Genomic DNA, 72,089 nt, shown 5'->3' on the forward strand with positions numbered 1-72,089 from the left:
CCGGGTCCCTGACAAGGATTGGGGAGCGGGGTTGTGGGGAAGGTTCCTTAGCGAAGGGAGAGATACCTTGCTAGATTTGCCCGTTGAGAATCAGAGATCCTATGCCCACATGAAAGAAGCTTTATTGAACAGGTACGGGCTTACCCCTGAAATGTATAGACAGAAGTTTAGGGGATGTACTAAGCAGCCTGGGAATACGTATGTGGAGTATGTGACTTACTTTTGCAGAGCACTGGATGGTTGGGTGAAAGGTAACAAAGTTAATGATTTTCAAGGTCTCTTTGATTTAATTGCATGGGAGCACTTGTCTGATCACTGTTTTCCTGAGTTACGCCAACACCTGATTGACAGCAAGCTGTCCAACCCGAGGAAGCTTGCTGAGGAGGCGGACCGCTGGCTCAGCACCAGGGTCCACAAGGGTCCCGTGGGAGATTCCGCCAAGAGTGGGCAGGGTCCCCAGCAGAAGAGTGGGGGGGACAAGGGGGGAAAACAGAAAGGGTTCCAAAAAGGCCCCCAAAGTAGTTCCCAAGGGAATCCGCAGCAGGGTTCTCAGCCTCCCCCACCCCCGAAGCAGAATGGGGCCCCGACAGGTAAACCTGTTCCAAAGGGGCCCTTCAATTGTTTCAAATGTGGCGAGCCTGGGCACATATCCAGTGACCCCAAGTGTCGCCTATTTGGAAAACCCGCACCCACTGGTGCTCCGCCCCGACAAGTGACTAGCGTTCACCTGGGAGAAGAAATGATGGTCCCGGGGGGTGGAGATCCCGTTCACATGACCCTGGTCTCGTTAGGAGACAGCGAGATGATCCCTACGAACTACCTGCCCTCTAACACTAAAAAATATGGGCAGGTGGTGATCATCAATGGTAAGGAAGCCGAGGCTCTTAGAGACACAGGAGCCAGTGTGACTGCAGTGAGGCAGCACCTGGTGTCTCAAGAGCAGGTTGTACCCCATGCCTACTGTAGGGTTATCAAGGCTGATAATTCTGAGAGTCAGTGTCCGATGGCTCAAGTTCCCTTCGAGTGGGGGGGGTCTCTGGTACTCTGCAGGTCTGTGTGAGAAAAACCATGCCTGTTGACTGTTTGCTAGGGAACGACTTGGAGCACTCCCCTTGGGAAAAGGTGGAGAAAACGACTCACCTGCGGATGGTGGGTCTGCCTGACTGGGCGTGCGTGACCACCCGGTCGATGGCAGCCAGTAGGGGTGATCAAGAGATCCTGGGGCCTGATGGAGAGGCCCAGGAACCGGCCTTAGGGAGGAGGCGCAGGGGGCGCGGGAAACCGGCTCCTGAAGTTCCCACGGTCCAGGAGGAAGCAGACCTTGAGGGGGATGCCCTGGAGCCTACAGGGGAACAGATCGCCGAACTGGGGGACCTGCCTGAGCTGACCCATTGGCAGCAAGATGGAGGACCCTCCAGGGAGGAATTCTGCAGGGAGCAGAAAGAATGCCCTTCTCTTGTGGGTATGCGGCAGCAGGCTGCAGACCAGGCCAATGGTGTTCAGGCCAAAACACATTACGTATACTGGGAGAACGACCTCCTGTATTCCGAGCCTAAGGCTGCTGAACCTGGGTCAGCCCGTGTGCTGGTGGTACCCCAGAAGTTCAGAGCCTTCCTACTGGGTCTGGCTCACGATGTGCCTTTAGCAGGACATTTGGGGATGGACAAGACCTATGATAGGCTTGTCACCCACTTTTACTGGCCCCAAATGCATAAGAGTTCCGATGCTTACTGCAGAACCTGTCCGACTTGCCAGGCAAGTGGGAAGACGGGAGGGAAGAACAAGGCTCCCCTCCAACCCTTCCCTGTGGTCGGTACGCCATTCCAGCGAGTGGGTATTGACATCGTTGGGCCTCTGGACCCCAAGACAGCCATGGGCAACAGGTTCATCCTGGTCTTGGTGGACCATGCCACCCGGTACCCTGAAGCCATCCCTCTGAGGACAGTGACGGGTCCCGTGGTGGGGCGTGCACTGATGGGAATTTTCTCACGAGTAGGATTCCCTCTAGAGGTGGTGAGCGACAGGGGGACCAATTTCATATCGAAATATATGAAGTCCCTTTGGCAGGAGTGCGGCGTAACGTACAAGTTCACCACACCCTACCATCCCCAAGGTAACGGGTTGGTTGAAAGATTCAACCGAACCCTGAAAGGCATGATCATGGGCCTGGAAGGTCCGATGAGGCGTAAGTGGGACGTCCTCTTACCATGCCTGCTTTTTGCATATCGCGAGGTACCACAGAAGTCCCTAGGGTTCAGCCCCTTTGAACTGCTGTACGGCCACCCCGTGAGAGGACCACTGAGTTTGGTAAAGGAAGGCTGGGAGCAATCTCCCAGGAAACCTCCCCAGAATGTATATAGCTACATGCTGGCCTTCAGAAACCATACCAGGCGCTTCAGACAACTTGCCGAGGCAAATCTGGAAGCGAGCCAGGAGGAAATGAAGCGGTGGTACGATCAGAATGCCACTCTGGTCGAGCTTCAGCCTGGACAGGAGGTGTATGTCTTGGCCCCAGTGGAGCCCTGTGCCCTTCAGGATAAGTGGACAGGACCATTTGAGGTTGTGGAGCGCAAGAGCCCCGTGACATACTTGGTGGACATGAAGACGCCCAGGAACCCTTTGCGGGTCCTACATGTCAACCGCCTCAAGCCTCACTTGCGAAGGTCCGAAGTGGGCATGTTGTTGGCAACCGATGACGGAATGGAGGAGGAGTCAGAGCCTCTTCCGGACCTCTTGGTGGCCTGTGAGAAGGATGGGTCAGTGGATGGAGTTAACCTCTCACCCTCCCTGACCGCCGAACAACAGGAGGACTGCCGCCAGTTGCTGGGGCAGTTTCCAGACCTGTTCTCCCTGGTTCCGAGTGTCACAGATTGGTGCGTCCATGATGTGGACACTGGAGACAGCTTACCGGTGAAGCATAAGGCTTACAGGGTAACTGACAGGGTACGGGCCTGCATCAAGGAGGAGGTCTCCAAAATGCTTGCCCTCGGGGTGGTTGAGTCTTCCAGCAGTCCTTGGTCCAGCCCCGTGGTCTTGGTTCCGAAGGCTGCTGCGCCGGGAGCCACACCCGAACTCCGGTTCTGTGTGGACTACAGGGGACTCAATTCAGTCACGAAGACTGACGCGCACCCCATCCCCAGAGCTGACGAGCTCATTGATCGGCTAGGGGCTGCCCGGTTCCTCAGCACGTTTGATTTAACGTCTGGGTACTGGCAGATCGCCTTGACCGATGGGGCAAAGAGAGGTCGGCATTCTCTACACCAGATGGGCATTTCCAGTTCCGGGTTATGCCATTTGGGATGAAGAATGCCCCTGCCACCTTTCAGAGATTGGTCAACCAGGTGTTGGCTGGACTGGACGAGTTCAGTGCCGCCTACCTGGATGACATCGCGGTGTTCAGCGGCACCTGGCCCGACCACCTGCGACACCTCTGGGAAGTGTTGATGGCCCTGCGCAGAGCAGGCCTCACAATCAAGGCAAGCAAGTGCCAGATTGGGCAGGGTTCAGTGGTGTACTTGGGACACCAAGTGGGGAGCGGCAAGGTAGCCCCCTTGCAGCCCAAGATCGAAACCATCCTGGCTTGGGAACCCCCCAAGACCCAGACTGCAGTGAGAGCCTTCCTGGGGCTCACCGGGTATTACAGGAGGTTTGTCAAGGGCTATGGCACGATCGTGACCCCCTTGACAGAGCTGACTTCGAAGAAGCAGCCCAGGAATGTGATGTGGACTGACACCTGTCAGAAGGCTTTTGACACCCTGAAGACTGCCATGTGCACGGCACCCGTGCTCCTGGCTCCTGACTTCTCCAAGGAATTCATAGTGCAAACAGACGCTTCAGAGCATGGTGTAGGGGCTGTTCTTTCACAGATGACTGAGGAGGGCTTTGACCAACCCGTAGCCTTCATAAGTCGGAGGTTACTTCCACGGGAAAGTAGGTGGAGTGCAATAGAGCGTGAAGCATTTGCTGTGGTCTGGGCGCTGAAGAAGCTAAGACCCTACTTGTTTGGGTCTCACTTCCGAGTTCAGACGGACCACAGACCCCTCAGATGGTTGATGCAAATGAGGGGTGAGAACCCGAAACTGTTGAGGTGGTCCATTTCTCTACAGAGTATGGACTTTACGGTGGAACACCGCCCTGGCACCGATCACGCCAACGCTGACGGTCTGTCCAGATTTTTCCGCCTTAGTGATATGGAACTCCCTGGGGAAGGGTAGTTCCCCCCACATTTCAGCTGGAGGGGACACATGTTAAACCTGGCACCTTGGCGTGAGTCTCCCTTCCACTTTTTGCTGATGTGCCTCCGATGTTTTGCTGGTTTTCCGATACTCAGGGCACTGCGCCACGGCTGATCCGTGCCGCAGTGCAAGTGCTCCCTACTGTAAATTGTACATACGATTGGTATCCCTGATTGGTGCATTGGATTTGCTGTTAGTCCCTAGTAAAGTGCACGAGAGAGTGCCGGGGCTTGTAGATGCCAATACTGCTGGTGGGCCTGCAGCGCTGGTTGCGCCACCCACCGAAGCAGCCGTAAAGATGTGTCTGGGAACTGCGACCGCAGAACCCGCGTGCGGTCTCGTACTGTCACGCTAGCTGGGCAAGTGTCCCCACTTGCCAGCACCGACCCTTCCCTTGACTACATATTAGTCACCCCTATGGTAGGCCTGCGGGCAGGGTGCGTTGTAGGTGTAAGGTAGGACAAGCCCTGATGTGCGTGGCATGTCCTAGTAGTGACTTACGACGAAGACCGTATTTCACTACTGAAGGCTACTTGCTCCATTAGGCCAGACTGAGCTGCGAGGATTATTACACCCTATAATCCCCGCAGGCTCAAGGAGCATGGTAGTGAGTCATGTTTAGTATGCCTGAACTCAGGATAATGAGATATTTCTTGTAGTAAAGTTTATTTTAGTATCCTGGGTTTGCAAATGCTACTTTTAGAAAGTTAGCATTTGCTTGCTTAACCATTTCAGCCGCCTCTGCTGGTATGTGTATCTGTCTGTCTGGGATGTGTGAGTGACAGGGATGGAGGGATGACAGGTGGTGAATGCGCAGATCACACCTTAGTGGGAGGTAGGAGTGCCTCTTGACTCGAACTGTCACTGTGCTCGGCCACCACAATGCTGGCTCCACCCTCCTGGGGAGCGGCGGATGACTCTGCCGGCACCTGGCCCCGGAAGGGCGAAGCCCCCATCAACAAGGTACTCTGGCCACCCCTGTCCGGACAATGCTGGCTCCACCTCCTGTGGGGCGTCTGATGCGCCTGCCCCTCACACTGAAAGCAGAAGCCGGAGTACACCCGCCGGGGTACTCCAGAACTGAGAGTGGCTATGCAAAGGCCCCCCTGGCCTGCGAGAACAAAAGAATTGGCCTATAAAAGAAGGAGCCCTGCTCCTTGAAAGTTAGATCCGGTTTGGGCCACAGAAGGACTCTGCCCGACGAGAAGGACCGTGAGAGACAAGGAGGGGTGCTGACTCTTGCCTGTGTCTGGTGCCTTGCTGCTGAAGGAGAGACAAGAGAAAAGACTACGAGAGGACTTTTGCTTCACTTTGTGCCAAACTCTGCTGAAGAGATCTCCAAGGGCTTGCCACTGAACTTGCCCCCTGACCAGCGTCCCAGGACCAGTGGACGCTAACCCCCTTGGAAGAAAGCGACTGCGGGTGCTGACCATCGCCGCAGTATCGACAAAGAGGAATCTCCGCTAAGGCATCAACGTCATCCCGACCACCGCGACCGGGGCCCACAGCAACAGCGGGAGCAAAGCAAGGACCAGCCGCCGCTGGCCCGAACACCGCGACCGCAACTGCACCGGGAGCCCGAGAGCAAAGGGAAGGAGGACCCGTCCGGTCCGAGCTCTCGAGGGGACTGCATAGCGAGCAGTCACTCACCTGCAAGGACGGGCAGCTGCCCTACGAGAATCCACAAGGTCGGTAGCCTGCCCGACAGCCCAGCTGTGAGCCACAGCTGCACCGACATTTGGCCGGGTACGTCCTGCACTTGGGGACCGTACTGCCACTTGTCACCGCCGCGCCACCGCCGTCTCCAGGGTCGGAGCGGACGACGAGGAGAGGACCCTGCCGCCACAGAACACCGCTGCCCCGGACGACCAGTGACCTGCTCGGCCGAAGAGCCGCAACGATCAGCGACCCCGGGAAGGCAACGCGACGTGGGACAGATCCCCTGGAAGCCGCCGGCTCCACAAAGAACTTTGATTAACACCGGCCTACGGGCCTCAAGAGAACTGCTATAAGAACTGTGGTAACCTGAATCAAGTAATCTGCAACCGTTTTCATAAAGCATATCGACTGTATTCACAAGCCTGCTTAAAATCTATATAAAGATATATATTTTTACAGAATACAGCCTGGTCTCGTTGTGTGGTGGGTTGGTTGTAAAGGTGTACTATCGCAAGTGTTTAACCCTATGTGCCCCAAAGATTAGCCTACGACTGCTTAAGCCACACTACCTAGAGGGTAAGCAGAGGTTGTCTGGAAGGTAACCCTCAGCCCTGACGAGGAAGAGAGAGTCCCTGCTTGTCGCTAGTGTTGCACTGCGCCGACTAGAGCCCCCCCCTTCCTACAGTAAACGTGTCAAGAAAGACCCACCTTCTCCTTCCAGCTCTCCAACGTCAATATGTATGGAATTAATTTGAGAAGAAGTATGTGCTCTTAAACCTTACATGGAGGAAACAAATATCCGTCTCCAAAGCCTTGAGGATTAATGGTCACATCTGGAACAAAATGTTAATCACTTGAAACTGCGAGTTGACTCCGTTCAAGCTGTTACCAACCAAGTGCCTTTTTACATCTGGAGAATTCACATCTTAAACAACAATTGGAAAATCTTGAAAATCGTAATAGGCGAAACTATTTGCACATTTATGGCCTTGCAGAGGGTCTTGAAGGCTCAGATCCTCTTTCCTTTTTTCAGTCCTTTCTTCCGAGGCTTCTAGGTTTTCCCGAGACTCCAAAATTGAAAGTTCAAATAGCTCATCTTTTGGGACAAAACCCACGATCATCATTTACTTCAACCAAACCTAGAGGTGTTATTTTATACTTTTTAGAATACACCGATTTGCTTAAGGTCTTACAAGCTGCCAGACAAAAAGGAAACATTTCCTAGCAAGGATCCACTCTCTTCTTTGTTTAGGATTATGCCAAAGTGACCGCAGACCAGTGGAAACTGTTTTTTGGACATGAGACCTGCTCTTTGCAGTTTGAACGCTAGATATTGTCTGTTCCATCCTTGCCTTATGAAGGTGACGTATAACAATAAAACCACTACTTATGAGGCTCCTGCTCGCCTACAACATTTCTTGGATACCTGCAGAGAAGAAGCTATGGATGTTCCTTGTTCATTGATGAATTTATTGTTCCCTTGTTGTTTGTTATTATCTGCATTCTACTTATATTGACATATCTTATTGTTGATTTGTTGTACCTTTTATAACCATTTTCTTTTCTACTGTCAGGTGCGGTTTATCGTGGTGTTCTGATTTGTGACCCCTTTTCCCACCTGGATGATGTCTCCCTTTCCCGTCTTCGTCCTGGGGTTTCTGACTTGACCGTGCGATCTTCCTTATGTGGCACCACCATCCTCATGTTCATTATATGTTTGTGGTATGTCTTTTTGTTTTTCTTTTATTTTAAATTCTTCTCCTATCCGTCTTTCCTTTTCTTTTTCTCTTATTGGCCTCCCTCTTTCCTTTTCACTATTGCTCATTTCTTGATATTTTGTATTTATGTTTCCTACTTTATATCCTTTTTTATCTATACTGTCACTCTACTGTGTTCCTCTTACTGGGGAGTTACTCATATTGCATTATTGCATTTTGCTAATTGCAGTTTTTTTATATCAAGCTTTCTTAACTGTTTTGTGTACTTAGATGTTGTTAAAAGTTATATCCTGGAATGTTAAATGTTTGGGATCTCCCTTAAAAGGTCAACAGGCATTATAGCATATTGCTGGGTTGAAAGGTGATATAGTTATATTGCAAGAAATTAATGTGACAAGTAAAAGGATAGCCAAACTTCAGCGGCAATGGATGGGTCATATTTTTGCATCTCCTGGTTCTGGGGAAAAAAATGGTGTAGTTATTTTTTGTCATAATCGCTTTGATATCCAACTTATACATCAAGATACAGATTCTGAAGGTAGATGAGTTTCAGTTTCTTTAATAGTTAATAAGATTCCTTTGACCTTTTTTATTTTATATGCACCCACTAATCCTATAAGCTTTTTTGGCCCCAGATTTTATCCAAATTAATGACATATACTGATGATTATCTGATACTTAGTGGAGATTGTAATATGGTTGTTGATCCCTTTATAAATAGACGTTCTAATTCTAAATTCACTCCCTCTTTCATACATACTCAATTCACATCAACTACAGCTCAAAGATCCCTTGTTGATGCTTGGAGATTATTTCACCCCACTCTCCAAGAATACACTTATTTCTCTCCAGATCATTCCACTCAATCTCATATAGACTACTTATTTATTTCTAAAGCCCTCACCCAACATATTTTCCATTCTGACACAGGGTCTATATCAATTTCTGATCACGCCCCTGTCTCCTTAGATCTAGACTTACTCCCTCCCATTGAAGGACCTAGGAGATGGAGATTTAATAACTCCCTTCTATTGGACCCTAAATGTACACCCGCTTTTCAGAAATCTGCAGACACTTTTTTGGTAGAAAATGAATCTCCTCATATTTCTCCTCAACTTATTTGGGTCACTTTTAAAGCTGCATCTAGAGACTTTATTATTTCATTTGTAGCTCAGAAACGGAGATCTTCCTCTCAAACCATACACTTGCTTACTTCACCTATTAAGCAATTGGAGTATTCCTATTATTCTAGAAAGGCCCAATCTTATTTGAATTAACTTATAAAGGCCAAATTTACTTTCAATAAACTTTCAACTGAATCCACTAATCTATATCTACTTAGATCTAGTGCTAAATATTATAGTGCACAAAATAAAGCTGGCACACTTCTTGCCAATTATCTCAAGATAAAAAAAAACACACTAAAATTGAATCAATTTTAACTTCGGCCAATACTAAAGTTCATAAGAATGTGGATATTCTTTTGGAGTTTACAAACTTTTATCAAAACCTCTATACTCCTCAATCTCCTCCTCAAAAGACTGATATTGTTCAGTATTTATCCCCTATTCCTCCACCTTCATCTCTTGGTGTGGATTTCTCTTCCTTAGAAGATGATATTCAAATCAATGACATTCTTACTGCTATTCAATCTATTAAAAAAGGGAAAGCTCCAGGACCTAATGGTTTCACCATCGAGTTCTACGCACATTTCTCCCAGCTCCTTCTCCCCAAATTACAACAATTATACTTATATTTTATCTCAGCTCAGAAATCAGAAGGATCCTTTCAGGAAGCTTTAATTTGTCTTCTCCTTGAAGAACACAAATATCACACATTGTGTAAAAACTACAGACCCATCTCTTTGATTAATTTGGATTATAAAATATTTGCAAAAATTCCTGCCCTTTGTTTGGATTGTTTATTGCCCCAATTGTTTTGAAAACAACAATGTGGCTTCATTAAGGGTCGCATTTATCGGATAATACTTGATTTTGCAATGTCTTAAGTAAATCTAACTCATATAAAATATCGTTAGCAGCAATTTCACTAGATGCCGAAAAAGCGTTTGATAGAGTCAGTTGGCCTTTTATTTTCTCAGCGCTTACTTGGTTTGGTTTTGGTCCTAAATTTATCAATTATGTCTCTTTGCTTTATTCCTCTCCCAGGTCTTTTATTCTAGCTAACAGACTCGTATCTCCTTCAGTTCCTCTTCTTAGAGGAGTTCAACAAGGTTGCTCATTATCTCCCCTTTTATTTATCCTTGCCCTACAACTTTTTTTAATAAACATTTGATTGAATGCAGACATCACTCATTATATACAGATGACATCTTATTATTTATTTCAAACCCACAAACCTCCCTGTAGCTTTTCTATCAGAGATTAATGATTGTTCTGTTGTTTCAGGTTACAAAAACAATGCTGACAAATGCAAAATCATTCCACTAAATAAACTCTGTTTTCATGCCGATTCTTTATCTTCTTCTTTTCACTGGATTCCAACTAAAATTAAGTATCTTGGGCTATGGTTCACTCCTTCTATTAATGATACGGTTGCTTTAAATCTAAAAGAATTACAATCAACTTTAACTGCTTCCACGTCGCGTTAGCACCCCTTTATTTTATCCTGGTGGGGTAGATTAGATACTCTAAAAATTATGCTAGTTCCAGTAATATTGTTTTATTTGTCCAATATTCCAATGAATATTCCTAAATCTTTTTATAAAAGCATATATAGCACTCTTTCGACATTTTTATGGCATAATAAAAAGGCTAGAATGTCTCTTTGTAAACTTAAAAAGGCTAAACACATTGGTGGAGTTAATTTTCCGGATTTTCATTCCTATCACTTTCATAAGTCTTTATTTCGATTTAGGAATCATAAAAGACAGCAAAAAAGACTATACATTTACATATTTAAAAGGTAAATCGGTAATATATCAAGCACCAGTTTATCATAATACCATAAATCGTTAGAAAGTTAAATCAAGTTGTAAGGCGTCCAACTAGTAAGTAAAACAATAAATTAAGTCCATTAGATAAATAGTATCATATGTTTTAACATCCATTTAAAACACATACAATTCCTATCACACCTCATTTTTTCTTAAATAATCTTCCCTTTTATTGTCTGACTAGCAGCCCGTCCCGACGTTGTCTGGGTATGAATTGCTGCCGGCCAGTAGTATATTGTTTTGTAGGATTTCGTTTTGATAGCATTTCTTATCTGTGACAGGCCTGTGAAACGCTCCGATTCACAGTGCACTGCTGATACACTTAAGAGTGCGCGTTCAGTAGTGTGTGAACTCGAGGTTCCCTACTTTATTTTACCTTGCAATATTATATAGCGCGAACTCGACAACATGGCATGAGCACAATTTACATTACAGAAGAACACATTCATTTGTGGTAGGCACGGGGAGACAAAGAGATTTGCCTGGAATCACAGGATGTTGAGCTTATGCCGAGATTCGAACGTAGCTCCCCAGCTCTAAAGTTCGCAATTCTAGAACTTGTGGCGGGAAGTGTGTCTCAAAGTGTATGTCGGTGCTGGCCATCAATGAGAGAGACCTGTGCATTTTTCAAATGGGTGGTGAAAAAATATGAGTATGTTGCTGGAGATGTAGGCCGCCGTGCCACCAATGTACTTATCGGGGGAGGGTAAACACCCATTATTCCGCAACTTTCTTTCCGCATACCATTACTCCGCATACTTTCATTACGAAAGTACCATGACTCCGCAATGCCATTATAACGCATGGCATTACATTTTATATGCTTTTACCATGGATACATTTACAACGAAATTCGATGTAAATGCATGAATGGTAAAAGCATGTTTTTTTTTAATGTTTGGATCAGGTAAGTATGGGTATAGGGGTATATGTTTTGGGGTACTGAGGTATATGTTTTGGGGTGTTTGGGTATTTTAAGGGTTGAGATATAGTTTTGGGTTATGGGATACAGGGGTAGTTTTAGGGTTTAGGGATGGGTATGGGTTTTGGGGTACAGGGGTATTTATAGGGTTCAGGGCTAGGTTTGGGTTATAGGGGTATTGTTAGGGTTCAGGGGTAGGTTTGGGTTTTGGGGTACAGTGTTATTTTTAGGGTTCAGGGCTAGGTGTGGGTTTTGGGGTACAGGGGTATATTTAGGGTTTAGGGCTAGGTTTGGGTTTTGGGGTTCAGTGGTATTTTTAGGGTTCAGGGCTAGGTTTGGGTTTTGGGGTACAGGGGTATTTTTAGGGTTCAGGGGTAGGTTTGGGTTTTGAGGTACAGGGATATTTATAGGGTTCGGGCTAGGTTTGGGTTTTGGGGTACAGGGGTATTTTTAGGGTTTAGGGATAGGTTTGGGTTTTGGGGTACAGGGTATATTTATAGGGTTAAGATGGGTTAGTGTTTAAGGGTGTTGGGGTATTTTAAGGAGTAAGGGTGGGTTATGATTATGGGATGCAGGGGTATTTAAAGGGAGCAGGGTGGGATTAGCACACAATATGAGACATGGCATAAAGGGCGGAACGTACCACATCCCCCCAGCATTTGTCACGCCCACAGCACAACGCAGACACGCCCACAAGGGACTACTTTGCTGGCACGGCTCTTTTACCTTTTAAATGTATATGGTGGGCGTCTGCGTAGCCTATGTCCTTCGGCTGCAACCGCCCTTTCCAACGCTGTATTGGGTGTTGTGATTGGTGCTGTGGTTCCTGAGATTACCCGCCTCAAAGGTTTGGGCTCTCTCTTTATTATGTTAGTATGGATAATGGAAACGACATTAACCTTTACCCTTTGTGGGTGCATATTGAAAAATTCTCTTTTCATCCTGTTTCCTCTGAAGAATATATTTCTCTTTCTCATGCTCCCTTATCGCTATCTCTTCCTATCCTTAAAAATGCTCGCAAAATCTTCCAACCACTTTTCTCATCAACTCAAGATCAATTTGGTATAATAAACATATCAAACTTAACAATAGGTTTATTTTCTGGAAAGATTGGTTAACTTACGGCCTTAAGTGGACTCATCAGCCTTTTTTAGGATAGTATATGTATTCCCTTTTCAATAGTGCTGTCCCGTTTTTATCTTCTCTCGTCATATTAATCAAAATATATGTCTTTGATTGCAGTTGCTCAAGTCTTTTATAATACTTTAGTCTCTAATCATACACCTTCCTCTTCATCTTCTATCACAAGATCGTTTTTATGTAACTCCCCGTCAGCATCTCAAATTTATAAAAATGTAATGGATAGTCCCATTACTCGTATTAAATCAGGTGTGGAATGTAGTTGGGAATCTGATTTGGGAGAATCTTTTCCTATTCTAATATTGAATAAAATCAGGACTAAAATAAGGAAGTCTTCTAGAGCAGCAAATACTACTCAAACTGTATTTTTTATTTATAATAGGCTTTTGATTACTCCAGCAAAACTACATAATATTGATCCCACCATCCCCTCTACCTGTTGGTCTTGTACAGCCTCATCAGCCGATCTTAAACATATGTTATTTCAATGTCCAGTCATTTATACCTTTGGGACCCGAGTGTGGCAACAAATCAATACTATTTGCTACACCTATATTCCTTTCTCTCTTTCACATATTTTTCTAGGTAGCATTTCCGAAATCTGGTCCTCTCATGCTGTGGATTTTTGTATTATTGATTTACTCATAGCTGTTACATTTCAACAAATCACTAAGTAATGGAAAGATACCTCTGCTGTATTCTTTCAGGCATGATGGTATGGAGTTTGCTACAACCATAGGTTAGATAGAGCCTATGTACACCCAATCACGGTTGCTATTAAGAGAGACATACTTTGGTTATCGGCTACTGATTTCTTAAATGTAATAGCTAAAATTGTACCTTCACATAACCCCTACACTGAAGAAGTGTCCAAACCTCCTTGACTTTATAGCTATTGCCATTTTAAACATAGCAGACATGTAGCATTTGACTTAACCTTTCCAAATGAACCAATTAGGCCTACAGCCTTTATCACCATAATCAGCTAAGGCCTACTGTTTAGACATAGGCTTTCACACAAGGCAACCATTGGCATCCATTCATAAAACTACAGATATGTGCAAATTTACAGGTGGCAAAGCAGTATAGACCCCCTTAGATGGGCCTCACAGGGACTCTTACAATGCAGCTCCAATTGTTTTTTTCAGAGAGGGTAACCAACAGCAAAGTCCTTCTCTACTATGGTAATCATAAGATATCATGTAACAATACAGCTGTGTATAGGCTTTACCACATTGTTATAGCAGTCCACTCTTACATGCATATTGACTTTAAAATATAATTTTTACAATGAATAAGTCAGTCCTACTGCCTTTCTCCTAACTTTTCATAACAGCAGATAAGACCTATCGCATTTAACAAGTGATATAATGTGCTTGTCAACAAATTCAGTCCGACTTTATTGAGCATAAGGTTTCAACCCAGGCTTCAAGTGTCGAGCAAGCAGTCTTTTTCAGAGGAAGCACACCAATTTCACCCAATCCTATAATGTTGTTAATGGAATCAATATGTAGGAGGAGCCAACACTCCTCTCTAATAATGTTTCTTAAGGCTCTTTATCTATTGATCACTTAAGATCTTGTGAGAGCTGAGCTGTTAAGCTAGTTCTAAAAATGAAAACTGCGGGAGCAATAGGTATATATGGATAAACATAGGTTGAATTGTAAAAGCTATATCGTGATACCTTACTGGGAAGGGTCCTGTAAGTTGTTGTTAAGTGACCATATGTAGTGTATGTTTTCTTCATAAGTTAACATTGTTGTGAAGTGCTTCAAGCTCAATTTAAAGTATAAAAAACCTGTTTTCTTCAAACCTGCTATGCTAGAAAGTACTTTCCTGATTTTGAAGATATTTGTTCCTAAAGTTATATCAAGATAATTGTTATTTTTATAAATTGTTGCGGATCTCCTTATTGAGAAATGTGTATCATCAATTGGCTGTGAGTGTCTAGCAGATGTCTAACACTCCTCTCTGATAAACCTGAGGCTGCCTGACCACACTACCCCCTGGAAGAGCACCTTGGGATTGTTAGTGCAAGCCCCTGTCCACTCTTAAGGGAATACTTGGACTCTGCACTGTATAGCTCTTTTTGGTATACCACATAATGAGCCGGCTTCCTGCAATCATGTACATTTTTTTTTTTTTTTATCCTATTAAATTCTCTGCTTCCAGCACTCATCAGTATTACAAAATAATGTGCTTTTTATCTTCTTAACTGCTAAATGTATACAATTAATTTACAAATATTTACATTTTGTTGTGTGTTGCAAAAAAACAACATCCAATGTCCTTTTCCTTTCACACTCTCTATATTCCAGCAAGATTGTCACATAATTCACTTTAAAAACTACTCTCACTTTGCAGTTAGAGAAAGAAAAGTAAACTCCGATTTCATGCTAAAAGTTTAAGCAGCAATTTGTCAGAAGACATTGCCTGACATTTGACCTCTGTCTTTGAAACATTGGCAAATATGACAAGATAAACATAGAACTTGAAGGCATCTTTACTCATTGCTCGTACTTTCCTGACCTACCAAAATCTGGTGGGGGTCTACTGGTGGGTTGTAAGCCACAGTTTGGAAAACACTGATTTAGAACATCATCAGGATAAAAGTTGAGACCTCTGTGGATTTGAACCCGTCACCTGCAGGGCTCCAGACACTGGATTTCAGTCTTTGATCTGTATGGAGGTGCTGGGCAGGGTTAGAGGATGGGAGCATTGATGTTTTTGGGGGCCGAGAAGCAGGCATCGTGAGGGCCATGTTGAGATTTGATCCTGAATGGTTGCTAGCTGGAGAGAAGTTTCAGACGCACAACATGGAAGGAAAGTGAGAAGAAGAAACGGAGGCTTGTAAAGTTCAGAGTCAGTGTGATTCTTGATGGGAGATTTATTCTTGAACGTTTCTTGATAGTGGGAGCATAAATATAATTTATCCTGGCTGACTGGTGGTCAAATATATTGGGGCCTAGCACTACCCTCACATTTAGATTTATTTCATGATGTGGTGGCAATGAGAATAGGTCGGCTGCTTTTTAGGGTACAGGTTGGATGGTATCTTTTGATGTGTGGCAGGAGTCTATGGAGGGGACTATCCGGCTTCTGCTGATTTGGACTGCCTCCAAACGCTTTCCTTGCCTGAGGAAAGGCAGGCATGGGGGAGTTGCTCTAGGTCAGTCGTGAGGCAATGATAACCCTTCAGAAAGCCTGGTGAATCAGCAAAATTGCTTTGATTTTGTGTCTGAAGCAGACGTTTTTCTTGAATACAACACCAAGATTTCAGATGGCCTCGAAACAGTCAAGGGTTTTCCATTTAGAGAACCAGGCTAAGCGGAAGGTGGTTTGTGCTATTGGCGATTAGCCCACTAGAAAAGTTTCACACTTATCACCTTTTTAAGGCTAACTTAAACTTCGTCCATGTCTGGATGACTTGCACTTAGAGGTAAGCAGTGTTGCAGCCATCTTCTAGCGTACATCCGGTAGTGGAAGTGAAATCCACAGATAACAGAAAGTGGGATGTCAGGCAGATGTGAAGAGCGGAAGAAAGACTTTAGAGGTTTAGAGACTTCCCAAGGAAGGTCTTTTATGGAGAACCAGAGAGAAAAAAAAAATCACTTACCTTGCGCTCGCAGCATTGCCTGAGTTGGCAATGTGGTGAGCACCATGTAAGTGATTTTATTTCTTCTTTTATTTAATTTCACCTATCCTGTCATCTGTTGACTTCACCCACCCCTGCCACGCGCCACCACTGCATACAATATGAGAATGTGGCCAGCCAACCACAACCCACATAGAACCAGACAATCTAACAGTACCCTGAGGAGCTAGCAATAAGACTACTGCCCGTTCCATACTAAATTGCCATCAGCTTAGAGCCATTATCCAAACAAACAGCCTATAACCAGACAGTGAGCTACCCAGTATGTAGCCACCTACAGAACTGCTCACAAACAATGCCACCGTCCATCTTCGTGAACCGCCATCGACCTGCAACAGATTATTCTGTAGATTGGAAACTGCAGTCCAGTCCACAGACTTCAGGTTCTCCACCCCTACCTAGTGAAAAAGAAACATGAACAAAAGTGGAATTTTCACCAGATCAGCCAAAATAGAAGACATGTGTCTGAAATCACATAACCACAATGATACATTGGATAGAATTACAAAACTGCAGATTACAGAAGTTTCCAAAGGAACCTAACTTTCACTCGCAGCAACATAACACAGTAGAACAGTAAAACAGGCCCCCAGACCCTCAATAGACTACATACCAGGGCCGGACTGGGAACCAGAACCGGCCCTGGCAAAGTGCTCGGCCGGCCCCCTCTCCCCCTCCGGGAGGAGGGGAAGGTGTGGCCGCACTCTGTGCCAAGGCCGGTTTTCGGCCGTTTTTGTTACAGGGCCGTTTTTGCAGCATAACGGCCCTGTAACAAAAACGGCCCCCAACCATGCGGCCCACCGGGGGATTGCCCGGTGCCCGCAACGGCCAGTCCGGGCCTGCTACATACGGCCAAAGTTTTCACCCAAGGCATCAGCAAAAAAATACATGGGAGGCAAAATTTGACACCACACGTCGGTCACAGCACTACAGCCTACCTGCTCGTCGGACCATCCACCAGCCTGCCTGATAGCGTCCAGGGACCCAGGTGACTCCTCTGCCTCACAGAACGGGGACCCAGAGCCTCCACCACCGCGCCTGCTGCCTGCTGTCTCCTCCCCCCGCTGCAGCCCTCCACCACCAGGCCTGCAGCTGAGCAGGGGGAGCATAGACTTCAACTCCCAGCAGCCTCCGCGACGCGAGCGGAAGTCGCGTAGAGGCTTGGCGCCCGGAGGCGCTGCTTAAGGGGCCGGCCTTGCTGGGGAGCGGGTGTCGGTCACAGCACTACAGCCTACCTGCTCGTCGGACCATCCACCAGCCTGCCTGATAGCGTCCAGGGACCCAGGTGACTCCTCTGCCTCACAGAACGGGGACCCAGAGCCTCCACCACCGCGCCTGCTGCCTGCTGTCTCCTCCCCCCGCTGCAGCCCTCCACCACCGGGCCTGCAGCTGAGCAGGGGGAGTAGAGACTTCAACTCCCAGCAGCCTCTGCGACGCGAGTGGAAGTCGCGTAGAGGCTTGGCGCCCGGAGGCGCTGCTTAAGGGGCCGGCCTTGCTGGGGAGCGGGTGTCGGTCACAACACTACAGCCTACCTGCTCGTCGGACCATCCACCAGCCTGCCTGATAGCGTCCAGGGACCCAGGTGACTCCTCTGCCTCACAGAACGGGGACCCAGAGCCTCCACCACCGTGCCTGCTGCCTGCTGTCTCCTCCCCCCGCTGCAGCCCTCCACCACCGGGCCTGCAGCTGAGCAGGGGGAGTAGAGACTTCAACTCCCAGCAGCCTCCGCGACGAGAGCGGAAGTCGCGTAAAGGCTTGGCGCCCGGAGGCGCTGCTTAAGGGACCGGCCTTCCCGCGTCGCGGGACCGCGCGCGGGGCCGTGCCCGGGGCTAAGCCCGGGCAAAGGGTGGGCCCTCTGTGGCCCTCAGAGGCCTGAGGAGACTGGGCTGGGCACTACCCTCTGGCCAATTTCGCAGTGACCACTAAGGTACTACGTTTTGTGATTTAATACATACTGCAAATGGCTCCAACTGTGTCCAAACCCACCACTAAGAACATGGTTAAAAAAACGCCTATTAACACACGTTCTGTTGCAAGGACCACCGCCCAAACTAAAACTCCGTTACCAACGCTAACTGCTATTGATCGCATGCTTCAACAGACAATCGTAGTGGTAGCAAATGCCATCGAAAACACTGAGAGACGACTGTCTCTACCACCTAGCGCTTGTCTAATTCATCGCACACCACAACCTGTTGACAGCACTGTATATAACATTAACATGACAGCATTATCAAACGACTCCATTCTGATGCAATCTTACACAGGCCTTCCTGGAACTGTGCCCCCACCCACAGAAGACCTTCCCACACCCCCCACAATATTCCAAGATAGGGACAGTCGTCTGTCCCTAACCCCTAATCTACAGATCAATGCTACACCACCCGAGGAACTGGGCCCTAGTATTGCGCCTAGCGCATCATTGATTACCTGCGACAACGCAGATACTATGCATACAATAGATCTAGCCAACAATAGCAGCGACAATAGTACAACCAACCAGGGCACTGCCCATCGTAGAACCAGACGCACTCATATTAGGAAACTACAGGCTCCTCTTAGGGGATGTATGAAACAAAAGGGCAAAAGAAAGAAGATCATTTTACCAACACCCCCCATAGATCAATCTAATGGAAGTGTACAACCGGTGCCAAATCCAGGACCTGCAGTTAATATGGAGTCTATACTGGTCCAAATCATGGATGCTATGAAGCTCCTCATTGCTCCCCTAAACGACAAACTTGAGCAAATAGGTAAAAAGGTGGAAAATCTGGAAAAACTGGGCCTAGCCAAATTAGACATCCTCGAACACCTAGGCCCACAAACTACCCAACCCATCCCAAATGTACCGACCGTGAATAAGGCCAATACGACTGTCCATACCGTATCAAAACCACAGGCTCCACCAGTGAGAAATACGAATCCCCCAGCACCTACCAGTAAAACTACAAATTTACAAAGTAGCGTCAACAACGGCCCATCTTCATCCACCTCTCACAGAGTAACTGGGGAGGTGCCTAAGGACTATACCCCAGTAAGCAGGAACCCACCGGCCCGTAGCTACTATAATAATATTATCCCCGCCGTGATCAATCTCCCACCAGAAAGCAGGCCTTTGGTAGCAATCCTTGCCAACGTACCAAAACTCAAACCCTCCCAATTCAAAAACAGCAAAACCCTAAAAAACAAAATTTTACACTGGCTTGTCCATAATTGTGGTTTCCCCTTAAGTGGTGCAGGCCAGATCATTTCAACTCAAAGGGTAGGGTGGGTGGGCCCTAGCAAAAAGGAAATAAATGGGGACTGCGTAATTATTAATTACAAAACCACTGAATGGGCACGAGATTCCATCCTGAACGCGCCCATCCCTTCTGACAATGACTACAACACAACCCTGTTTCCGTTGGATTACTTTTATAGAAATCTGGTGGGGTTTAAGACTCCGGTGCAGAATTTTAAACATCCTAGAGCAACTAACACACCTTACCCACCTGCACAGCAGGCACCTGTACAATTAGCCGGTTATCCTTCGTACCCTCCGACCCCTTTAGCAATCAGCATGTCCCACAACCACCTATGGAATTGTACAGAATGCACAACCCCAACTATGTCAATTACCACAATACAATCGGGTCTGGAAATAACATCTTTGGTCAATTCGCTGTTCCAACATCAAACAGATTCCAGGTGTTCAACTCCCTTGATGAAAACGACTGACTCCCGGATACACTTGTTGGAGAAAGTGAATCCCATATAGACACTTCTGCTCTAAGTTCAACAGTCAACACCACTTGCATCTGCCCGGTTGAAATCCCTCCTGCAAATGAACCTCCCATAGAGAACCCTATAATCAGCCCTAACGACCGGTCTACGATAGTTAACAGCACCTGTACTGTTGTAAACCACCTAGGCGACCAAATACCACCGACAGCCACAACAGAAATTATTCCACCTCATGTATCCAGGGAAAGTTCATTGAGGGTTATCACGTGGAACATAGCGGGCCTAGCTTCTAAGGTAAATACACCCGCATGGGATGACTTTCTTAAACAAGGCTACGACATCATATGCCTACAAGAAACCTGGGACAGAGCTGAAGTATATGTCGAGGGATATACCTCCTTCAACGTGCTGGCTGTGGCTTCGCAGGCTGGCCGAGCCAAGGGGGGGTTAGTGACCCTGCTATCCACAACATTGACCGAGTTCTGGGTCAGTAACCATGCAGTTTTGGGAGATTATGCTTCCGTTTTGCGCGTGGCCCATAATGGACATAAAGACTTAATAATAGTGAATTTCTACAACAACATCGCCGGCCATAGACAGGGGTTGTTCATCTCTGATATCGAGCAGGCCATTGATGCAATGTTATTAAGCTCCTCTAAACCAGCTGTAATCTTGTGAGCCGGAGATTTTAACATTAAAACGTGCACTTATGCACTTAAGGGGGCTTGTGGCCATAGGGAGGAATACTCAGGAAGGGAAACTACATGTGTTTTCAATCATTTTCCGCACAACATCCTAGGCAGTGCCTTGAATAACCTACTGGCCAAATATGATCTGGAACTTCTTGAGTGTAATACGAATGTAAACAATGTCAGATGTCCAACATTCCATGGAAGGAATAGCCAATCCTTTATAGACCACATCATCGTATCCAGCTCTGCAACATATATAAATGTTTGGGTAATTGAACAAACGGTCAGTGACCACAACAGTGTATCTGTCGAATTACTGGGCTGGGGGTCAAAAAGGAACTCCTATGGCCAACCTATTCAGAACATCTCCGTAGGAAGGCCAAATGGGATGAGGGTGAAATGGACAAAAGTTGACCCTGCTAAAATTGTCACCAATGTAATTACTAACTGCTATGGAGAAGTGGAGTACTGTCTATCCCCAACACCATGCCCAGGAACTTTGCTGTCTAAATTTCTAATCATTACACAAACCGTCGAGAAATCACTGACACGCAAATCACGGGAGCCAAGAAAAGTTAAGACAGTGTGGTTTGATGATAATTGTGCCCAGTCACTAAAAAGGCTAAAAATTTCGCTAGATGCCAAACCGAGAGACCCCTGTAAGATAAGGGAAGAGTGTCACAATTACAAAATCGCACTAGCCACCCGGAAGAGAGAACTACAGGACGAGGCATGGGCTAAATTAGATCAGGCTGCGGAAACAAAAGACCATAAACTCTTCTGGGACACTGTAAACAGCCCGTTCTTAAAGAACGACAACATTCCCGAACTTACTTCGCATGTCAGCTGTCAAGACTGGATTATACACTTCACTGGGATTTTTAACTCTGATTGTTCCTTTGATTGTACTTTGGCCCCAGATCCTAATGTTCTAACTGTAATGCCAATCAATTTTAAATGGGAGAAATTATTGTTTTCAGTATCTTTAAATGAGGTGCGGGATGCTATGGAGAAAAGCAAGGGGGGGAAAGCCCCGGGCCCAGATGGGGTCCCTGTGGACTTTTTTAAATCCAAGATTGATTTATGGGCCCCTATTTTAACACGCTATTTCAATGCTGCTATTGAGGACGAACTACCTACCTCATGGGGTCAATCTATTTTGGTGCCACTTTTTAAAAAAGGTTCAAGGGCTGAAGCACGTAATTATCGCCCAATTTCCCTTCTGGACTCGTCACTAAAAATACTGAGTCGCGTGCTTCTGTGAAGATTAGAGTCCTGGGTCGAGGACAATAATGTCCTGTCACCAATCCAGTACGGGTTCCGTAGGGGCATAGGAACCATGGAGCAGTGTGTGAACCTTGAGCTTATCATCGGCAAGTACACAAAAGCAAAGGAAGGGAATTTGTTCATGTGCTTTGCCGATCTAAGCTCAGCGTTCGATCTAGTGGAACACACACTGCTCTGGCCAACATTACTTGCTATGGGCGCACCCCCTGAAATCATTCATTTGCTGGCCAGAATGTATAGCAGCTTATCAAGTAAAGTTAGATTCGGACCAAACGGAGAATGCACCCCCTTTTTTAAAATAGGCAGAGGGATTAGGCAAGGGTGTGTTCTCGCACCCTTACTGTTCTCCCTTTTTATAAACCAGGTCGATCAGTCCCTACAAGAGTCTTTTGCTGATGCCCCTATGATAAATGGTAAACAAATACCCGTCCTCTTATACGCGGACGACGCGGTCCTGATTTCCAGGACCGCGAACGGGCTCCAAAAGCTAATCGACAAATGTAATGTTTTTATTAAAGGCAGAAAGCTTAAAATTAATAAGGGCAAGACTATGACTATGACCTGTGGGAAGAAACTAAAGAAAAGTAAGTCATTCTTCCTTGATGGGGATAAACTTGAGTCTGTGCAACACTTCTGTTACTTAGGCATTACTTTCTCAGGGGATGGGAGATGGGTAAACGAGCAATCCTGTATAGGCATGAAGATGATTAGAAATACAAATTGCATCTTCAGATTCGCTTCCAAATTAGGGGGGCGTAGAATAAGGGAGATGATTTCTATTTATAATTCCAGGTGCATGTCCTCTGCTCTATACGGAGCAGGGATATGGGGATATAACTCGCAGATTGCCCTCTCCATTCAGCAGGAAGAAAATAAGTACCTTAAACGCTTATTATGTCTTCCTGCTTCAGCCTCCAACGAAATCACTCATAGGGAGCTGGGCATACACCATGCCACAGACTTGATTGCACTACGCCCCCTCTCCCTCTGGCGATCCATTTGGGCTAAAGATGAAACCAAGTTTACCCAGGAAATAATTTTAGACTGCATTAAATTGGACCAGCATTTAAAAATCCCTTGGTTAAAACACATTTTTCACTGGTATAATTCCCTTTTTGGTCAAGATATTTTTAAAGACACCCAAACAGAATCAGTTTTAACGAAGCGTGACCTTAAATCCACCTACATGGATCATGCAAAAGGGATTAGAATGAAGGGGTATGCCACACAAAGTACTTTTAAATTGTACCTGGAATATAATTTAAGCACAGGATTCCCATCATACCTTACATTTGTCAGTATTAACTCCCATCGCTTCGTTCTGGCACGCCTGAGGCTGGGTATAGTCCACCATCTGGTGGCCTTCCCTACTGTAAAGAAGCCGGGGTCTTGCCCGTGCCCATGCGATGGGAAATTGAAACAGAGTATCTGCCACTTTTTACTACTTTGTAATTTTTATACTGGTTTTAGAAAGTTTTACCTAAAGCAACTATTTTTAGAATATAGTACGTGTGATATAAGAGCTGCAATGCAACTGTTGTTTGACCTGTCGTCCCCTAATATGTGTTACCGTGTAGCCACCTATGTTCTTAAATGTATCGGGCACAGGAAATCAATCATTATATGATCTCCGTTGGAAAAGACACCTATTGACCAACTGTGAACTACTGCCAAACCTTTTGCATTTCTCTTATACATGAACTTTGGTTATTATTATGTTTTTAGACCCGGGTATCGATTGTTCCCTTGGTTCTGTACCTCTCTGGACTTATACTTTTTAAACTTCTTGTACATAATTGCTGCTAAAATATGTAAGAGATTATATAGACATTGCACTTTAGTTATCCTTGCATATTTTTGCACATACTTTTGCACTTTATGCCCAGTTCAGGCCTCTCTTCGACTTGTACATAATTGCTGCTAAAATACGTTAGAGATATTATAGACATTGCACTTTAGTTATCCTTGCATATTTTTGCACATACTATTGCACTTTAAGCCCAGTTCAGGCCTCTCTTTGACTTGTACTACCTCACTTGGCATGTTTTGCACTAGATTTTAAAATTGCTGCTAAATACAACGTTCAATTTTTGCATTTTTGCACATACTATTGCACTTTATGCCCAGCATAGGCCTCTTGTCTAGTACCATCTTATTTGCATGCTCTGCATCAAACGTTTAAAACGGCTGGTACATATAAGTGATTATTCTACGGTATATTAATGTGATATGCTTTGCACTAATTTGCTAAATTGCTGTTAAATACTATGTCCAATTTTTGCATATTTGCACATATTAATGCACTTTACGTCCAGCATAGGCCTCTTGTTTAGTACTATCCCACTTGGCATGCCTTGCACTAAACGTTTAAATTGACGCTACATTTAGTGATTATTTTATATTTTTCAGGTTTTTAACTTGATTGGCTGAATTAATGTAATTGTTTTAGCAAGTTTCATCATTCTTTAATCTTTTATAAAAGTGACTTCAATTGTATTCATGAATGTTGCTATATGGTTGTACCTGTACAAACCGAATAAAGCATTTTGAAACTGAAACTGAAACTGACACCACACGTTGCACAACCAAAAGAGCTCTGTATACAAACTACAAAACAAGTGAAATACACATGACACTTATCTCTTGTATCTTAATATATGTACTACAGAGCTATTTAACTACAACACATCTAGTGGTACAACCAAACAATACATTTCACGAGATCCAATTTGATAACATTCGTAACCCATCCCGCATGTACACGAAACACAGTCTACCCCAGATAAAAAGACATTATTTCTCGCAATTTTTACAAGGAAATTGGAGGTGAAACGTTCTGTTACACAACCCCACTATACGTGTAATTTTCTAAATATACAAAGAAATGAGTACGTAAACGAATTCCTTGTTCAACAATAAGCACAAAGACTATTACAATTGCATGTGTTGAGTAGTGAGCCTGAATGAACAGCAACTCCCCTTTGTCTCAGCAGCAATAGATGCGAAAAGTGATGTGAACACACTATGAACACCCGCTGCTCAAGGGTGTGCAAACCATAGAGCCAATATAAGTAAACAGACACAGAGGTGCACTAACAAACAATAAGAATATAAAAGTTCAATCAAGGTATCGACTGTTCCACATCTTCTTTTATTCATTTTCAAGACAGTCACATGGTTTTGTAAATCCATATTTTGCAGCCAAAGCCAACGTTTCATTTACCTCTGTAAACTTCTTCAGGGCATTCATTTCAAGCATAACGAGCATGCCATGAAACGATTCTCGTCAGTAGGTTTTTCAAATGCTTACGGGCGTCTCAGTTTTATTTCAAACACCCGATCCTTTATATTTCCGACCACACCCCCTGTAGACAATCGAAAACCAGCACCACGCAAAATACGAAAAGAATAGGCACAAATAACAACATTGAACCAAACAACAAAAACTGCCTGAAGGAACACCTGGAGAGCAAACCGCAGAACAACGCATCCTCTTCCATTTTTCTACATAGAAAAAGGACTCGCTAGCAATACCACACACAGTACTAAAGCATTGAAAGCTACAACAAAGAGGACATTTTCAATTTAAAAAAGTGTTCAAGGTTGAAATTGTTCTACAAAACACATGCTTCGAACTTTTAAAGGTACACTGGACAAATTCAAGACCTTACTCTAACTTACTCCAGCAAACAACAACAAATGTTTGAATTAATCCCAGCCGCTGGCAATGGCTTGGGCCGCACTCCAGTGCATCATTTTTCACCCACTATGCAAGGACAGTCCTGCCCTAAGTGTCATGCCATATCCCCTCTAGATGGGACCACAAGCAAACCCAGAGGTTGAGCCTTTCTTATGCCTCATCAGTGTGGTGTAACGAGCATAGGACCAACGTCTCACAGTCACATTGGGTGTGTTTACTGTAACAAACACAAAGTAATTGAAAAATGCTTGAATTAATCTCAACCATTGGCAATTACTTGGGGTCACATCCCAGTTCATTGTTTTGTTTGTTTTTCTAAGCAAGATGCCCTAAGGGTATTGAATGTGCTCAGACGTGGGTCCCATACTTGCTGTGTCACTGGAGAGTGACGAGGTTTGTGATGGCTTGCTTTCCCTCCTGGAAGAGACATGGCCCGGCAGTTTAGTTGCTCACACCATGATGATTCTGCTGTTTTACTAATTCGTTATGCAAGAATTGTTTATAAGAACCCCTTTATTATGGGGGGCAGCCAGAGAGATGCTTGATGACTCTCCTGTACTACTTGCGATTCTGTCCAATTCTTTCCCGATGTTGCTGCTTATTTGGCACTGACAATAATTTTCGAATTTTGTGTTTTTTAAACTTTGTTTATTGCGTCAAATCACAGCCATACATTACATGATTGGACGACATATTAAGTGTTTTCAGGAAAAGAATCCAGTAGACATCAATCCTGGTTACATATTACCCATTTCCTACAAGTCTCGCCATTCTATGCATCTCCATCTCAACAGTAGGCGACACACAGGGATCCACCCCTACGCTTATTCCACTGTGACCACTTCCTATCCCATTTCTTGGGGCACCCCCAAGCCTTAAAAACCTCAGTCTCTGCCAGCATTCATGCCCACAGGGCCACTCTCAAATGCACAGGAAAGAGCATGGTGTACCTGACCTCCCTGTCTCTCAATTCCTTCTTCACCGCCTGATAGCTGCGACGTTGGGCTTGAACCTTGGCCGTAAAATCAGGAAAAAATGCCACCTCATAGTTGTCTATCTTCAGGCGGGAATTGGAGCGTGCAGTCTGTAGGATAATGTCTTTATCTCGGTAGTTAAACACCCGAGCAATAAGGGGCCTCGGGGGTGCTCCGGGTTTTGGTCTACAACCTGGTACCCTATGGGCTCTTTCTATAGAGAAATAGCTGGACAAAGTCTTAGGTTTGAGGTGCTTTGTGATGAGGTCTTCCACATACAGGTCCGCCGCCGGCCCCTCCGTTCTCTCCGGGACTCCCAAAATACGAATGTTACGGCCTTCATAATCATCGAGTTGTTACGACATTCTCTCCTGCTTGTTCTGCATTTCAAGCATTTGTGTTTGCAATTCCGATGTGTCCATCTGCAGGGCGCTAGTAACTATTTTAAGTTCCTTGACCTTCTCGCCCATCTTCCGGAAGTCGGCTCTGATGAGCGAGACCTCCACATTGACCGAGCCCACCGACTCACGCACCCCAATAATGGCCGCCATGACATCATGAACAGTAGGCTCTGGGTCCTGCGTAGATGCCGCTGTCCTACGATCCTTCTCCTATCGCAGGATTCACCTCTCTCCCCCGCTTTGGACCATGCAAATTTCGCTAGCTGCTTTTGAGGGTTGTCCCTGAGGCCTTTTCCACCCATCGCCATGACTGTGCACCACCAGATAGTACACTGGGTGAGGGCCCAGGGAGTGATCAAAGTAATGCGTAGTACTCCAGGAGCCGTCTCCCCTTTTTCTCTCAGCACCAGTTGCTTAGACCTCTTCGCTCGCCGCAATGATTGTCAATGTGGCCAATGCGTTAGGCCACACCAATCAACTCCAATTATGAGGCGCCTTCTTAACCACATCCGCGGCCTTACATACGGAGCTTGTGTCCACTGCCACTTGTCAGTCAACGTTCAGGGGAGCACCCGGGCCTATTCCCTTCCATCCAGAATGACCCGGTCACCTGAAGGCAACACCGTGCACCACACCTGCTCTCAGTGGGTGTTCCCGGTCACCCCCGCAATTTCATGATGGCCCAGTCAATACCTCAGGCCTCAGGCCTTGTCCACGTAGTTCACTCCCTGCCAATTCGTGGCCTCAGCTTCTCCTATGGGCCCTAGGGTCGGCCACAGTCACTCTCTCCTCCTGAATCCGGGTCCGCGGGCCACTTGTGCGACAGTGCTGCCAAACTGTGTCCTCAAAGTAAGAGGGGGAGGATGAGGGGGCCCTGCCAGCAATCCCCCCACAGTCAACAGCCACCTCTGATCCCCTCCGAGTGTCTCCCGCTGACAAGAGGGTAGATGAGTCCTCAGGCGGCGTCCTGGCTCCAGCACCCGGTGCAGGTCACCCCGGCGTACAGGCCCCAAGCCGGAACCTTAATTGCCACGTCGCGGTCAGGCTCCCAGCGGCTGGGCCCCTCTGAGTCTTCCCTTCCGTGTGCGCCCAGATCCAGCCGCGGCCGTCACAGGAAGTCCTCCTCCACCTTCATTCCCACTCGCTGCTACCTCGCAGGGCCGCCACACCGTCTATGCCTTCAGGCCACCACGTCTGCGGCCGTGCTCCCCTCTGTCTATGGGGCGGAGCCGGGGCCTCAAGTAGTCAAATGTTCACCGGGGCTCCCTGCCGGGCAGATCTCTGATACTCCTCCGCCCCAAGCACACCTCTCGGCTGTCTATGTGGGGAAAACCTGCTCTGTGGTTCTGCCGCCTATCAGATGCAATCTCCGTTGCCTCCCAGGGCCGTCACACACTTATCTCAGCACCAGGAAGCCGCCATCGCTGCCGAGCACGAATCACCAGAAAGGACGATATCTCGGAGCACACACCACACCAACAGCTGATAATTTCTCCAGGGGGTCCGGGAACGGGACACTGTTACTTCAAGTCGCTTTTTCACTTCGGATGGGGCTGGATATTCACCCGGAAGGTGGGAGCTCGTTCAGGCAGCGACCATTCTCGACGGCTGCTAGCCATGCCCCCCTAATTTTCTAATTTTTATTATTTTGTATTACTTTGTGTGTGAGAGCCCTTATGGCATTAATGCTGTACCGCTTATCTATTAGATTTTTTTTAAATAAAAACCTTTTAAATTATCACTGATCTAGAACTCGATTATTGAGTGGGCCCCATTCATTTTGATCTGAATACTCGGCTAATTGAAAGTTAGGGAGTTTCCTCGATGTGTAGGATCAACCTGTAGGATAACCAAACAAGGTAAAGAAATTGTGGGGTTTGATTTCTCTCCCACTCCTTCTTTTTCTTTTTCTGCAGTAGTACTTCCATGAAGCCCTTCCTGCCATTTTACCACATTGGTCCCTGTAGCCCTCAGGGTCCTCAACCTCTTCTTGACAATATTGTAGAGTATTTTAGTTGGGGCAGGTAAATTTGATTGTAGGCAGGTGGGTGTAAGCAGATGGACGGGTATGCAAGGTATATAGGACAAGTGCCCAATCCAGTGCTAAATATGACATGCTCCGCTTGCTTCTAGAAGTTCCCAGTCGACACCAGAAGAACTGTCAGGGACAACCTAATGACCTCAGTGACAGTGCAGGAAAAGGAGGCGAAACAATCTCTGCCAGGACACTTCTGTAGGCAGATTAAAGCAAGTCACAACAGGGGTCCCGAAGGCCTCAACAGGGGCCGAATGTAAACCAAGCTTGGACCCTGTTTACTTTCTCTAGTGCCCCCCCCCCCCCAGCCCCAGCCCCTTGGCCAGCTACTCAGCAGCAAGAAACAGGCTGTTGAATAGCTAAGGGTGGGCGAAGGGGTCAAACCTGTGATGTCGTTCAGGGCCAACGAGCGCATGATATCATTTAGGCAACCCATGGCATTGTGGTGAATTGACCCCATGCCCTTAGAGGATATGAAGATAGGTGCCACAAGGGCATCAGGCTAGTGTGGTGTGACTTTTGGCACCAGAAGGAATGGTGATGGTTAACTGTTTTAAATATGTGGTGGGGCAATAGGTGGTTGGTTTTGAGGTTTTAGTGAGCCACACCTCAACCAAACTGCAACACACTTGGTGAGTGCGCTCTGCCTTTTGGCTAAATGTGACTTCACAATTGTTCATAAGCCCAGCATACAATACAATACAGCCAACTCCATGTCAAAATATCCACTGCCTCAGAATTTGACTCAACCCTCACTTGGAACATAATACATCAACAATGTGATTCCCTTTTCATCTAATGCCAAAGTGTCTATTCGTGACATCACAGAACTGACAGCTACATGCTACATTCTCTGTCAAGCTCACCCTATAAGACGACATGGCATGAATAAGATCACAATAATATCAAGAAGAACTAGCTATAAGGAAGGTGCTTCTGGTGTATGTTTGTACAGGGGAAACACATTTGTGTTTTTAGAAGACCCTCACTCACCAACCTGGTTGGTGACATGCTTCATCATCGGGTGTCACCCAAGGTACCGAGTGTACCTTCACCCAAGGTACCGAGTGTACCTTGGGTGTGCTTCAACGCCTGGATACATCGGAGCAGGTTTTGTGCAGTGAATGTGCATCCATGATTCTCTCCCAGATTCCAAGAGAAACTGGTCCTCATGTACAAAGTGTTTTAATGGCTTTAAACCCTCAGATTCAGTAAATCTGAGGGATTCCTACATCTAAAACACTTTTTCAAAGTCTTCATAACTTTCTCTAATCTCTGATCATATTCTTGCTTGTCTCTTCCCACCATCTCGGAAGAAGAAGTCACCCTTCACTTTACCAAGAAGGTTTTTCATGAGAGTCTGGAAACCCGCCACAGCAGGAGCTAAACAAAAGGGCATCCTTTTAAGCTGAAAACACCCGTGTGTAATGAACAGCTTCAATATCTTACTCCCATTGTGAAGTGGTACCTCATGATAAGCTGCAGAGATATCAAAAGAAGAAAACACTTTTATATCTCTAACGAGTGTCAATATCACTTTATTTTAGGGAGTGGAAACCCCTCTGCTAAAATAATGCTGTTCAATTACCCGAGGTCTACTGTGGGGTCTATTCACAAAGTTACATTTAAACGAGAGGAAATCTACACATGTAAATGTACACAGACACTTTTGATAAAATATACTACTTTTAACTATTCACTATTTCAGAGTGTAAATTTACTACAAAGTGTAGGGGTGGAGTCAGTTTTATGAGTATAAGGTTACTACGGCTAAAAGGGACTCACAACAGTATTAAATGTACTCCACCTCACACCTGGGACTTAAAATAGAACCCTGTAGGAAATAATAGTAGTAAGGCGCGAAAGTCCACAATCACGGCTACCCCTTCCACACCCCATGCCAGTAAGTTGTGGGTTAAAGAGTGAGCGAGAGGTGACAGGACAGGTCGATCCAGGTAGCTGCCTCGTAGCCACGCGCTGTCATTCGATTCGAGCTCATTGAGATGCAGGCTCAGGCCTGAACTGATGGCTATATTCAGAAGGGGCGCAGGGCTGCAATATAGAGTTACCGATAAACACTGGAGCATTGGCAGACATCTGTTCCCTACACAGGTCTAAATCCGCACCGATGTATGTAATTTTATCTTTGACATATGCACATGTTTATGTGAGGCCCGTCATAAATCACCCATTAGTGTCCTCTGGGAATGAATGTCAGATCAGTTACTTGGTCTAATAAGTAAACATCTAGCGGCGCCTGTTTTTCTTTATTTTATCATCTAAATTCCGGCATTTGTTTATTTCTTTTTTGGCATTCTGGTGTACTTTCAGATAACTGTGATATAACGTGTGTGTGCAAAGCTCAGGCTCACATCTAAAGCCTTCTTGGCGCTGAATAACAGATGCTGATTGTTACACAGCTCAATGCAACTCATTTTATCGACCCGGGAAAGATGTAAGGCTGAGCGAGCCCACTGGTATTTGAACTTGTGAACATGCGGGCAAACAGAGATCCCTCCATTGGGCGCCACAATCTGTACAGTTTAGGGCTAACGCCATAAACCATTCCAATTTTTTCACACCAGCCTCATTTCTGGCAGTAAGGAGCAAGGACTACTTACTGCCAGAAATTAGTCCAATAGTCCATGTGCGCAATATCGGTGAACTATTGCACCCACTGCACACATCTTTGTTTGACGTCAAAGGTCAAATCCTGGTGGACTCAGGCCAACATTCATCCTTTCAAGGTCGAGAAAGTGAGCAGGCTATCTGCCATAACACCAGGAGACTCCTCAGGGGCCAAAGTCAGCAAACCCAGCTAGACCTGCACGTGGCCTGGTGTCCTCTACTTGTGCTGGTTTCTGGTACACTACAGCCTGAAACAGTCCTGCACTATTCCTTGTGAAGCATTATGGTGGAAGGCAGAGTCATGGTGTCAGTTTCCTTGGACGTGTTTGCAATGCCCAGTCCACATACAGCAAGAGCCAGCTGCTGCCAACAAGGAAGCAGCACAGTTGATGGCCACCTCGATATGGATGGTGTCCATTTGGTTTTAATTGCATTTCAGCAAAATTCAGGTTTTTCGCCAAATCCAGATGGTAAGTGAGAATTACATTTTTTTTAAAGTCTCTGCGCTTGCCTCGCCAGAACGAGGGCACTCCATCTGTTTCAATTGTAGGAACCTCCGCTCCAAGGTAGGCACTCGAGCAATAAAAGAACTTCGCAGCTAATAATGGGAGGTTGAAGAGGTATCAACCTCCACTACTGGACTATACCAATCCTCTGCTATACAACACTTAGGGGTTATTTTTTTATTTTACTTTTCTATATTTCTGTTTGGGGGAAGGGCGGGCACTTTGGGTTACTGAGTGTTTTATTTTACAAAGCGACAGTTTCGCGCCTTGTATCCTTACTCTCCACCAAAGAAGGCTGTAACCCTTGAAATAGCACTAATATTGCACCACAGAGTACGGATGCAATATGTATTTTTTGTTGTATATTATCTGGAAATAAACAGATATTTGATTTAAAAAAGTCTCCAGTGGGAATGGCATCGACGTCGTAGAGGGTTCCCTCAAGCACCTTGAGCCCTTTGATCGAGTACCTCAGTGAGCCTTCCTCAACTGGTCAATGAGGCTGTTAAAGTTGAGGGTGCAGAGATGGCTCCCTGAAGAGGTCTACCCAAGCCTCCTGGTTCACTCTCGCTCCTTACTGTTAACGCCTCCAGCAAACTGCAGTGCTACGTGTCTGGGGCACCTGTCTAGCGATTGAGCAGGTGATGCTACCTCCAACTACAGCTACCAGTCCGGACAAACTTAATCTGTCTCACAACACCACCACACTAGTTAGACCTCTCTTCATAAGTGACTGGGAACAACCAGTATGAAGTGACTCTCATTCAAGCACTCTAGCTCTGTGCCACTTGCGGTGACGGCCTACCTCTATCTCATTGAGGACCCTGTTTTAGTCCTTGAGCCTGATTACGAGTTTGGTGGTGTGAGAGATGGCCGCCATGCCAGTGACCCACTCCCACACTGACAAACTCGACTGCTGCCCACCTGCCAGATTGCGAGTTTTGTCGTGGTCTAACGGGTGGTGCCTTCTCGATCCTGCGGCGGTGCAATTTTAAGGCGCAAAAGTGAGCCTTAGAACTTAAGCGTTGAGGGAGTGCCAAAGCACGTTACTGCACATCATAAATCGTGCAGTTCATGCCATGCAGGAACTGGGATGCATGCACACAGGGGGCACACCATGTGCTACCGTGCATGCACCTCCATGCACAGGGGCATCATGGGGCCCTGTAGAGCTCCCCTGCTTTCTTGACCGTCAAACTTTTCTTGGTGGGATCACCGCAACAAAAAGTGTGGAGGTCAGGAAAGTCGTAATATGCCTGGCGGTTCCGCAGCGGCACTGCCAGCATATTGCTTCTCCTAGACTGTGGGTCCCTGGCGATTGTGGCAGTCCCATGGCGGTCCGACCGATGAAGTTGTAATATGACGGTCGGACCACCAGCGCAGCTGTAGCCGCCACGATATCGCGAGTTTGGTGGTCCTATGGTCCTATGGACCAACAAACTCATAATTAGGCCACTAATCTTTTGTGTGATAACCTAAAGCATCCTAAGTGTTGTTTTTTTTTTTTACTATCCCATCCATGGGTTTGCCTACACCCCTTGCTTGCTGTTCTTTTGTCTCACCCCAGGGGCACTACACAAGCCCCTGCAGCCCCTGCAGCCCCTGTGGCGTGCGCTCCCCTCCCCGGTACCTTCAGGGGATCACCAACACTTCGGGGGGGGGGGGGGTGTAGCATTCGGGCCAAGGTCAATGAATAGCTTTGAAATATGAGAAAACCAGGCTAAGTCTGACTGGGACAGAAAAGAGGCATTGGCACCAAAACAAAAGTAGCCACATTAGTTAATCAGATAGATTAAGAAAAGTGACCCATGTTTGCAAATTGTGGCAGTTTTGAACTCATAAAGACACACTGTATGAGTGCTTTAGGGGGCAGATATTGCAGCGAGCCCTTGGTGTTTGGGGGTTGTTACTTTACCGTTTGGGAGCCTGTTGCCAGCATCTTCCCCTCACCGCCGCCGCACTTCGGACCTGTGCGCGGCCGCCGAGTAGGGGAAAACTACGCTTCCCAGCATTCCCGGCACCAGGAAGCCAGACGGGACCACGCCCACTGCACGCCCGGTGGCGCTAAAAGCGCGAGAGACTACCCACTCGCGGGACACGCACTGGTGGCGCCGGGCTGAGCCTGGGCAGAGGGCAGGCCGTCTTAGGCCAAAGGAGGCTGGGCTGGGCCACCCCCCTTGGCTGCCCCCTTTTTCTGTGGACCATATGCCAGGTCAGTGATAAAGCACTTTAAATCTTTGATATTACTGTTCCTGAACTATGGGGGGAAAAAGCGCAGTCGTAACTAGGCCAAAAGACTCTCTTAAACCGGCCCACCCATTGGTTACTACTACCCTGTGACCAACATTGACCGCAATTGACAAAATGCTTCAAAAAACAATTGATGTTGTCGCAAATGCCATTCAGAATACAGAAAGGCGCTTTTCACTTCCATCTAGCTTGCCCCCCCTTTTATTGAATCATGATAATTCTACGGACTCACTACTTGCTGCTTCCTATGCAGGACTCCCAGGGATAGAGCCAAAGGAGAACTGCATAATTATAGGCACGGCCCCAGTGTCACAACGCACCCCTGATAACAGGCTTTCATCAACCCCTACCCTGCTCAGGGCTGATACAAACATCAGTCAAGACTCCTGCGCACTACTGGTCGATGACCACCCACGTGTAAACGACATCGACTCACAGGTGGACTTTGATATATCAATCACTGAGGTTGACAAAAGCGACAGTATCCCAGTGCGAACCAGGGGCCAAAAAGCCAAGGGAAAAACGAAGCATCTAAACACTGAGTCCCCATTAAAAACATATAGAACCAAAGGAGGACGCAAGCGCAACCGGAAGGCCCCCGCCCATGTAGAACAGGAAAAGATCAGGGGAAGAGAAGAAATCATGGCAGCTAAAACTTTACCAATAGAAGCTACTGTAGTACCAGGGAATGAGGCATTCTGGGGGAGGATGGAGACATTATTGTCCACACTCTTAGGTCCAATTAACCAGCAAATTTTAAACTTGGACAAAAAGCTGAAAGTGTTGGACGATCATGTATCAAAACTGGGTACAGGGCAAATTTCCATTAATAAAGCTGATAATGGGATATTAGGCTCCGCTAAGACTAAAACTAGCGGCCCCAATACTAACACCAATTTAAAAACGGTGGGCCATAATAAACCCACCCTAACTGCGCCCACACCTAGTACTAGCAAAAACCAACCACCCCCAAAAAAACAGGCCCTTAATTCAAATCTGAACTTAACCAAAACAGTAAGCGTGTCAAGGACGGACTCTAACACCGCTAATAGTGAAAGGGCCCCAACTCACCAATCTAAGAGTAATCCCCAAAACTGCCCCACAACCCAACCTGATTCTAATTTATTGAATCCCAGGAAGAAGATGCCCTTTCGCATCAACCTTCCTCCTGAATGCGGGGCATATGTGTTGATTTTGGAAAATGTACCCAAACTAACGTATGAACAAGAGGAAAACCATACAACTCTCAATAATAGGATTCTCCACTGGCTATCCACTAATTGTAATTTCCCAATGGAAGGAGCGAGGGAGATTATCCAAACACAAAGAGTTGGGTGGGTAGGTCCATTGAGGAAAAAGTTTGAGGGAGACTGTGTTGTCATCAACTTTAGGTCCCCACAATGGGCCCAAAAAACCCTTGCTAATGCACCATTACCCTCACCCTGGGAATTTAATACGACCCTGCTTCCTCTGGGTTACTTTTACAGACATCTAGCCCCAGCTTCCGATTCCATGTTCAAACCGGCTGCACACTTTCAGGATCGAAATCTTGGAATCAGGAATCTTTACCCATTCCATCAACTGAACCAAGATTTCAATCCTATGAACAACCAAGCTCAGTGTTATCAAACAAAATCCATGGGATATCCGACGTCACATCCACATCTCCCTATCATGCCCCGGCATAACTACAGTGAGAGGCCTCACTTCAGCCCTAATGTAAATCCCAATCCAGGCTATATAATTAGTTGAGGCCTATATACAACATACCAACTTATAACCGATTTGAGTATGCTTTCTCAAATCTAGAAGAACAGGACTGAGTTGGGATAAAGGGAAGAAGTGATGAACAGCGAGACTTAAGTGCTGATATTGGGGAATCTTCCCCCTTGGTGTTAGACACTGTTACCGGGAAATACCTGCACAAAGTCATACCATAATATCTGTAACCATAGAAGATGTCGCACTATTAACACCAAGTATCCCTATGCAGAGCACAGCCAACAATGCTATAAGAAAATCTGCTAAACATACCGAACACTGTGATTTATCTATTCTTAGCTGGAATGTTGCGGGACTAGAGACAAGATTAACAGACCCAGAATGGGCCAAGATATTGGATGGTAAAGACATTATTTTGTTTCAAGAGACTTGGGCCGTGGAGAACTTATATATTGAAGGGTACCAATACTTTAGCGTGACAGCACCGAAACCAGACTTTGGACGCGCAGTGGGAGGCTTGTTTATTGGTATCAAGACATTGGCCGGTGGTACAATCACAGACCTTTCAAGAGGTCACCCGAACATTCAGATTTTAGAGTTCAAGCGAAAGACCCGGATTTATTTAATTAATTTTTATAACAATGACTTTTGTTTTGCTCCTAACAAGAATTTTGAAGCACTTTCTAAGACTTTACGGAATCTTGAAACTAGTTTTGCCATTGGGGAGGAAACATGGATCCTTATTGGAGGGGATTTTAATGCAAAAATTGGTAGTAAATATGGCACCGAGGAGAGGAATCACTTAGATCTGGCGGAACGCAGGGGTATCGAATTAGTTAATATCCTAACTGAGTATAATTTATGCAATGTTATGGACATATGTCATACCTCTAGCGAATTCCACGCCCCCACGTTTAGAGGGCGGGATTGCTCATCCACAATTGACTTTATTTTTATGTCACCTCAATTATTAAACCGTGTGATAAAATCTATTGTGATAGAAACCCCGTTCGGTGACCACAATCCCCTCAATGTGATGCGAAAACTAGGATGTAACAAGGTTTATGAAAAAATAAATGGGGCAAGAGACATTACACCCACAGGAGATGGCCTGCGCCTTAAATGGAGGGGAGTTGATAGTGGGGTTGTATTAGAAAGCGTAACTAGAGCGCACCCTAATCTAATCACTTCCTGTCTAAACATGGATGGGGACTGTCACAGGATAATCGATGATTTTGGGAAACTGTGTTCAGCAATAAAAGCCTCTCTGCCAGTCCCATTACCTAAGGAGCGGAAAGAACCTAGGTGGTTTGACTCCGCCTGCTCACTAGCAAATAGGGAGCTGCGCAGGGCATTAAATACTAAACCAAGATGCCTAGTTGAGGTCCAGGCAGCCAGGAAATTTTATAAATTAAAAATAGCCGAAAGGAAGGCCACATTATTAACGGAACAATGGGAGTCGCTGCTGGTTCGGAGCGCTAATTTGAAAAACAGCGGACTCTTTTGGTCAGCTGTAAAAAAAAAACGAGAAATGGGCAAACAACTAACCCCAGTTAGTTGTAACATAACCAGCAACTCCTGGGAGGCCCATTTCTCCAAAATATATGCTGCCCCATCTGAAGGTACACCCGGCTCCCCTCAAGGCCAGCTCCACGGCTTAAAAATAGAACTTCATGAGGTGGTGTTAGCCATTAAAGAGAGCCTTGGAAACAAGGCACCAGGTCCCGACGGCTTACCCATAGACATGATTAAGCACAGTCCAGACCTATGGGCACCAATTCTCCTCAATGTTTTTAATAGCCTCCCCACAGTCCCTATGCCCAATACTTGGGCCACCAGCATTATAGTACCAATCTTTAAGAAAGGGGAGAAATCGGACCCAGTGAACTACCGCCCGATTTCTCTTCTGGATAACACACTAAAAATTTTGGGGCGAGTAATATACAATAGGGTGGTAGAGTGGACTGAGGACACGGGCCTGCTGGACCCATGCCAGATGGGATTCAGGAGCGGGGTGGGGACTGTCGAGCAATGCTTGAACTTGAAACTGATCATCGATAAGTATACCATTGCCCGATTGTCCCCTATTTACCTTGCTTTTATGGATCTCTCATCCGCTTTTGACCTAGTGAACAGAACTAAATTATGGGCAATTCTTCTGAATTATGGACTGGATGAGGCCCTCATTAATTTCTTGGCATACCTACACACAGACCTTAAAGCGCAAGTCAGGATTGGGACGGGTGGAGAAGTATCGGGACCCATTAAAATAGGAAGAGGGGTAAGACAGGGGTGCGTTCTAGCACCCCTGTTGTTTATTATCTATATTAATGGTCTGGCCAAGGCACTAAAACGTGACTAGTGATGTACCAATTATCCAGGGGCTTCCATTGCCAGTTTTATTATACGCTGACGACGCGGTCTTGATGGGAAGAACTCCCAACGCCCTCCGTCTATTGGTTAGAGGCTTTGTCCAATACATGGAGGACCTAGACCTGCGCGTCAATTTAAAAAAATCTTTTATCATGCCATGTGGCCCCGGGAAACGCAAACTCAATACGATACATATAGGGACAGATAAATTAGAATCTGTAACTTCATTTCCCTATCTTGGCTTGGTTTTCGCTGCGAACGGCTCATGGAATGGGCATAAGGCCCACGCCATGAGCAAGTTCTCGAAAGCCAACAATTCCATCTTGAGTTTGTCCCGACCTAAGAAAATAGGTGCCACCAGAGCCATTTAAAAAATTTTTAAGCTACAGTGTTTACCAGTAGCCACATACGGGGCTGAGGTTTGGGGATCGGGAAAAAGCCCCGGGATCCAGCGTGAAGAAGCTCGATTCTGCAGGAAAATCCTGGGTGCCCCAATCTCCTCTGCAGAAATGATCTGCCATGAGGAACTTAACCTCCCCTATGTATGCGACTTTATCAGATCCAGACCAGTTCTTTTTTGGCTAAGGATCTGGAGAAATGATTCTGCAACCTTAACTCAAAACATAATTAAAGACTGTCTTAAATGTGACCATGGCATGTCAATTCCCTGGCTCGCTGATGTTTTAAAAGCACTGAGCAATGTGAACAGGGAAGATCTTTTCTCCGATCCCAATAATATTGAACTGAATGACAAAATTGAGGTCAAACAAGCACTGTATGCACTTTATAGTTCAGAACGAATGGAAAAAGAAGCACTCAAATCAACTGTTGCGATTTATCAGAACAATGACTTAAGCAGGAATAATCTTGCACAATACCTCACTCTACCCATGACGAACTGGGAAAGATCGTTACTGTTCCGATTAAGGGCAGGTTCTATAAAATTTTTGTAGGGATTTCCCCTCGTTTGCCAACATACAAATGATTACAACCCATGCCCATGTGATGTTATTAGTAAACAGAATGATCTGCACTTTCTATTCTTCTGCAAATTTTATTTAAAATATATTAATTGGTTTTTAACTCCGTATTTTAGAAAACACAGAGCCCTTTCATTAGGGGAATCTTATTTAATGTTATTGTCCCTGGATACAGATGAATTAATTTTCCGCACTAGCACTTTTTTGAGAACTATAACATGTGCACGCAAAACTATGGAAAGCCCTTTATAATTGTTTACTTGTCCTATGGGAAATGCTTCAGTTTTTAAAACCTATGATTTTATTGTTTTTATTGTACAAATGAATGTTTTTATTGTGTACTTTTATGAATTTTATGAAATTCGAATAAAGGTCTTTTGAATTGAATTGAATTGAATTGAGTGCTTTGCAAGGTATGGAAGACTGCATGGATTTGAGCTCGCTGTAGGCAAAGTTTATTTTAATATCAGTGAAATCAACAATAAATACCAGCTCTGCAGACCATAAAACAGGCCCACAAACAGTGAAGAAAAAACACCCAACACACTGGGCTGCCGGACTAACCTGTCGGATACTCCCTGACTGCCCTATAGGCCAGTCTAACCCTGGACTCAGGGACCTCTCGTCACATCCTGCACGGGCCCCATATTTTTGTGTTATGCCACTACTCACCTGTATGTGACATGTGACTTCATATGTGATTTTAGAGTGTAATGTATATATACACAACACACCCCTCTGCTGTGCCAACAATTCTTATCTCACATTCCTGTCAATTAACAGTGCTCCCTAACAAAACCTAAAAGGCCTCCTACACCTTCTATGGAAACAGTTCTTCTTACCTTCCCTGTCCACACTACACAGGCACCAAAGAATGAGTTTCATTTACTAAATCCTGTGTAAAAAGTCCGAAGCCACCTCCCATTTGGCTACTTGTATGTTTGGAGTAAACAACAGTATTCCATATGAATTTCTGGAACACTCGTGGAAATCTGCGGCACCTGCAGTTTTCCAGTACTCACATGTGTAATCATTTTTGCATATGGAAATGTAATTTGTGCACATGTTGTGATCTGGAAATGTGATGCTATTTTGGACTTGTAGATCGCATTTTTTTTTTATTCCTGTGGGGAAGCTATTTTTTCTCTCCACCGCCTTCAAATTTGTACCCTGTGTGCTTTTCCACAATGGTAACCTACCTGCAAATGTATGGTGGATGTGCTGAAACAAATGATGCTTTGAGAGCTCATCAAGCTTTGCTGGTGGACACACCCAGGAGCCCCCACAAACCCACCAGTAATGGTAAGGTTACTCAAATGGAAACTCTGACATATGCCAGGGCTGTATTTCTCAATTTTGGCTCCTGTGATACCAATAATGGGATTTTGCCTTCTTAAGTTAAATTCTTTTTTGCACTTCTAAGCTGCAAATTAAGTTAAATTAAAGTAAATATATAAAACGCGCTAAACCCAAACGTATCATGGCGGTGTGACACAGAATGATCTTAATCAGTGGAAAAAGGCCTGTAAAGGCTAAGAATATCAAAAGAAGAGAGAGCTGAACATCTGCCAGCAGAAATGTACTAAATTAGCTGAGCTAAGAGGAGTATAGCCAAGCTTTTAGATGTTTTCCAGAGGATCAAAAAGATGTTCTACCCGCTATATGAAAATGTAGAGTGTTCCCTAGCTTGGCAGTGGCGACGGAAGAGGAGCAACTGCCCCATCTAGCCCTTTGAAACTTGGGAACAACACATTTTTTGCTGGATGCTCAGGTGCCTGCCCAGCATGTACCACTGAAAGGACGTCCTAATGGCTAGCAAGCCCTTATGGTGAAGGGCTAGATATACTGCAGTGAGTGCCTTAAAGACCACCCATCTCCTGACTGGTAACCAGTGTAGGTTTCGAAGGCCCTCTCTGATCGGAAGATATTTTGGGATTATGAATATGAGATCTGCTGTTATGTTTTGTACCATCTAGAGTTTATTCAGAAAGGAGTTATTAATGTTCAGGTACAGATCGCTGCAGTAGTCTAGCCGATAGGCAATTAAGCGGATAGCCACTGATTTGCAGAGTTCTGCAGAAATAAAGAGAAAGATTTTCCTTAGGGTTCCGATAATGAGGAAGCAAGTGCTAGTGACACGATTCACTGCAAGGTGAAATTGAAAGAGTTGTTAAACAGAACCCCTAGGTTCTTGACTGATTCCACAATAGTGGAAAGGGGCCACAAGATTCAGGCCACCACAGCTCTAATCAGATGGAATGCTGAGCTCCGAAAACCATCACTTTGGTTTTATCTGCATTTTACATCAGGAAATTGTCTCTTATCCAGCTGCTAACATCAACCATGCATTGTTTGAATTTGGCAGCTATAGGGGTAAGTTGTTACTGCAAGACCCAATGATATGTGAATCATCAGCATTAGATTATACCTGGAAACTAAAAGTTCCCTCCATGACTGCCAAAGGGGAAACATACAAATTAAAATGGGTGGGACTAAGCGAGGAGCCCTGTGGCACCACACGTGGTAATCTAAAAGTCTTAGCCCCAAACTGGCTACAGCTAACAATGTGGAACCTCCCTACGAGAAAGAAGTGTAACACATCTAACGCTGTGGCATCCACACCTACCTGCTGTGGTCATTGGACCATGCGTGTGGGCGAGACTGTTTCAAAATCCGCCGAGTCTAGCAAGACTAGGACAACAGTCCCACCTTGGTTGACCTGGGTTCTAATAGAGTCAGCTGCAACAGTAAGCACTGTACTGTGGCCACTCCTGAACCAGTTTGAAAGGGGTCAAGTAAATGATGCTCAGTGATAAATTTGACTAGTACTTGATTCATGTATTTCTCAAGCACCTTCACTGGGGTGGGTAGCAAAGAGATCAGTTGAAAGTTTTTCAGATCATCAAGATCTGCATAAGGCTTTTTAGACAGGTGAATGACAATAACTACTTCCATGGCCTGGGTAATATTCCAGATATAAGGATGTGATTGAAAAATGTCTCCATAAACTCTTCCACTTGGTCAGGGACCAGCTTCAAGATTTTAGGGAGGACATGGGTCAGTTGGGAAACCTGATTTAACTCTCATCAGAAGCTCTTTAACTTGATGTGCAGGTATAGATGGAAAAGTAAGTAGTGAGGGGGCCTGATGTTGGACTTTGTTTGGCTCCTTACAAATCTTGTAGGAGTCAAACCACGAGTACACGTTTAAGATTTTTTTCCCTGAAAATGAAGCTAGATCATCACAAAGATGTTTGAGGCATTGGCCTGTAGCTTGCTCAGGGAATTTGTCAGACTTTTGACCACTTTAAAAAGCTCATTAGACACATTATTATCCGACTTTATTTTTATAGTGTAATAGGAGGATTGTTTAAAAAATCTATTACTTGTATGTGGCTATAAGAACTTTTTGCTTAATTTTCTCATTTGGGTCTAAATAGGAATGCCACTTTTGCTCCTGTCTCTGACATTTCTGCCTCTGATCTCTGAGTTTGTTGGAGTACCAGGCAGCAGATATTTTACTCCTTGCAGGGAGTGTCACCTTCATAGGGGCTACATTGTCTAAGGCAGCCTCAAGCCAGCCAATGAAAGCTTCAGTCGGATTGTTAAAGAAGGGATCTGTATCGAATGAAGTGCTGTTAAGGGCCTGCTGTAATTCCTTTGGATCAATCTTGTTCTACTTTCTGGAGGCTTGAGGCCTGCATTTTGGTTGTTCCGTACTGGTTGTCTGGTGGGGGAATGAAGTTGTAAAAGACACCACCTGATGATCTGACCAACTGAGTGGGTGTATATCCTCAACATAGGTATCTGCGGAGTCGGTTAAAATACCATCCCCAGTGTGGCCAGTACTGTGGGTGGCAGGATAAACTAATTGAGTGAAGCCAGATTTCTCCAATAGCTCCAGCAGCGAGGTGGAATCTTTATTAGAAGAATCATCTAGAAAAAAAATTCAAATCCTCTAGGATGATAAGATTGGAGTGCCCACAGCATGCAAGAAAGTTAGTTTGTGAGCCAGGCGGGCAATTAATCAGAAGTCTCAACAAGGTAGCTTTAGCAAGAGGTTTTATCCTGAAATTCGCAACCTCACAAATCTCATGTGCAAGGGTATAGATCCATGTTCGAGCGTACAGTTGAAAGACTCCTTGCATATAATGGCAAGGTTGCCACTAGTGCGGCCAGGGCGATCCAGTCTAGAGATAGCGTACCCTGTAGGGACCGATTCTGCTAGATCAGGGCCTGAGTCTTCTTTTGTACAGGTTTCCGTTAGAAAAAGACAGTCTGAGGCCATGGGCTGGATTAACTCCATGAATTCATGCTTTTTCTTAATCATTCAGCAGGCAAAAATAAGAGCTCCTGCAATGGTCATCAGTTTCACAGGGCGCTTCGCTGTGGCCCCTGGTGCTCCTATCCCCAGGGCAGCGAATTTACAAGGACTAGCAGTCTGGTGAAACGTGGAGCAGCTATGGCAAGTCAATTGAGTCATATTACCAGGAAAAACCAAGGTGCAGTCCTCGGGTATACCTTTGCGGCTTAGTTCAAAGAGCTGAGCTCAAGAGTATTGGGTCATGGAAGGGGACCTTATATATAGCCCCAACTGGCAGCATCCCTGGTGCCAGTGGTGGTCCAGGTTCAGAAAGACGCTGATGGGCCTGCCTTTGGCGCATCAGTGGCATGCCCACTGTGTGCCTGTGCTCTAAGAGTAGTAAATAGTGCCAGGAGCATGAAAGAAAAAACCGCAGCGCCCACTACCAAACAGTAGAGCAGGGAGGTGATGGTGTTGCGGGGAACTAAACCAACGGCATGAAAGTGCAACGTGCCAAAAGATTTTTTTAAACAATGAGCATCATAGCTGGACACTAAATATAGGTTAGCAGCCCCCAAACCAGTCTTGCAACATTCCACAGTACCACAGTAAGAATTAGCACACTTTTGCACTTAAAATAACGTCAAGTTAAAAAAATAACATTACTTGTGCAAAGGTCCTGGCTGCTACTGCCCGATAGGCCAGTCATACCCAGTAAAACACATGAGGTAACTTGCTAATCCACGACTAAACAAGAAATTAATTTTCTGCATAGTTTAAGGCTAAGAAACAAGATGATGGCCACCTGAGCACATTTTATGGGGTATGGGCTGCTGTGGCCCAGCAGCTGACGTAGCAGTTGCGTGCCCGTGAAGTCGAGGAACGTGTGCTCCTTGTGTGGCGCTGCCGGCGGGTCGTATCTGTCAGTTGCTGACATCAGAGGCCACGTCGAACCCCAGGCATTCTCCGTGGCCGCGGAGGCATACGTAGACCTTTGTTGCAGATTGGGTGGGAGGATAACTGGAGGCTGATCCTGAGGGGTATTGCAGCCCACGCAGAGAGCTCTGTAGAATGTGAGCAGTAGCTTTAGCAGAGAACAGGGTTTGAGGCCAGGTCCCGCCAACACCAATTATAACAGCAATGTGAACTAATATGGCCTCAATCAACAAGAAAGTCACAACCCCATGAAAGTCAGTGATGGGAAAAATAATATTATATATATATATATATATATATATATATATATATATATATATATATATATATATATATATATATATATATATATATATATATATATATATATGGATCACTGAAATATTATCGAGGGACAAAATATCGACTTGCAAAAATATCGTGGATAAAATATCGACAGTCAAAATATCGAGTTTGTATCTACAAACAGGTAAGTACAAAAATATTGAGTACAAAATATTGTTTACAATAATATAGTTGTAAAAAATATCGACTTTATTAAAAACAGTGTTAAATTAAATTAATATTAAAATTTAATTACTAAAATATACTTAAAAATAATTAAATTAACTTATAATAATTAAATAATACATGAAATTAATAAAAATAATTTTTTACAATCATATTTGTTAAAACATATATATATAGTAACATACTATAATTAAATAAGATACTATTATATTACCGTACGATACCAGAAGTGTAAAAAATACTATTCCCACTCCAAAGAGTGCAAGCGTAGGGAAAGCATTGGATAGCGTAGGGGTTAAAATTACTATTCCAACTCCAGTGGGTGCAACAGTAGGGAAAGCGTTGGATAGCGTAGGGGTTAAAATTAATATTCCCACTCCAGTGGGTGCAACAGTAGGGAAAGTGTTGGATAGCGTAGGGGTTAAAATTACTATTCCCACTCCAGTGGGTGCAACAGTAGGGAAAGCGTTGGATAGCGTAGGGGTTAAAATTTATATTCCCACTCCAGTGGGTGCCACAGTAGGGAAAGCGTTGGATAGCGTAGGTGTTAAAATGACTATTCCCACTCCAGTGGGTGCAACAGTAGGGAAAGCGTTGGATAGCGTAGGGGTTTAAATTACTATTCCCACTCCAGTGGGTGCAACAGTAGGGAAAGCGTTGGATAGCGTAGGGGTTAAAATTACTATTCCAACTCCAGTGGGTGCAACAGTAGGGAAAGCGTTGGATAGCGTAGGGGTTAAAATTACTATTCCCACTCCAGTGGGTGCAACAGTAGGGAAAGCGTTGGATAGCGTAGGGGTTAAAATTACTATTCCAACTCCAGTGGGTGCAACAGTAGGGAAAGCGTTGGATAGCGTAGGGGTTAAAATTACTATTCACACTCCAGTGGGTGCAACAGTAGGGAAAACGTTGGATAGCGTAGGGGTTAAAATTACTATTCCAACTCCAGTGGGTGCAACAGTAGGGAAAGCGTTGGATAGCGTAGGGGTTAAAAGTACTTTTCCCACTCTCAGTGGGTGCAACAGTAGGGAAAGTGTTGGATAGCGTAGGGGTTAAAATTACTATTCCCACTCCAGTGGGTGCAACAGTAGGGAAAGCGTTGGAAAGCGTAGTTGTAATAATTAAATTTGTAAAAATCACATATTAACAAATTAATCAATTAATATAAAATTATTACCAATTACTATTTATTTAATTAACACATATAAATTAATTATCAATTATTTACTAATTACTATCAATAAATATATTAACATATTTAATTATTATTAATTAATTTACTTCCCACCCTATTCCGCTATAATCCCACAACCCGCTACTGCATTAAATTAGTAAAATTTACATATTTACCAATTAATCAATTATTATTAATTGAATTGCAATTACTATTAAATTAATTAACACATATAAATTAATTTACAATTAATTTTAAATTAATATCAATTAATTAATTTACATATTTAATTAATTATAATTAAATTACTTCCCACCCTATTCCCCTATAAACCCACAACCCGCTACAGAATTACATTACGCAATTATTATAAAAACAAAATTCATTTAATAAAATTATTTATAACATTAATACACACTTTTCACACATATTATTACATAAAAATACACTATAAAATATTATATATTATTAAAAATTCGATATTTTTGCTATCTATATTTTATACTGTCGATATTACTTCACTTACCTTAAAAACGATATTTTTGTAGTCGATATTCTGTCCAGTCGATATTTTGTCCAGTCTATATTTAAAAGTCGATATTATGTCCAGTCGATATTTTGGAGTCGATATTTTGTCTGTGCACCATATATATATATGTATATCCATACTAATATAATAAAGAGTGAGCCCAAACCTTTGAAGCGGGTAATCTCAGGAACCACAGCACCAATCACAACACCCAATACTGCGTTGGAAAGGGCAGTTGCAGCAGAAGGACATAGGCTATGCAGACGCCCACCATATACATTTAAAAGGTAAAAGAACCGTGCCCTTGTGGGCGTGTCTGCGTTGTGCTGTGGGTGTGTGCTGGGGGCGTGACAAACGCTGGGGGCGTGTGGTACGTTCCGCCCTTCATGCCATGTCTCATATCATGTGCTAATCTCACCCTGCTCCCTTTAAATAACCCTGCACCCCATAATCATAACCCACCTTTACTCCTTAAAATACCCCAACATCTTTAAACACTAACCCATCTTAACCCTACAAATATACCCTGTACCCTAAAACCCAAACCTATCCCTAAACCTTAAAAATACCTTTGTACCCCAAAACCCAAACCTAGCCCTGAACCCTATAAATACCCCTGTACCTCAAAACCCAAACCTACCCCTGAACCCTAAAAATACCCCTGTACCCCAAAACCCAAACCTGGCCATGAACCCTAAAAATACCCCTGTACCCCAAAACACAAACCTACCCCTGAACCCTAAAATACCCCTGTACCCCAAAACCCAAACCTAGCCCTGAACCCTCAAAATACCCCTGTACCCCAAAACCCAAACCTAGTCCTGAACCCTTAAAATAACCCTGTACCCCAAAACCCAAACCTACCCCATAACCCTAAAATACCCCTATACCCCAAAACCCAAACCTAGCCCTGAACCCTAAAAATACCCCTGTACCCCAAAACCCATACCTATCCCTAAACCCTAAAACTACCCCTGTACCCCATAACCCAAAACTATATCTGAACCCTTAAAATACCCAAACACCCCAAAACATATACCACAGTACCCCGAAACGTATACCCCTATACCCTTACTTACCTTATCCAAACATTTAAAAAAAACATGCTTTTACCATTCATGCATTTACAACAAATTTTGTTGTAAATGTATGCGTGGTAAAAGCATATAAAATGTAATGCAATGCATTATAATGGCATTGCGGAGTCATGGTACTTTCGTAATGAAAGTATGCAGAGTGATGGTATGCAGAAAGAAAGTTGCGGAATAATGGGTGTTTAGGCTTCCCGGTAAGTACATTGGTGGCACTGCGGGCCACATCTCCAGCAACATACTCATATTTTTTCACCACCCATTTGAAAAATGCACAGGTCTCTCTCATTGATGACCAGCACCGACATACACTTTTAGACACACCTCCCGCCACAAGTTCTAGAATTGCGAACTTTAAAGCTGGGGAGCTACGTTCGATTCTCTGCATCAGCTCAACATCCTGTGATTCCAGACAAATCGCTTTGTCTCCCCGTGCCTACCACAAATGAATGTGTTCTTCTGTAATGTAAATTGTGCTCATGCCATGTTGTCGAGTTTGCGCTATGTAATATTGCAAGGAAAAATAAAGTAGGGAAACTCGAGTTCACACACTACTAAACGCGCACTCTTAAGTGCATCAGCAGTGCACTGTGAATCGGAGCATTTCACAGGCCTGTCACAGATAAGAAATGCTATCAAAACGAAATCTTACAAAACAATAAACTACTGGCCGGCAGCAATTCATACCCGGACAACGTCGGGCGGGCTGCTAGTATATATATATACATATAAACCATCTGGATACCTTATTGGGTGATTAGCCACGCTTTATAAATCCTGATTGATTGATAACCCACGGACAGTAAACACACTATGCAGACATGCATGCAGGAATACAAGGTGTGAATCCACATTTTGCCGATTCTGGGGACTATTCTGCTGCTATTTACCACTTGCATTGAGTAAGTGGTAAATTTCAGTGCCAATGCAGGCTGGAAGGCAATGAGCAGGGGGCGCACAAGGCATCTATGGTGAGTAGAGATTGTGGCCTGGCTGTGGGGAGTTCTGTCCCACCACCACGGTGCTGGTAGATGTGGGTGCTGGTTGGGTTGGGCCTCTCCTGCAACTCCTCTTCAGCTACTTATTGCTGCACCATGCTCATAAGAGTTTTCAGAGTAAATTATAACTAGCTCACTGCCTACTTTTGGGCCTATTTGTGCTACATCTAAGCTTTTTCTTTTTTAGAATGCCAAATCCAGCTTTGAGTTACATTTTCCTACCACATCCCAGTGGATTCTCAGTGAACTATTTCTCAACATTCGTTTGAGTAGCATACCACCAAGTGGAACAAGCAACCAACATTGTACCCATGGTCTCGATAGGATAGTGTGAAGATCAATTTTCCCCCAATCTCTGTCAGGAATCATCCAGGTTTCAGGGGATAATTGGTATTTCGGAAGACCACCACAGCCATTATATGGCTCACCTATATATTTCAAATACAAAAATGATCAGTAGTATTAGAGAAACAGGAGATGCTGGGGTCCTATCCCCTTTACAGCAGACTACAGTTACATTGATTTAATTACCCCATCAGACGAGAGGGCAGTTGAATACATGTGAGCTTAGATGGCCGCACGCAATCCTTCCATCCATCAGCAACACCTTCAGGTTTAAATCAATCCATTTAATTTGAGAAGGCGCATTCAATATGGACTCCACAACTATTGACTAGTGAGTGACCGATCATCAAGGCGACCATACAAATGGTAGCATAGATTTACTTTTATTAACTCTACATCTACTTACCTTGATGATATTGTGCAAGTCAATATTGTGGAGTTAATAGTAAATAACATAAAAGAAAAGGAAAGGGGAGGTCACAGGATACAACTTAGAAGCTAACTGCAGTAGTTTATAAACTTCAGGGCGTTGAGGGGGCGGTGGTAGTGTCCTCCTCAGAGAAGGTTGAGAATAGTGGGCTAGTGAAAGTGTAAACCAAAGAGATGTGTTTTTAGTAGTCTCCTGAAAGATCGGAGGGCAACTTGAGTTGGTGCCTGTACAGGGAGGGAGATCTAAACGCTTTTAGCTGCCCCCAAAAAGAATTGATTTATGGCTTGAAGAGTTTTAAATTTCGAAGTCTAAAAATTTTGGAAACTCCCTGCTAAGCCATTTTCATTGTTCTAATCCTGATGATAGAGAAAGTGTGTTTTTCTAGATACTGGCTGCAAAGTATAGGCAAAGATTTCTATGAATTATGTTACCTAATAATTACCCGATATATTTTTTTAAACGATGCACAGTGCATTAACGTTTGCCAAAAGTGTTTGGTGCAAAAACATTTTTTTTAGTTTAAAGAATATCATTGGTCCCCTTATGGTTTCTTTCAACAAAGACTCCCATTTTCGAATCTTTGAGGTTTTCAGTTATGCACATTGTTTTTGTTGTCAGCTTCATATTTTTATTCTAGCGTCTGCTTACATTTTTCTTTACCTTTTTAATTGGTGCTTAAGTGCGTCAATATGTTTCAGTCCTCTTAGTGGCTTTCCAGGACCTCCTTCAGTACAGTAATAAACCATGCCAGTTATTAACGGCGGCCTGGAATTGGTTGATGATTATGTTTCATTTTTGGAGATGAAATATGTTTCCTTTCAGTGCTTTTCTTATTGACAGATGTTGAACTATATGGGCATATTATTTCTTTGTGTCAGTATGGACTCATACAAATGAAACTAATGTTGTGCTTTATTGAACGCACAAATAAACTTTAAAGGTTCTCTTTTTTCTACATGGAAGCGCACACCAAGTCATTTTTTGTGGTTTCTCTTCTTTTTCCATGCGCTATTACTTTTTAATCTGCAGGTCAGTATAAACCAATCCTGTTGTGGCAACTGAGACTGTGTCTGCAGGGGACAGCGCCTCCCACTGAAACGGCATAGGACCCTATATGCCTATTGGCAGCGTCAGACAAGAACAAAAAATAGACCTGGGCACCAAAATAAAAGTGCCCCCCAATAGTAAAACAAATAGCTAAAAAAGTGGTAATATCAGGGAAAAAAACAGGAAAAACTGGACCACCTGGCCATAAAACCAGCTGACACCTGCTAATTAACCGGGCCACACACTGACCTGTTAGACCAGCCCATAGGATACTGTCTGATTGCCCTATAGACCAGTTCGACCCTGCCTGTTGCATCAGTTGCTAGTAAACAAACAATGAAAAATGAACAGCGCCCAACCCAAAGGGTTTGTGGTTTTACCCCTCTGTGAATTGAGGCCTGTGAGAATTTCCAGTTGTGAATTGGAATGAATGAATGAACATATGTGGTAGAGTTCAAAGTCTGATCAAAAATAATGTGAATCCAGTCCCATAAAAGGCAGGATGTGCTTGCAAAGACATTTGCAGGCTTTGATCAATGGACAGAGTTGGCTTTAACAGGGTGAAACCCTGTCCTGGAGGCCCCTCTACCGTTTTAGGAGCATCAAATGTTCAGTCTTATTTAGGACCAAACTCTGACGCTTTTTGTTATAATCAGGACAGCCATGCACACATTGGAATTCGCGAACATGAAAACTGAAAGAAATATCCTCGGCTGGTATTACTGTAAAAAAATCCCTTCTCCCGGGTAATATTTCTGCTATTTGTTTTGTTCATTGATAGACCCGACTTTGGTGTTTTTTGTTTCAAGGAAAATTAAAAGCCATGTCAATGTGGCCTGTGCAAAATGTGCTTTCGGTCAGAGTGACCTGGCTCAACCACTCCGGAGGACTGATGGATAGCCTGCTGGGCTCCAAATAGCCCTTTTCTCTTGATGGTAAACGGGCGTGGGAGTTGTTTATTCAAATATTTTTCCACGTGTTGTCAGTTTCACGCCTCGAGCACTGGCGCTGGGAGTTAAAAGCCCCCTCTGGTTTACCTTCAGAGTAGCGCGCAGTCCTGAAATGTGTAACTCTAGACAACCTACAGTTTTTAGCTCTAGTCACTTCACGGAAGGAGGGTGTGACTGCCGAGATAAACCACATTCCTATCTGATTTGATGTTGACACCAGCAACGTGTGAGCAAGGTCGGACTGGGACAGAAAACAGGCCAATGCACCAAAATAAAAGGGCACCCATTAGGCAATTTAATAGCAAAACAAAGTGCCACATGGTTACAAATACAATGAAATGTACAAATGTGATCAGTTTTGAACTTCGTGTAAATACGCGCTGTATGGGTGTTTTGTAGTCATGAGCGCAAAATCCGTTCCGCTAGCGGATTTTGCGAATTTTCGGTAAATTCGCGATCCGCTAACTCCCGCGAATTTACTGCGAATTCGCAAATCCGCGAGCGGCGGATTCCGGGGGCAAAAGTTGAAGCCTGGCTGGCCTGTCAACTTGTAACTATTTTACGATGGCACCGGCAAGCTGCCAGCGCCATCCTAAAATAGTTACTAAGTTAGCTCAACAGGAAGCTCTAATAGATAAAATTATTTTATCTATTAGAGCTCCCTGTTGAAGCTAATTTAGTAAGTATTTTAGGATGGCGCTGGTAGCTTGCCGGCGCCATCGTAAAATATTTACAACATGCCCTTCCTGTGACTCATTCATCAGCCCAAAAACAATCGTGAGCGTCGTCGAGGCAGGTGTGCCTTCTTCCCAAATCTACAGTGGAAAATCAGCTGTGATGCTGGATAGAGGCTTTTGCATCCTTGACTTTCACGAGCGCAATACCCGTGCTGTTCCTGTGACCAGGAGCTTCTTTCTCTTCATCTGCTGAACTGATCTTTCTCTGACCTTTTATACACACAAGAAGCATGTGTGAACTCGCATGGAAGCCCTGCCCGTTTGGCCCCGCCCACACACTCACGGTTTGCACCGTCTTCCCGCCATTCACCCACTATGATGGACAAATCCGCGGATCCGCAAATCCGCCGATTTTGCGGATCTACGATTTGCAAATCCGCAAAATCTGCGGATCGTGGATCCGCAAAATACGCCCATACCTAGTGTTTTGCAAAGTACCGCTGACTATAGATGCGAGCTTGCTGCAAGCGAAATCAACACGACCAACAGAGCATTAAACAGGCCCACAATGGCCTGTTAGGCCGGTCCGTCGGGCACTCGGGCTGCCAGTCTGACCCTGCTTGTGACTGTGACCTGATACAGTGCTCGGTCAGGACCAAATGTGGTGTCAGTTGTGAGTAGGTGGACAGAGTGAGACTTGCACTGTTGCTTCCCAAGTAGTGTCTGGTCTGTGTTCCTTACCCAAGCATAGGAAAACCTTTGCACTTTAGAAAAGTAAAAAAGAAAACAAACAAAAAAATCTAAAATAAAAGGATTCTGTTTCAGGCAAAGCCTTCTCACTTTTGGGCATTTCCCATGTCTGAGCATACTAATTTCTCCCTTAAGACCTAATTACGAGATACCCCAGGGAGGGCTAATGCTTCGAGCAGCTACAGGTTTTCTGGAGTCTCTGGGCCTGGCCTGGAATTGTCAGGTCTTCAAATCTGGACCCCATCAAATAGGGCCTAGAAAAACAGACCCAGGAGATTTGTGAGCAACTGTTGAGTCTGCAGTCAGCAGCTGCTCCCAGCCCCCACCTGATCTTGCACTTCAGCATGGGGAGTAGAAAAAACTCCCCAAGGTGAAGAAAAGTCCACTCTGCACACCCGCCACTCCTGACTCCCAAGCCACCAAGACACAAGAAGAAAAGCACCTGCAACATTTACCGCCTGCTCCAAGCATGCGCTCCATGTATGCTGTTTTGAGGCCATTATAGCCACCCGAAGAGGTAAGAACATGCGGAAAAGGCCCCGGCATTCCCGATCCACGTAATTTCCTGTTCTGGGGTAAATAGCATTGACTCATGGGAACATACCGACCAGAATCATTAATTCTGGCCCCAGTATCTCCAGTTGAGTTAACATGGAACTCATACTGAAGGTATAGTTAGCAGTTCGTTTCATGCCCAACGGCTTCAGTGCTAGTTCTAACCCTTGCATTTATTATAAATTCACAATTTGCTAATTGGTTTTGTGTGTTTCTTCGTTGGCTGTGAGCACCTCCTTTCCACAATGATTTGCATGAAAAAGAACCAGTGTTCCACACCATCATAAACGTGCAGTGCAAAAGGATGTGTAGAAATGTTAACTGCTCTCACTCTTTGTTCATTAGCAGGATTGCTGATGTATTTCACAATCTTATTTTAGCCTTTGTCCTTTTAATTGTTTACATCACCACCCGTGTAGAGTTCTCAGATATTTAAACAATTTGCTGTGACCCAGCATACATGAAATACTGCTGTGTTGTACAGGTGGTTTAGGGGTGGGAGGAATGTTTCGTTCCCCCTGCAGAATTGGTGGAATTTTGGTGGCTCCACGTTACTCTTTAACATGGAGTCCTGGCCAAATTCCGCCTGTCGCAATATGGCAGAATTTTTTTCCTCAAGGCTCCAGAAAATGCGAGCTGGTGAGTGCGAGCGAGATTTGACCTCCTCTAGCGTGAACGTGAGCGGTCGTGAGCGGTGGCGGTAAGAGGTTTGCTGTTTGATTAGTTTTGCTGCTGCTCGAGTAGATTTTCTACTTCAGCAGCAGTAAAATCAACTCGAATGGCTGCACACGTTTGCACACACATGGTGCCATTTGCACTGATTTTCAACGATGCTCGAGCTGCCGGTGCTAAATTGCAGCCCGAGCACCACATGCATGCATATTTACCAACATTGGTGGATCTCTGCTGTATCTCGTTGAGTTTTTATGTAACTCCATGGAATTTACACCTCGAGTTCCCCTCATCGATAGAACTTTGAACCTTGGCTGTGACCTTGGTCTATCAATTCCCTAACATTGCATTTCACTTGTGTACCTTGGCTGCAGTAACTCTTTCTCTTTTTTCCATTGCATTGTGAGCCTTGTAAGAACTTATTTCACTGTATTTCTGTTCACTTGCAATGTCAAGTTTCAAAAATCCAATTATCTGATCCCTATGCAGTGTGAGGTCAAAACTAGGAAATACACATGTAAGTCACTAATGCTTGTTTGACAGATAGTGCCCATAATGTGGACTTTGGACTTAATATGCAAAATCAGACCAATCGCTACATTTTACTCTCGAGAAATCAAAGTTATGATGCAATATACGCTGACCATCACATCCAGTGCACAAGTCCTATAAAAAGAAGTGGGGGGACTGACAATATGTAAATGACGTCATGACGTGAACGTGTCCCGGTGTCTGAAAATTACACTAGAGCACGTTCAGCATATTTCTGTGGGGCCCAGCTTGCTAGCAGGGGGACGGCGTCCACCCGGTGAAAAAAGTGGGAGCACACCGTCCACCCACGTGTACCCCCGACTTGAGCCCTGATCACATCTTTAGGACATAGGATGATATGGTGAAACCCCTTGGCAGTGACACCATCATCCTGCATCACCATCACCTTTCATGTTAACACGAGACCCACGCGCTCCCTCCAGCACCTGGGAGCCCCGCAACACTCTGCCCCGCAACACTCTGGCTGTTTTGCTGTTGGCAGCCCCGGGACTCTCCTCAACTCATGGGAGCCCCGGGCTGCGGAGAGGCCATCAGTCGGTCGGCTTCACTTCTTCCTCGGCGGCGGCGGGCGGGACTTCCTGCCGGATTGCAGGCCCTGCCCCCGTCTCGGCCAAAAGTGCCTGACTTCCGGTTTTCACAGAGCAGGGCTGCGGTGGTGATTTCTTTCGGGGGCAAGAGGGGTAGGCACCCTCGAATTAAAATATAATTATATATGCGAGGTGGGCACTCGCAAAGGACCTAAAAACGGGTCCTGTAAATAATTAGATAATGAGGCCTCATAATCAGAGCCGGCTCGCCTCTTTGGAAAACCCAGAGTTCAGCAAAGCAACAACGTTATCATGTTACTGAAAGGAAAATAATTGTTCGTCTAGCAGGGTTATTATACTGCAAACATGTACTATCCTTGCTGATGCGGCACTGAAGCTCTTCATGGAGTTGGGTACCCGGAAGTGCTCTTACATCCACATTAGAAAAGAAAATGCACTGCTGCAGCAAAAAGGCAAATTCATTTTTACCTTTTCTTCGGCAAATGTAAGGTGGAGAGTTGAACTAGGGCAAACATAGACCAAAATAATGCTTCCCTTTTTTGTTGTTTGTACATGATTGGAAAGACAGATAATACATGTTGTAAATTTTTCAGATATGAAAGATGATTCTCAATTTGAGGGACTGCCAAGTTTGTTCCATATTTAGTTCGTAAGCATCAAGCAGTGTGAAGTCAGTTTCCTCTATTTTTAAAGGAATTAAAGAATTATGCTTTCTGTATTAAAATAACTTTTACACATGTAAAATGTTTTATGAGCTTACTGTGTATAGTTAGTGATATGGTTTGGCAATCCACTTACTCACCTCTAGCCCTTGTACAATAATCTTACATCACTTGGTGTTCGCTCTGCCTGCCCCAATACAACACATATTGCATTACAAATGCTATAGGTGTCACATTTGCGAAAATTAAAACTATTGGCATTGTAAATGCCAAAGCTATTAATTTCGCTATTTTTAAAACCAACACAGAAATAAAATATTTGTCATTTACAATACCAATAGCTCAAACTTTCCTAATGCGAGACCTATTGCATTGCAAATGCTTGTTGCCTTCTGTTGTTGCTGACTTCATTTTTGCTGACTTTAGGACTGTGCATACTTTACCACTACTCACCACTGCTGTGCTTGTGCTCCCTCCCTAAAACATGGTAACATTAGCTTGCACCCAATTGGCACATTTAATTCACTAGTAAGTCCATAGTAAAGTGGCTCTTCATGTTGCCTGGGCCTGTAAATTAAATACTACTAGTGGTCCTGCAGCACTGACTGTGGCACCCACTTAAGTAGTCTTTTAAACATTTCTTAGGCCTGCCATTACAGTCTGTGTCTGCAGTTTTAAACCGTCATTTTGACATGGCAAAATAAACCTATCGCCAGGCCTAAACCTTACTTTTTAATACATATAAGTCACTCCAAGGGTAGGCCGTTATCAGCCCATAGGGCAGAGTGGAATGAATTTAAAAAGTTGGACATGCACTTTCTAGATTTACATGTGCTGGTAGTGAAAATCGTTTAATAAGTGTTTTTCGTTTTTTTATTCTCCCTCTTTTTCGTATGTCAACTCCCTCCCCACCACTCCCATCTTGCCCCACCACTCTCACCTGCACTGGCCTCAGCTGCCTATAAATATGTAACACTATACATTCCATAATGATGGCTGATTTCGACAATAGCTTAAGGTAAAAATACAGATATTCAAAATACCTTAAAATCTTTTGGCAACCCGGCGTTTATGTTTGGAACATTTCCAGGCAGCGCAAGAAACTTTAGAGTGTGGGAAACATAGGAAGCCAAATGTTGCAAAAGGACAAACAAGAACAAATCAATAATCTGTCATCGTTTAGATGCTATCTTATTTTTCCGAACGTTGGGCGTTACACAACTTCCCGAAGGCAACTTTGAGAGATGTTAGTGACTTTGCACATTGGTGTAGTTTAAAGGAGGATTCTTTAACGTGTTTACCATACTTGGTGCATGACCTTATCTCCATTCCTCTTTGGCACTGGGATATTTTAAGATAATTAATGACTGAAAGGCAATTGTGACATTTTCCTAGCCTTCAAAAACCTATGAATGTGAAACAGGTGCTCAAATGCCTATGCCACCGGCTATTGCAAACAGGGTCCTATTATGAGGGGAGGAGGTTTGGGGTGTTACACCTCTTCCCCCTCCCAGATAAACTTATTCTCTGTTAAAATGTTGGGTATAGGTGCTTTCAGTCGGGTATTGTCAGATGTCAGTCGGATTTCAGAAGGAATCTTCACATACACACAGACAAAAAGCACACACGCTCTCTCACTCTCTGTTTTTAAAGTCTTCGAAAATACTTCTTTAACAAAATGTTGTGTTTTCTCTCTAAGTACACCTACCACTCCACATTCCTCCATCTTTCCGCTGCCTCTTAGGCCCCTCTCATGCACCCTGCTTGTCATAGTATGTATTTAAACATTATGTGCCAGTCTGACTGTTGCAAGATCTTACTGACTAAGCTACGCCCCTGATTGCAAAGTGCATTAATCAAAGTAGGCTGAGTGCTTCCAGTATTGTTATCACTCACAGTATGCAGTATAGGCATTCAGCTTGCCATAGTTGAGGGTGTCCCAGGCAGTCGGGCGTGGCTCAGTTGAACAGAGGAGCTTGGGCATTAGCTGGGTAGTGAGTCTACTGCATTATATGAAAACATTGAGCTAAGCAAGAGCATCCTGGGACATCTAAAAAGGGCCTCCCAACTGATTTTGATTTCCCACCTGGTACAAAAACATGATAAACACCTGACACTGGTATTTTACCACCTGCCAGTATATTTTAAACAGTAAATGCAAATAAAAATGCAAATATAAGAAAATAATTTAAATAGTGCCCCAGAGTTTCCTTAATAATCCATGAATAATAATTAAAGTAAACAAAGACAAAAAGGCCATGTTTGAAGTTACTACAGACACATTTCTTTAAAGTTCTATATGCTTATCATGTTTTGACCTGGGCAAAATCTGAAAACGTGAGTACATGGTCAGTATATATCTCTGGAAAAGGTGGCAACCCTCTACACAGCCACTGAGAGTGATATGTTGAATGCTCCTTTAGAGAGGTCAGGAAGGCACCTGGCGGGCTGCAAGCCTGTGGGTAGGGGAGTGTCAAGGTCCTTTGGGTCCAGATATACTGCATTGTTAGGTGAGTGGTCACCAATGAGGTTGAGGAATGTATTGTTTGGGGATGTACGCTATAATCCTGCGCATCATGGCACAACCAAGATGTGATGGTACGTAATCATTGCCAATACCAAGTGCAATATTCCTAGACTTCCAGACTGTGACACCAGATAAACCCCCAAACACCTTCATTGCCAAATGCTGCAAGAGGTGATGTACGCAAAGCAAGATAGGTGTTGGATGGGGTAGGCAGAAACAGGAAACCCATGACCAGGTGAAATGGTGAAAGAAAAACATTTAGCAAATCTGTGAAATAGTCTTATCAGTGGCCTAGCCATCACTACTGAAGCAGGTGGAGTGCCACCAAGCTTCCGGGTTGGAGGGGCCACTGCATCCTAATTATGACAGTTTTTTTACTACCTAATCAAGTCTTAGGAGTCCCAGTTTCCTTGATTTCATTAGGGCCAATGAAACCATTGCTCCACCAATGACTGTAAGACAGACAGATTACGCAGGTGGCTCTGCAAGAAAGAGATGCGGTACGTATTCCACAAAAAAGTGGAGTGCAGGGTAATACTAAGACTGAAGTCATATATGACATCCTCATGGCTGTCAGTAAAATCAGTGACCATAGCCAATTTACACCTGTTACAACAAGCAAAAAGGTATTGACATGGATCAATGATGCTTAACACTTAATTTAGGTCTCAGAGACCTACTAAATGTACAAGAAAAAAATATGGATAAGCAAATGGGTCAAACCAAGAGATTTAAAAGAAAGAGCAAAGTACGATGAATGTAAGGAGTGGAGATGTCCCTATAAGATCAATTTGCTTCTATTTTAAAGCAAATATCAAAAACAAGATAACATCTGGCTACTTACAAACTGCAAGGTTTTTAATGATGTCACTGCAATCAGTTAAAAGATATTTTAATTTCCCTGTGAGCAGGTTAGTTCAGTGCTTTCATGGTGATTAGTGCTGGGCATGGGTATTTAAGGTCTTCTGTGGATCAACACTACTGACTGAACTTTGAGGGCCATATGTACGACCAAGTGACAGAGCGTGTTGTTAGCCTCCTGGGCTTAACGACACGCTCCGCCACTTCGGAAATGCAAGGCTGCACCATATTTACAAGAATGTGGTGCAACCTTGTGTTTCCCCCTGTGATGGTGCCAAGTTTCACAACTTAGCGCCAATGCAGGCACCCTTGCACCATAGTGCAAGGATGTCTGTGTGCAGGGGAGGCTTGTTTGTGTACAGGAATGTTTGCCTGCCTGCACATAAACAATCCCATTCTGTAACTTTCATGTATGCTGCTTCGTGCAGCACACATGAAGTTACAAAATTGTATTTTTATTCCATGGAAATGCATTGTTCTGATGCATGGGTTTGAAGTTCACAAAAAGGTGCATCTAGGAAAGTATTTTGGTCACAATAGAAATCATTTGTTGGTGGTTCCATGCAAACTTTTTTAATTGTGGTGATGTCTAATGTGGAATTTTCTGATTATGTACTCTTATTTGATGATCCATGTTTGAGAGAAAACACTTTATCTCTTGATTTTGTCATAGTAATTATGGTACAAGCTCTAGAAGCTCTAGAAGCTCTAGAAGCTAAAATGGGGACACGTGTTCTATAGGTTTAAAAAATGATCCGACATGCTGAATAAAACTTGATCTTTGGATATCAGCAGCGGCCTTTCAGTTGATTCCACAGTGTTCTATTACAGCTTCACTATAGAGTTCCAATAAAAGACTAGAGGATTGCCACATTTATGCCTGACTCTAACGTGTGGGTAGGAGTGACTCCTGGCCCCTCCCTAACCAACAAGGAAAGGTTCCCAGGGGTAACCCTACCCACTTTATAAGGTACTTCTTGTGTGCTGTACTGCAGACTATTCCCACAGTGCTTTCACTACCCAAAACCAAAATGGCAGAACTTTTCTTCCCCTGTGCAGAGCTTTGTGTGCCCACCCAGAAGTATGGCTATGATAATGAGCAAAATCTAGCTTGAGAGCACTCAAAATCAGTTCTGGGGCACCTCTTATCCCATTAGGATTGGTGCCTAGCCGGCAACTAGGACAATCAAGGGAACAGGGCCGGTCTGAGCTATATCTGTGTGTGACAGGATAGGCACCCGTTGAAGTTAATTAGGTTCCCGGGCCATCCCATTAGGGGAAGGCCAGCTCTGGGTGCCACTTCACACCGAATTAAAGACCTATTCAGCTCCTGGGTGCCAGTGAACACTGGCAGGAAGGCACATTTGGTCTAGGCAAAAAATGTACAACTTTCTAAAAGTACCATTTTCAAAATAGTGATATAAAATTCGACTTGACCATTAAGTTGGATTTTATTATTAAAATGTGTCCTTGAATCTCTCAAACAGAAGTTAAGCATTAAAAGGTGTTATAATGTAACCCAGTGTTATCCTATGGGAGAGACAGTCTTGCCACAGTGAAAAATAACTTTGGGGAATTTTCACTCCTAGAACATGTAATACATGAAATATAAATATCCTACTTTTTAAATACCATGCCCTATGGGTATTTAGGGACTAACATAAAGGTGAGTTATAATTATCAAAAGGAAGATTTAGGCCTGGAAAAGGTTTATTTTGCCAGGTCGAATTGGAAGTTATAAAACTGCACACCCAGACTGCATGACTGGCTTGGTGCATGCTTTGCATTGTCACCTTAGTGGTGGCACAATATGTGCAGCAGGTCACTAGTGACATTTACCATAAGGGCCCTGAGTACACTTTTGTAACTTATAATAGGGACGTATAGGTAAGTTAAATATGCCAATCGGAAGCTTAGCCAATTTTAACATATTTGAAGGGATCATAGCACATGCACTTGGTCCACGGTTAGCAGTGTCCCAGTGCACATATTAAAACATACAGCAATAAAACCAAGCAAAAATATGACCATGCAAAAAGGGGATTTTCCCTACACTGTTTTACTGCAACAGTTTTGTTCAGAATGCAAAATTATATGGTGCACAGATGGAAACAGCAGATGTGTTATCTTGTAGCCTGCTTGAATATGAACAGAGGTTCAAAATATTTAAAAAACTTTCATTAGCATCACAACATTTACAGACTTGGAACACTTTAAATAGATATCCAGAACAAATCTAAAGGAATTGTTTCAGACACTCCTTTATTTCAGGAACATACAACAGCAGACATAAGAACAATTTCATGCACATATTCGATCTTCTGCAAGGTGGGAGATTGATCCTAAAGTGTCTTCTCAAGCACAATATCTCCCATCAGAGGTAAATTCTGTGAGCTAGTTGAGCACTCTAGTTTTTTACAGTGTCGACGCAACCGTAATGGCAGAGGAGCATCACCCATCTGTTGAAAGTCAGCAGAAGAAAAATTAAATGATAAAACAATTTTATTATAATTTTATTTTTCCCTGACTGAGCCGATGCAAGTCTAGAGTGGGGCGGGCCATCCTCTTGGACAGCAGTAGAGGTGAGGAGGACTGGTGGGAACTTGTAAGCATGCATGTCAGTTAGGCTGGCTGTCTTAGACCGACCAAGCTTACAACCGCACTTATGTTTCTCAAACCCAGCTGTGTTGCACAGGCGGTTGGAGAAAAGGCACAGGCTCCCTGTGCCTGTGTGAGCTTCAAACCAGCCCACTCAGACCAATCCTGAGACTTTTCTCATGCTTGGTAATAGCATGAGAGCAGCATCTGGATTGGGTCATGTTAGACCTGGCACCATTGACGTGGGTCTCCCTTCCATTTTTGCTGTTGCCTCATGTGTTTTTGCTGGTGTTATATGCTTTGGGGACTGTGCCACTGCTATCCAGTGCCACAGTGCAAGTGCTCACTATTGTAAATTGATGTATTAATCAGTGGTTCCATGTTTGACTATTTGGTTTACTTGTCAGACCCTAGTCTAGTGCACTGAGTGTGACAAGGGTGTGTAAATCCAAACGCTGCTGGTTGGCCTGCAGCACTGGTTGTGCCACCCACAGAAGAAGCCTTGTAAAATGTGTCTATGGTCTGTCATTGCAGAGCCTGCATGCAGTCTGGTACTGTCATGCTGACTGGGCAAGTGCACCCACTTGCCTGTCCCTAAACCTTCCCTTTTCTTCATATCAGTCACCCCTATGGGAGGCCCAAGGGCAGGGTGCATTGGAAGTATAAGGTAGGACAAGCCCTGATGTGTGTGGCATGTCCTAATAGTGAATTACGGCCATTTCTGTTTTTCACTATTGCAAGGCTATCGGTTCTCCATAGGCCAGAATGGGCTGTTAGATTATTACATGTTTATAATCCTAACTGTCTCAGAGAACATGGTAGAAATTCAAGTTTAGGATGCCTAAACTCAGAATGAGAAAATACATCTTTTAGTGAAGTTGGTTTTAACATTCTGTGTTTGCAAATACCACTTTTAGAAAGTAGATATTTGCTTGTCTAACTATCCAAAGCCTGCCTCTGCTGGGTTGTGTGTTCCTTGTATGGTTTGTCTGGTCTGACAGGATGAGTCACTCAGTGGTGAATAGGAGATCTGCATCTAGATGGGAGGGAGGAGTTGCACCTGAACCTTGAATAGCGCTGTGCCTGCCTTCCACAATGCTGGCCCCACCCCCTGGGGAGCGGCTGATGTCTCTGCCCTGCACACTGAAAGAAGAGAAGGAGTCCCGTAAACAAGGTGCTCCAGGACTGTACTTGCCTTCCACAATGCTGGCTCCACATCCTGTAGGCCGTCTGATGTGCCTGCCCTGCAGTGTGAAAGGAAAGGAGAAGTCTGGTAAACAGATTGCTTCAGAACGGTTTGGACTGGGCAAAGGCCCCTCTTCCCTCAGAGCACAAAGGGGTTGGGGGTATAAATATTGGGACCCTGATCCCATTCAATTAGATCACTTTTGGACTGCAAGAAGAAACCTTTACTAAGGGGAGGAACCTGAAGAAACTGAGAAGAGACTATTCCCAACCAGAAGTGCTGCTTGGGGGATTGGCCTGCATTGGTTGCCTTACTGCCAAAAGAAGGAGAAAGGAACTTTGTGTACTTTGCTTTCAACTTGTGAAGTATCTCCAAGGGCTTGGAAAAGAGCTTGCCTCCTGCTGAAGACTCAGGGACAACAGACTTCACCCCGCATCTCCCCAGAGTTCTTTCGAAAATGCCTGCTGCTGTTTTGGGTCTTCTGAGGAACTGCGTGTCGCAAGGAGCTGCAAGCGCGACTCAACGAGAAGAAGAGTGTCGCCGTCACTGTGCCTGCTGTCACAACTCTGAAGGAGGGTGTCGCCGCTGGAACTGTCGCACTACACCACATCGGAGAGAAGCATGCCTCAACGAAGAGGGAGCATGTCGCCGTCGCTGCTGCTGCCACGCAACTTCGAAGGAGGGTGTCGCCGCTGTAGCTGTCGCATTGCACCGCATCAAGAGAAGAATCTGGCAACGAGGTCGGAGCGAGTCGCCATCGCTGTGCCTGCCGTCGCAACTCCGAAGGAGGGTGTCGCCGCTGGAACTGTCGCACTGCACCGCATCGAAGAAGAGCACCTCGCATCCCTGAGAGGCGCGCCGCCGTCAGGGCTGCTGCCGTCGCATCGTGGATGTCGCCGCTGTAGTTGTCGCATCGTGTGGAAGCTTCACGCATCGTGGGACTCTGAGAGCCTGTGCTGGGTGGCCTACGGACTACTGGGAGCTGAGGAGCACCGAGGCGGCCGCCATCATCAGCAACTCCTTTCTGAATGTGTATCCTCCCCAACTTCCCCTCCCTCGCGCTGCCCAGCCACTTTCTATTTGCAGCAGCTGCCACTGTTTCTTAAGTAGAACTCTGTGATCCTCACATGCAGCTGCTAGGGGAAGAAGATGGGTTGGTAAAGTAATGAATATTTGTCTGAGGTATTTTTTTTGGTAGACATCAACCAGCTATAATCCAATAAAAAAGCAACATTTTGGTATAGTGTGTAACTGATGTACAATTACTTTTACTGTATAATTTGTTTTTTCAACTCTACGTCATATAATTACAAAGTGATGAATTAATAAAAGCACTCAATGTTTATTTATAGTCTTATTTACATTAACCCCTTTCATGCGGCCGCGATTCCCCTGGTGTGCTGTAAACAACACGAACAGGGGCGGGCCGTGACGAACCCCAGCCGTCATCAGCACACGAGCACCGTAGTGCATGACGGCTTGGGTTCGATAACATCAGCATGGAAGGGGTTAATATCTCCCAAACTTTTTTCAGGGTGCTACATTCTTAAAAACTACTTTAAAAAAGGTTTCGCTATATATTGACCGTGGCAGTATATAAATTATGTTAGTTAATACAGCATAGATAGGATATTTTGTCAACATTATTACAGAGGTAATTGAGGATAACTCATTTGTATATACAATAGATGTGTGTGCCAGCATCACAAAAACTAAGGCACAAAGTCTGATACCACTTGGCAAAGAGTGCACTGCAACCTAAACAAACATTTGCAATGCAATCGGTCTCGCCTTTGGGACCTTATGTGTATTTAGCTATGCAGCACATTAGCATGGGTGCTGAAACATCTACTGTTCCTTAACATGGAGGGAAAGTAAGCACCAAACTGCGTGACATGCCAGGCATGGGAACACTTGGAGATAAATATTTCTTTTCAGCGAGAAATTTGTATATACAATAGATGTGTGTGCCAGCATCACAAAAACTAAGGCACAAAGTCTGATACCACTTGGCAAAGAGTGCACTGCAACCTAAACAAACATTTGCAATGCAATTGGTCTCGCCTTTGGGACCTTATATGTCTTTAGTTATGCAGCACATTACCATGTGTGCTGAAACATCTACTGTTCCTTAACATGGAGGGAAAGTAAGCGCCAAACTGCGTGACATGCCAGGTATGGGAACACTTGGAGATAAATATTGCTTTTCAGCGAGAAATGGTATAGTCCAAAGCTCTGTTTATAATATAAAATCAGGGCTATCCGTGGTCATATCACTGAAAATACCAGATTTGAAAAAAATATTGTTGTCTACTGGTGCTCATGGAAGACAATTTCTATGGACTGGAATCTAGAGAATGCTAAAGTGATTCTGGTATTTTACTGACCTCTGCTGGTCGTTTTCTATCAAGACAGTTAAATAGAGGCAGTTGAACAGAGAAAAAGTCCCTACGTGGAAGCAGACAAGTTCTAGGGTTGATCCCCAGAGCCCACAAAGTACATTTACATATAAGTATTGTCCAACAAAGGCCGAAGCTTCTCAAGAAGCACTCGACAGTGCGTCTGCCATCCGGCATCACGGTTCAGCCTGCCCCAGCCGTACAAGTTTGTTGTATTGCCTGACGCGTTTCTGTGGCCAATGTACCACTTCATCAGAGGCATTTCTCCTGTACTCATTGGAACACTCTATATACTGCATGCTGATTAGTTGAAACCCGTCATGGGTTCAATTACGTACGTAATTGCTTCATACAGAATGCTGGGATCTAAACTGTTATTTAAACTAGGTAATCTAACATTTAGGTGTATAAATAATTTGTTTCTGGAGTACTTAAAAATAAAATCCACAGTTTTGCCCCTGGAATAAACCTTCAGAGTGGTGACTTTGGACCTTGTGATAAATCCTGGATTTAATCTCTCGTTTAAAATAATGCAAAGCATTATCAAAATTAAGTCCCAATTTTCTGAATTCTCTCACAATAGATAAACACTTTGGGGCATATTTACAAGCCCCTTTCACCACCACAATGTCACATTTCAGGACGTTGTGGTGGCGATAGGGGCTTCGCCTTATTTACAAGGCAGAGTTAAGCCACTTAATGTGGCTTAATGAGGCCTCGTAAATAAGGTCCCCTTTCACGCTATACCTAGAATGAAAGGGGAGGGCAATGGATATTACCGTGGGGGTTCCACCGCAACATCCATTGATTTTGAAGCTGCCCAATATTTACAAGGACAGCGTAAATATGGGGCAGCGCCAAAATTAAGACCAGGGAAAACCTGGTTTTACCCGGGCAAAATCAGGAGAAATTTTTATTTTCTCTGCGTTTTTGCTGTTTCCATGTCTGCTACGTTGTGCAGCACACATGGAAATAGCAAAACACCAATGATTGTTTATGTGCAGGAAGGTGTCCTGCGCATAAACAATAATTTTAAATATGGTGCTGCTCTGCGTTTCTGAAGTGACGGAGCGTGTTGTAAGCCTTCTTGGCTTAACGACACACTTCGCCACTTAACACTTAACTTGTAAATATGCCACTCTAAGTCTTTCCAGACTTTAAAAAAAGTTCTAAATCCTATCTTTTTTTGTCAAATCAGCTGGACATATGCAAGGCCTGCACCTACAGACACCAGTCCAGCAGTTGAGTGAACATTATAAATGTGATTAGGTTAGGTTAAGTTAGCTTATGTTAAATCAGGTTAGGTTAGATTAGGCTATGAAATCAGGACACAGCGATACTAGAGTGTCCACCCTTATTGTATCAACCAGTGACCTCAGCAAAAGGCAGACAAAAACAAGTTTGTGTCTCTTTGGACCAGAAATGGTCTACGGCTATAGTTATGGCCCTTATATTAACTGATTCCAGCTGCTACCAAGCCACCCTTCAACATATGATTCACTTTATACCTGGAAGAGGTGTGGCACAGCGGCCAGGGTGCCTGACTCTGGACGACAGGGTTTATGGTTTGATCCCCGCCTCCGGCGGCAGGTTAGCCCAGCATCATGTGACTTTGGGCAGTAGCTTGCTTAATCTTCCTGACACCTCTGCGGAGGTAGTTGTGAGCTTTACAAATGCTGGTATTTCATTATTTCATCAAATGGACCCAAAACACACACCTAAACCCAGACAACACAAGCACTCACACCATGCCCGCACAGCACCAGCCTCATCTACATTCCACTTATCACTACTCATCATACACAAGGAATCCACTCAAAGCACCACCACAAACTGTCATTCATCTACCCATTATCAGCAGGATCATTGAAAAAGCAGTCAGAGACACGCGAGCGCGCGATTCAAGATGGCTGCCCGCTCCTGGTCTGGCGTGTTTTGCGCCCGTTTTTGTTCATATCCCGACGATTCCTGTCAAAAAATCATCTATAAAGAGGTCGCTTTTTATGTAAAGAGCCTTCCTCTACTGTGCAGCCATTTCCAGCGATTTTGACCTCCAAAAGACGTTCTTTTCATCGCTGGGTGCCTACTCCCAGTTTGCCTCTGAGGTACAGCCGAGTTTCTCTGTCAGGGGGGGCGGAGTGGTATTTGATGAGAGGGCCTGGCTTGGGCCTAGCTACGCCCACATCACATTTTAGCTGCTGCACCAGCTATTTTGAAGCCATCTCCACAGTATTTGCTGCATTTTGGATTAATTTACTTTTGCTCTTTATATTTTAATTCTCTTCTCAAGGAAAATGGAAAATAAAGCTCCTACTAATAATAAAAGGAGGCAGCAAGTTTCCCCACCTCCTATTAAATCATAAGGTATGGAGTCATCTGAACCTTCCTTATCCTTAATATTAGAAGAAATTCAAGCTCTGAAAGTTAATACAGAGACCATTGCGTAAGAAGTCAAAAATGTACGCAATGAAATGGCAAGTTTGTCTATGAAAATTTCAGACAATTCAATTAAAATACCGGATAACAAGGCAACAATTGACACTTGCACTCCTCTAGTGTCAAACATTTCTCCTATGTGCTCTCAATTGCAAGATTTGGAAAATCGCAATAGGCAGTACAATATTTGCATTTTTAATTTACCTGAAGATGTTGTAGTAGCTAACTGTAGATTATATTTGGAAAATCTGATCCCTGGTTTTTTGCAACTCAAATTTCCTGAAAATTTTGAAATAGATAAGGCCCAGAGGATTCCCTCCCATCGTAACCATCATCATACCAAACCGCGACAAATTATCTTTAAGGTTCTTCATCACCATCATTTGGTCTTAATCATAAAAGCATCACAAGAAATTCCTTCACTGATGGTTAATGGAAATAAAATGTTCATTCATCAAGACTTTGCCAAAGAAACTGTCGCAATGCACAAGGAATTTACTGCTCTTCGTCCTCAACTTCGTCATCTTGGCTTCAAATATGGCCTTTTTGGTCCATCCACAATGCGCATCTGGAAGGATAACTTCTCCAAATCTTTTCAGCGTCCTGAAGATTTGAAACATTTTATTGATCAACAGTCTCAACATTCAATGGATACTAATGACTCTACAACTTGAGTTATACCAGTTATGCTTTTTTCTGACAGGTTACTAAGATTTTCTTATATTGGCCTCGAGCGGTTCCGGCCATGCTTGTAGACTGTGTGTGCATTTCACGTTTCACATTTATGTCCTCTGTTTGTCTTTTTTTAATTTTTTCTCTCCTTTGGCTTGTTATGGAGCTACTTTTTTCCCAACTTTTTTCTTATCCTATATCTCCTTTACTTTTCTTTCTCTTACGTCTCTGTTCTTAACTTCTTTTACTCTCTCTTCTACTTTGGCTAATGTTCATAATCTTAAAGTTGTGACATTAAATGTTAAAGGATTGCGCCATCCAGTTAAACGTACAAAAATTCTAAATTATTTAGGAAGTTGTAAAGCTGACGTTTTGTTTTATTCATGAGACTCATATAGACGACAACATTTTAGATTTTATGAAAAAGAAATGGGTTGATATGATTGTCTCCTCTCCTGCTAATGGTAAAAAAAATGGTGTGGCTATTCTTTTTGCAAAAAAATTACATTGTCAAATTTTAAGTAAAAATTCAGATGAAGATGGTAGATTCATATTCTCTCAAATTAAAGTTCATGATTCATATTTTTATTATATGTTTATGGTCCTACTGCAGATGATCCTATTTTCTGGTCCAACCTTACTACAGAGGTCTTAAAAGTTGGAAATGTTCCTTTAATGGTTGGAGGTGATTTTAATGTTATTTCTGACCCTTTATTAGATAGACTTTCTGTTTCTAAATGTCACCCTTCTAAAGTGTATTTTGCATTCAAAGCCTTTATTCAAGCCACTAAATTAGTAGATATTTGGAGATTATATTTTCCCACAGAAAAAACTTTTACTTTATTTTTTAATCCTCATAACTCACATTCTCAAATTGATTGCTTATTAATTTCCAGACAACCAATTAATGCAGTATAAGATCCTCAAATTGGTAACATTGATGTTTCAGACCATGCCTCGATATCCTTGGTTTTGAATTTAGAATCAACATATATCAAACAGTCTAGATGGCGAATGAATACTGTTGTAGTGTTAAATGAAAAGAACAAACCGAAACTTTTAGTAGCCTTTAAAGACTATGTTTATTTAATCCCGAAGGTTCTACCTCTATGGTTAATAGATGGGATGCGTTTAAAGCTTATATTAGGGTGGTAACAATCTCCATTATGGCGCATGATAACAAAACTTTTAATGCGAAGGTTTAAAAATTTACAAAAACAAATTACGAAAAATGAATGGCTTTTTATTACCTCCAATGATCCCCAATATAAGTTTACACTCCAAAAATTGCGGTATGAATTTAATTCTATCCTTAGTAAAAGAGCAGGCATTCAAATTTCGAATGCAAAAGCCTGATTTTCATGATGAATCTTTGATTGATTCCTTTTTAGCTTCTTGTAGCTTACCAAAGATTTCAGAATCTGATAAAAATGGACTTGATTCTCCCATTACTAAAGATGAAATTTTATCAGCCATAAAATCCCTTAAAAAATAAATCTCATGGTCCTGATGGGATACCAGCAGATTTTATAAAGAATTTCTATCACACCTTTTACCTTTTTTTGTTTCAACTTTTTGAGTTTTTTGGATCTACAGGATCTACCTCTGGTTCATTTACTGAAGCTTCAATTATTGTACTCCCAAAAACAGATAAAGATCCCACTCTTGTATCTAACTATCACCCCATATCTTTAATTAATCGAGATTGTAAATGATATGCAAAAATACTCGCTACTAGATTAGGCCCTATTTTAGATTCCATTATACACCCTGGTCAATCTGGTTTTATGAAGAATAGATTCTCTGCAAATAATACCAGAACTTTGCTACATGTTATTGAACAAAGTTCTACTTTACTGCTTCCCTCAGCTAATTTAGCCTTAGATGCTGAAAAAGCGTTTGATAAGATCCATTGGCAATTTTTATTTCATACGTTATCATCTTTTAATTTTGGAGAGTATTTTATACGAATGATTTCAGCTCTATATTTTGCCCCTACTGCTCTTTTATATATCAATGGACAAATTTCACATCAATTTTCTCTTTTTAGAGGTACAAGACAGGGATGATCCATATCTCCTCTTTTATTTTTAATTGCCATCGAACCTTTCCTTTCTTCAATTAGAAAATGTGATGTTAGAGGAATCTCTATTAAAGAAGTTCTTGTTAAATCCTTGCATATGCAGGTGATGTGCCTTTATTTATTAGTGACCCTATGTCCTCTTTCCCATCTTTATTTAATATTATAGCAAAATATTCTTCAGTCTCCGGTTACACTTTAAATACTAACAAAATTGAATTTTTCCATTTAAATATATATTGTGCTCCCGATATGCTTCCCAGAAACGGTATAAAAGACTAAATTAAAATATCTTGGGATTTTATTTTCTTCATCCATAAAATCAACAATTACTTTAAATTGTGACTTTATATTAAATTATATTAAATACAAAACGTCTAAATGGTTGTCACTGTATCTTTCATGGTGGGGTAGATTGGATTCCATCAAAATGACTATAGCATCTAAAATCTTTTATACCCTTGCAATGCTTCCGACTCAATTCCCATTAAAATTCTATAAAGATCTTGATAAATCTTTATCTAAGTTTTATGGAACAACAAATCTCCTCGTATTGGTTACAAACTGTTAAAAATTCCCAAACGTAATGTTGGATTTAGTATCCCTGTCTTCTTTCTTTATCATAAAGCCTTCATTTTAAAGCAAAGTTCACTATGGTTTAATCATTCTTTTTTAAATAACCCACCTACTTGGTTATCTATTGAGAAATCATTAGTAATGCCTCAACCAATTCCTTCTTTGATAACAATTTCTAATACTGCATACATTTTTCATAAATCAGTTATTATTAAATCTACTAAAATGTTGTTTAATGATTTAGACTTAATTTTTCTGTCCCCCATGAATACTACTGAAGATATTTCACTTTGGCATAGTAATGTCATCAAATTGAATAGAATTGTTAATTTTTGGTCTTCATGGATTAAAGCCGGTATTTTTTATCTTGCAGATGTGTATACCTATATTACATTCATTTCAATTGAAACTTTACAATTCAGATTTGGGTTATCTCAATCCAATCTCATTAAATACCAATATTTGTGCAA

The sequence above is a fragment of the Lissotriton vulgaris genome, chromosome 5 (assembly GCF_964263255.1).
Source record: "Lissotriton vulgaris chromosome 5, aLisVul1.2, whole genome shotgun sequence".
Taxonomy (NCBI): domain Eukaryota; kingdom Metazoa; phylum Chordata; class Amphibia; order Caudata; family Salamandridae; genus Lissotriton; species Lissotriton vulgaris.